Raw genomic sequence first — 72089 nt, 5'->3', positions numbered from 1 at the left:
TAAGTAATTTTTCCTTCTATGGTCATATAATTAACTGAAATTACAGATAACTGGCTTCATGATACAGACTGGAACTTTGCATTTTTACTACAAATAATGAAGTTAACTTTTTTCACTCTACCTTGAGATTGAACCCTTTGATTCTCTTTTGTGTAAACAAAAATTTTTTATGCAACAAAAATTGTATATATTGGTATCGCCTATGCTTTCCCTAATATGATGATAACTGATCATGGTGAGAAAAAACTCAAGCAACAATGACAGAACAATGCTGGAGGAGAGATCCTAAGAATGTCAACAATATTATTGACACTATCAGCTAGTTAAAATGTGCACGTAAGATTTAGAATTGAAATTTCTACCCTCAAAACTTGCAAAAGCCTGACAGTTGTTATAGATTGTGGTTTTGTGCTTACAACAACTTAATAGGAATTATGGTGCCAATAAGTTGTTATAAAGTGGAAAAAATATGTCTTCTTCAATTGTTTATTAAATGTGAATTTACTACTACACATTACTTGGAACGCCACAAACCTGTGATGTAGTTTGTTTGTGATGTAGTCTGCATTTTTCAAAATGAACTTTGCAGTGGTGAGGTATTGGAACCCAAGGAGGTGCTGGAGTCCCTGGAGGTTTTCAAGGAATGTGTAGATGTGGCACTGAGGAATATGTTCTAGTGAGCGTGAAGGTGATGGTTGATGGTTGGACTAGATGATCTTAGCAGTTCTTTCCAATCTAAATGATTCTATGTGGCTGATTTTACTGAAAAGTCTCTCATTTTTATTTCCACTTGTAATGTTTTGGAGTAAAGAGAGTAGAAACAATAATAATATTACTAACATGATCTAATTCTCCTGAAAGTAAGTAAATGTATTTGATTAAAGTTAAATTTGATGGAGAGGGGAGGAAAAGTTATTCTGGTGTATCAAACTGAAATATGACACCAAATTGAGTTGTGCAGTTGACACAGTGGAAGGAAGAGATGCCATTCAGAGAAACCTCAACAGGCTTGAAAGGTGGGCCGGGGTGAACCTAATGAGGTTCAACACAGCAAAGTGCAAGGTTTTGCACTTGGGCCAGAGGAATGCCAGGCATCCATACAGACTGGAAGGAGCAGTCTTTGAGAGCAGCTCTGCAGAGAAGAACATGGGGATCCTGATGGATGAAAATCTTAACGTGAGTCAGCAGTGTGCCCTTACACAGAGCAAATGGCATCCTGGGCTCCATCAGAAGAGGGGTAGCCAGCAGGGACAGGGAGGTGATTGTCCCCCTGTACTCTGCTCTTGTGAGGCCCCATCGGAATACTGTGTCCAGGTCTGGAGACCCCAGTACAAGAGAGAAAGCTGTTGGAGAAGGTCCAGAGGAGAGCCATGAAGATGATCGGGGACTGGAGCACCTCCCCCTATGAAGACAGGCTGAGGGAGCTGGGCTTGTTCAGCCTGGAGAAAAGAAGGCTGTGGGGTGACCTCATTGCAGCCTTTCAGTACCTAAAGGGAGCCTACAAACAGGAGGGGAATCAACTCTTTGAAAGGGTAGATAACTGCAGGACAAGGGGAAATAGTTTTAAATTGAAGGAGGGAAGATTTAGGTTGGATGTCAGGGGGAAATTCTTTACAGAGAGAATGATGAGGTGCTGGAACAGGCTGCCCAGAGAGGTTGTGGATGCCCCGTCCCTGGAGGTGTTCAAGGCCAGATTGGATGGGGCAGCCTGGTCTAGTATTAAATGTGGAGGTTGGTGGCCCTGCCTGTGGCAGAGGTGTTGGAGGTTCATGATCCTTGAGGTCCCTTCCAACCTGGGCCATTCTGTGATTCTGTGAAATAGAACTTGCTGAGATATATATATGTACTTGTATGGAGATAAACTTTTTAACTTCAGCTGCTGGCAGGAAGTACAGTAACATGAGACTTTATCACAAGTCTATTATCTAAGTTATTATTGCAGCCATTCAGAAATGGATTTTTCTATTGACTGCTATCATTTTGAGTCCTCATACCTCATCTTAATGTGAGTAGTTGCCTGATGGAAATCATTCTGAAATAGGCTGAAAATTAGTTCTTTCCATCACAACTTTTAAGTGGGATTGATTCTGTTTAGTGTCACATGTCTAGACAGGACAAATGCTTTGTAATAATACTAATATTAAAAATTCATTGTTTTGGGGGAATTACTATAATTCTTTATGATAAAAGATGTCAAGAATATCTGACAAACTGTGAAGAAAGGTTGTCTGAAGAAATGAAGTTGGAAGGAATTTATTCACACTGATAACTGAAGTCAACTTATTTAAGAGCACAAGCACCTGAAGAGTTAGATGTCCTAGAAAATCTTCTCTAGATGACACTGAAATGTCCTAATTTAGGAATCAGTTAGCTAGTAGTTTGTTTCTGTATTCTGCTCTGAAGGAATTAATTTATTTCCTGTAGGTTTAAGTACTTAAGATTTTAAGCTAAGGCCAAAGGCTTGGATCTGATACAGACTAGATCAGTGAGCTAATGAACTGGACTGGCTATGCAGTCAGAACTAACAAGCACGGGCTGCCATAAAGTCAGGGAGATAAATTCGTTTTGGAGTACAAAACATCTGACATAATAAGAACACAGAAAGTTCCTACTTTCTCTGTTGGTTATATAGGGAGTCCAGATGGTAGAATGATTTCACTAGGTCAGATATGAACTGAATCATTCAGATCAAACAGAGCTAAATTAATTCTATCTGGAAGAAAGACAGAACAGACTTAAGAAATGCAGGTACCAAATTTGGTCAATCCAGATATTGCTAGTTATCATGGTGGAAAGGGAAATTAAAAATAGCGTCTCTAAATTCCATAGTCCTGGCTGAAATGCCTTTTTTTGAGAAAGTGCATTACAGACTGATGATGAGGATGAGGTATTGATGAGTCCAAAATGCCTGCTATGTACTTGTTGACCAGATCAGTGCCTGCTTTCTAAATCACTAAGTCAGAATGCCCTGTGTGACACCAGTCTGTGGTACTGCTTGATTCTCCAGCCTAATTTGTGGTCTGTTTCTTATCTACTGTTTCATCCTTTAACTGATGTGCTCCTTTTTTACTTTTTTTTTTTTTTTTTTTTTTTTTTTTTTTTTTTTTTTTTTTTTTTTTTTTTTTTTTTTTGTGCATGTCTGGTATCAAAATAAAATGTTTGCAAAAAACCTGGCATAACCTGAAATGCTTTCTTCTTGCAGTAGATTGTCATTACACAAGCCCCACATGTGAGTGAATATTCAACTAATGAGAACTAATATTCAACTAATGAATCACTGGAATCTATGTCTCTGTCATAGAACAAAGATGAAACAGCTGAAATAGTATCCAGAAGATTATAAGTCAAGAGTGATGTTTATCTTTGGTAAAGTTGAGAGTTAGAGTATATTGTGGAACCTTTAAATCTTGTGAAACTGCTTACAATGGAGGTCTCTGGGGTCCAGTTCATAATTCCAAAGGTGGTGGGGTATAGGAACAGGTTGTCCAGAGAAGCTGTGGATGTCCCATCCCTGGAGGTGTTTTAAATCAGGTAGAATGTGGTGCTTGGGCAACCTATCTGGTGGGTGGCAGCCCTGCCCATGGCATGGGGTTAGGAGCAAGATGATGTTCCAGGTTTCTTTCACTCAAACTGTTCTATGATCCTATGTTTCTATATCCCAATTCCTGGTCCCAGGTAGTGCACAGTGCTTTCTTACAGTTTTGTGCCATTTTTAAAAAGAAATGGATACCTATTCTCCTTTAGGAATGATGGAAAGGCACTGCACAATTATTGCTGGTGGATTCATTTAATCTCAACTCTTACTGTAAAATTGAAATAAAAAACAAAACCGGTGTCTAGCCTACAGTTCCAGCCAGATGCATTGCTAAAGGTTTCTGGTGAGCTGACCTTGACTGGCTCTCAGATATCCATTCAGCTGTCCTCTCCCTCTTCTTCACGGGGTGCAGACTTTCAGTAATGGGCTGCTCCAGCATGAGTAATCTCTCAGGCCATGATCCTCTATAGGCTTTCCATGGGCTGCACCTTCCTTTAGGACACAACTACTTCCTCCAACACCTGATGCATGTCCTCTCTGTCCTTCACTGACCTTGTCTGCATGGTTGTTTCTCTCACTTTTTCTTTTTTTTTTTTTTCCCTTCATTTCACTCCCACAAGCTGCATGTTCATCATTTTGCCTTTTATCCAACACAGTCTCCCAGAAGTGTCACCATCTTGGCTGCTGGGCCCATGTGAGGCTGTTGGAGCTGGCTGGATCCCACTGTATCCAGCATAAGGCAGCTCTGACCTCTCAGCACCTGACGCTGTCTTGCATTCTCCTGCTACCAACATCTCAGCTTAGATGCCCAATACAAATTTTAAAATAATCTGGATAGCAGGCCTGCATGTGAATGTTAGGGAGATTTGGCCTAAAACTCAGCAAAGAGTTTGTGGTAATAATGGAGGAGTATCCTGAGAGGCAAATTTAGTCCTCATTAATTAGCATCTCTCTGTCTGATGGGCAGTACTTGCCCGTTCCCTCTCATTGCTTGCAAGGGCACCTCATTCAGCTTTAGCTTTGAGATTAAGTAGCTTACCCTGCTGCAACTCTTTCTGCACAGTGCAGTTATTCTTATTTTAGATTACAATAACTTCAGCAGGTGGAGCTACTCTATCTTTGGATCTAGTCTCCTCATAGGGAAGGACAGAATACAGCCAAGCACTGTATAGAAGATGAATGAGGCTTGGCATTTCAAAACGGCAGAACTGCCACCTCATTGGGAATCAGAAAGTCATGGATATGAGAAATGTATAAAGAGGGACTACAAAGGATCTTTCATCACAACCAAACAATTAAAAATCGGGGCACAAGTGAATGGCATATGACTATATGAGAGGTTTTCGTTCTTAGTGTCATCTCACCTAGAAGTAACACCAACATTTGATGTAAGTAATTGCCAGTGAACACAGTGTCAACTATGTAATTTTGAGGGATATCTGTAGTACAATAAAGAGAACAGCATAGAATGAGTAGGACCTACTCTCAGTAGTAATCTCAGAATGAACTCTGGTATGGTTTTGATTGTTAGATTACATCTTTTCATTCTCTAATTACAGAATAATGTCATTAAAGATCCTTACAGTGTTCATATATTGTGTGTTTGGGCTGTTATTACGTTTGTTTCAATATTATATATCCCATGTATTTTCTTAAGAGTCCAGAAGGCATTTGACAAATCAGTTAAACCACTGTAAGCTTTTCTTCTTGTAGGTTTGTTTATAGATCCTTTTGTCTATTCAATCTTTCTATCTTTCAGAAAAGAAAAAATTGTTAATTTTATTGCCATTTAAAACTTGAAAAGAATGACTGAATAATGAATATGGAAAAAGATGCATGTTCTTTTTGCTTATTTTCTTTATTTTGAGGCATTGCTACTTAAATGTTTACAGAGACTGTTTTAAAATTAAATGAAAAGCAAAAAAATGATTTCAACTAAACCATCAAAATATTTAGGGCTCTGGAAACAGTTAGGGTGAATATATTTATCTGAGAGACAGTAGGCCTGGATTTCATAGAGGACAACAGAAAATGTGAATGGATTAGAAAACAGAATTTATGAACTATGAAGCTAATTTTTGAAAAAATTGAATCAAAAATTTTTAAAGATGCATTTATTTTTAAAATGTATAACCTTACATTGGAGTTAGATTTTTGTAATTTAAAGCATAGATCAAAACTGCAGATTTAAATTTACTAGTTTTTTTCTAAACTGTGAAGGTTGGTAAAAACTTTTTTTTCCCCTGTGCCCTAGATTGCTTGAGCATATGCAGATGTAAATACTTTCACACAAGGAACTCACTTGGGAAATGATTGTTGCTTCCAACAAAATATTACCGGATGGGAAGAGTAGATTTATATTCACCTCTTTTCTTCTGAATTAGTGTATCATAACTTTTCGCAGATTTGTGTTTACTAGGGTTCTTGTAGACAATATATCACCTAGAATGAAAAAGCACTGTATATTTTGTAGTATTTTTAGGTAAGCAGTGTGTTTTAAATACATGTAAAATGTGTATTAAGCCTAGCTGGAATTTAGTATCATAACTTAATTCATTTCTTTACTTACCATATCTCAAAAATGAAAGGTAAATCACCCTTACCAATCAACATTTTTGTATGAATGGATGCCATTTGAAATGTACGAAGTAGTTCAGTGAGTTGCTCCTGAAATATTTTAGACGTTAGCTTCTGTTTCTGTACTGAGTCTGGAGCCAGTTCAGGAGTCTATTTGTCTTCATGTCTATGATCCCTGGAGCAGTAAACCAGATTATTTCCAGGAAGGTACTTGGACAACTGCAGTTAATATTTATCTGTTCATATTAAGAGACTGGTAATTATTTTCATACTGACATTCAGTGAAAGGAGGTTCTGGTTTACCTGAATGACAACTTTTCTTTGCCATAGAATAATAGAATGGCTTGGATTACAAAGGAACCTGAAAGATTACCTACGTCCAGCTCCAGGCTGTCCAGGACCACGTTTACCCTGGCATTGAACACCTCCAAGGATTGGGGCATCCACCAATTCTTTGAGCAGTCTGTGCCAGTGCACACCCTCTGAACAAATAATTTCTTCCTAATGTGTAAAATAAATATTCCCTCTTTTTTTGTTTGAAACCATTCTCCCTTGTCATATCACTATTGGGCCATGTAAGAAGTTGGTCTCCCTTCTATTTACAAGCTTCTCTCAAGAACTGGAAACCTGCAGTGACATCTCCCTGAAGCCTTCTCTTCTCTAAAGTAAATGAGTCTAATTCCCTCAACATATCTTTATAGGAGAGATGCTGCAGCCTCCTCATCTTTATGGCTTTGTCTCACTCCAATTTATAGGAGGGAGATGAGGTTCTTTTAATATCTGCATGCCCAGTGTGAGATTAAGAAACAACGGTTCAAATGTTGGTCCAAACAGTTTATTATAAATCCTAATCAGGGAGACGGGGAAGGGAAGGAGGGCGATAAAAAAGATAGGAAAGAAGCAAGAATCGCGTAAAGTAGGGATAGTCAGCACCAGGATCCAGCAGCGGTCCTGTTGCATGGTGTTTTGAAGGTCTGAAGCAGAAGCAGCAGGGGGAGAGAGCAGCAGCATGGCTGCCCTTGGGCAGCAAGCAGGTAGCAAGAAGAATTCAAGGAGCCAATACTGGAGGAAGCAGCAGCATTCAGGTAGCAGGCCCAGGAGAGTCCGTCAGCATGCAGGAATTCCATAGTGAGGAATTTGATGGCAGACACCTTTGTTCTTCAGCATCTTGGTAGAGCACAGAGCAAGTCCAGGAAGGAGAGAGGCAGGTCATGATTCTTCTCATGGCAGAAACCTCTTCTTCATGAGAAATCTGTTGCCAGAAAGCCTCCATTCTTCTTCATGAGGAATCTGTTGCCAGAAAATCTAAACCTCGTGGTTTTCGATCCCTCTTTTATCCTATTTTCTCCTGCCTATGTGACATCCCTGGGCACTTAGGCGATGTGAGTACCCCCTGAGATGGCCGTCATCCTTGATATAAGTCCACACAAAAGACTGCTTCACAGCCATTAAGCTGCTGCTTATCTCTCTCTCGTTGCCGCTGGCCTTGTCCATCTGTGTTCCTCAGACAAAGGATTTCACAACCCTTGCCCAGGACTTGTCCATCAAAGTTCTCCAGAGAAAGGATTTCTCAACCGTTGCCCAGGACTTGCTTGGATTTGTTCATCTGTGTCCCTAGCAAGCTTTGAGACAGTAATGTAAAAGAATAATCTCTTACAGGCCCTCCTCTTCACCTGCTTCAAGGCTCTACATCTTACAAGCTTACAAGGGCAGAGCAGAGGAGAACAATCATCTCCTCCTTGCTGGCCAACCCTCTTTTGAAGCAACCCAGGATACTTTTGGCCTTCCAGACTGCAAATACACATTTCTGGCTCCCAATCCAGTCAATTCCCAATTCCAAACAATTCCCAATCATTGTTCTCTCAGTTTGTGTACACATCTGGGATTGCCCTGACCAAAGTGCAACTCCTTGCATTTAGCTTTGTTGAATCCTACTAGGTTCATGTGGGTCCAATTATCAAGCTGGTCCAGGTCCCTCTGGATGGCACCCCTTCTTTTGGTTGTATCAACTGTACCAGTCAATTTAGTGTCATCAGCAAACTTGCTGAGGCTGCACTTGATCCCATTGTCTAGGTCATTGATAAAGATCTTGAAGAACACCAGTCCCAAGACTGATCCCTGAGCACCACTTATCACCCAGTTCCATTTGGGCTCAGAGCCACTGACCACAGACTTTTGGCAGTGGCCATCCAACAAATTCTTTATCCACTAATAGTCCAGACTTCAAATCCATCTTTTGAAATCAGATATAAGGATATATTGTGGGACCATGTCAAAGGCTTTGCACAAATCCAGGTAGATGGCATCTGGTGCCCTTCCCATGTTCACTGATGCCATCACTCCATCATAGAAGTACACCAGATTGGTCAGGCATGATGTGCACTTTCATGGATCACCTCCTTGTCTCGTATGTATCTTGAAATAGCTCCCACGAGGAATCACCTCCCAGGCAGAGAGGCAAGTCTTACCAGCCTGTAGTTCCTTGCATCTCCCTTTTTCCCTTTCTTAAAAATGGGAGTGCCAATTCCTTTTTTCCAGTCACCAGGAACTTCACCTGGCAGCCATGACTTTTGAAAATTATAAAGAGTGACTTAGCAACTGCATTTTCCAGTTCCTTCAGGACCCTGGGCTGCATGTTGTTTAGCGCCATCTTAATTAGCACATTTCACTTTCTAGCCTGCATGTTGGAAAATTCTGATAGTATAATGTTCATATGAAGATATAATAAAGTTTAATTGAAGAAATAATGAATGTGGTTTTCTTACCTATTTGTCACTAGTTTTCTCTTGAAAGTTAATAGCATTCTGTCATGGGTGTTTAAACTCTCCATCACTACAGTGCATCATGTTATTTTTGTGAATACTCTTTAATTTTACAAGCTGTAATGGTTACCTATTGGCTATCTTGGCAACAAAGGTTTACCTAATCATGAATAAAAAGTTCTGTATATTACATTTATAAAAGCAAGTGAAACAATTATTGCAGACCTATAAGGCTGAATACCTACCTTGCCTGAATACAGAGTAGGAAACATTTAATTTTGTTTCTCTTCACCCTATATTGAAAACAATACAGAAGAGAATAAAAGGGTGTGTAGTTACCCAGGTTCTCCTTGTTCATTGATCATACCACAAGCCTCTGCCTTAAGTTCATGTCTCATATTGAGTTTCTTGCTTTATGAATTGTCTGTATCATTTACCATTTGCCAGTCTCTTGACAGGATAACCTGTTAATAAGTGTCATAGGTTCATAGTTATGTAAATTATAACAATATGTGATCTCACAAACTGGGGTTAAACTCAGATATCACAACTGTTAGGAGAGGAAGAAGCAAGTTTTAAGGCTTTCAGTGACCCTGAGGACTCAGATAATGTAGCAGCTCTTATCTCATCCTAAATGTCCCTGAAGAGATGCCAAAATCCAGCATACAAGCCCAGACTTAGTACACAGTGTAAACATAGACTGTATAAATTATTTCTTTCAACTACTGGGGAGAAAGAATGCGCATGCTACAGGAAGTTGAAGGAAAGTTTTAGAATAGAGTGTAAATCTTCTGGGTTTCAGTTTGGTAATTTATCCAGGAAACAGTCCTGAGAAAGTCCCTGCAGAAAGGACCTGGGGGTTCTGGTAATTAAAAAACACGAGCCAGCAGTGTGCTCTTGCAGCTCGGAAGGCCAATGGTATTCTGGGCTCCATCAGAAGAGGGGTGCCAGCAGGGACAGAGAGGTGATTGTCCCTCTCTACTCTGTCCTTGTGAGATCCCACCCGGAGTACTATGTCCAGGTATGGGGTCCTCAGTACAGGTAACATGTGGAGCTGTTGGAGAGGGTCCAGATTAGGGCCACAAGGATAATCTTAGAGCTGGAGCACGCTTCCTATGAAGACAGGCTGAGGTAGCTTGGCTTGTTCAGCCTGGAGAAGAGAAGACTGTGAGATGACCTCACAGCAGCCTTCCAGTATTTAAAAGGGGATTATAAAAAGGAGGGGAATTAACTTTTTACTCAGGTGGATAGTGATAGGACAAAGGGGAATGGTTTCAAGCTCAAGGAGGGAAGGTTTAGATTGGATGTCAGGGGGAAGTTCTTCACAGAGAGAGTGGTGAGGTGCTGGAAAAGGCTGCCTAGAGAAGCTGTGGATGCTCAAGACCAGGTTGGATAGAGCCCTGGGCAGCCTGTTCTAGTGCTCCATCTGGAGGTTGATGACCCTACCTGTGGCAAGGAGTTTGGAACTTGAATATCCTTCAAGTCCCTTTCAACCCAAGGCATTCTATGATTCTTGGGCAGTAGCAATACAAGCTGTGGAGGTAGAAGTAATATATTTTATTAAAACAAACAATGTAGCTGAGGAGAGGGGAAAAAAAAACAGATATACAAATTTTAAAAATGAAACAGGACATATGCTCCCTAAAGCTTTATCAAATCGGTCTTGTGTGCCAGAAAGCATGACTGCATTTTCCTGTTGGACTTATAGTGGGTATTTACTTTCTGTGTAAATCTTGTTTCAGTTTTTATCATGGCATGATACACATCCTTTGGTAAATCAAGTTCCCATAAAAATCCTAGATTATTTGTTGCATTTGCAGATGACATGGAAAAGGAAACAGACTAAGGTATGGAATAAAAAATTAGGTATTCAGAAACAGTAGAGCCTGATAAACCAGAAATAGCTTTAAAAGTATTAGGAAAAAGAATTTCATTTGTCAAATGAAAAAGAATACAAGAAAAAAAAAGTACTTGCTCCAAAAAAAAAAAAATATCTATATAGAAACATAATTTACTAACATCAATTTTAGAGAATAGAGAATTTTTAAAATCGCTAAGAAAAAGAACATGAACATCACTTTGTATGTTCTGGCTGTCAGAATTGACTTATTCCCTCTGTTTCATAACACAAGGAAAGTGAACATTCAAAGAGATTTAAGACTTGTACAGTTAAATAAACTTTACACACATTATGTGGTTAGACTTTGAAACTCTTTTCCACAGTTCTTGAATTCAACAACTTTTATAATTACTGCATAAATGTTGTATATTGTGAGATTTTCCTACACCATTACTGTGGAAATAACATCTTGAGAATGTGTATTTGACTTCTATGCTTCAGGGCTTATAAAATAATTCCATTAATTCAGAAAAAAATTAAAATGAAAGAGAGATGAAATATCTTAAGATGAAAGATGGGAGACTATTCTACCTCTCATTACTGTGCATATACTTTTATCAGAAGAGTTATATCTGGGCAACTTTCAGAAAATGTACCCAGCCAAACAAACTACAGATTTGTTACATCATGGGATTTCTTACAAACTGGGAGATGCAATGGAGAGTTCAAAGCTCTTAAAGGCCTTTTCTGTCCTCACTTGTCTTGCACAATCCAAATGCTTCCAAATGCATGCCATCAGCTTTACCTTCCTCTTTCTGGCTCCAATTCCTTTGGACATAAATTGTCCACCTTTTCATTTTCCAGATCCTTAAGAAAATATCTCTCTCTTATCATATTTCTGTTATTATAACTAGATCTCTTCTTGCAAGCTTATTATATTTCCAGTTAATATAATGATCTTATCATGTCTGCGTTTTTACTGATTTCCATGATTGTTATAATTTCTTGACCTTCCATCATCTTTCCCATAAATTTTCTATTTACATTCTTGTACAAATTAAAGAAAAAAGTTATCACTGTAAAACTGAATGATCTCTTTACTTTCACACATTCAGAATGAAGAAAGTACATGATAGAAAACATAGCGTTCAAAAACTCTCAGAGCTTCTTTGTGTTTTTATTCTGCTTTATTTGCCCTTATTTAATGTTAGATGCTGGCCATTACATTTCTAACTGTGTAGCCTTCCTTATTTCTGTCAGTTTTTTTACAGAATATATAAGATGTACTTGGATGCAAAAGTAGCACTAGAAGCTGGGAGCTGAAAATCATTGTTTTAGTCTTCTATCGTGTGATAGACTGGCCTAACTGCACAGTAACAAGGTGGAACAACTATGAGAAATCCTCTTTATTTTACCCATATTTCAACTGAATTCTGAAGTCAGCCAGCTACACAGTGCATTGTAGTGCCTAATGATGCTGAATTACATCAATATATAAACAAAAAATTTCTCCAAACTGCAAATTTCTGTTTTCATGAAGACTTAGTTTCTCTTTTTAAGACCACAGTTTCTAATTCAAATTTCCAACTTCACTATTAACATGGTAGAAAAGTAGAAGAAGCTAAACAACAGCTATGTGTAGGAGTTAATCTGTTTTGATTACAGACAGTTCAAAGGCTTTACAGTCTCTCTTTACCTCACATATTAACATTATAGACACAGCATAGACACCGATCATTTCTAGTTATATAAATAATTGCACGGAACATAAAAAAAAAATTACAGCTGAGTACAGCAGCATAACTTAACTGTTTTACTCTGCTACTGAAGAATGTTCAGGTAAAATAGTATGTACTAATTCATTGTTTCTGTCCAGGAGAAAAAGTTGCACAAAAAAAAATACTAATACAGAAGATTTGAACATTCTAGAAAATTTCAGAAAAGTGCCAAAAAACAGATACTTGCAAATTTGCAAATTTGCAGCCATACATTCTCTCTCTCTTGCTCTTTTTAATTAATTAATTGATTGATTGATTGATTTTTTAAAGTAATTTTATAGTAGGAGTGTTGACTGAGGAAGAAAGGACTTTTGTAGGGCGTAATGATATTTGCTTGGATTGGGCCCTTGGAGATGCCTGGTATCTCAGTCCTCATCTATTAGGCAGACAGTTATATCACCATACTTCACATATTTCCCAAAGGTCGTTGTGTATTTTGGTCTCTGTTATTCCATAGAGAAGAAAAGAAGGCAAGTAAGAAAAAATGCATAATTCTGGTAGGAATTCCAACAAGCATCCTTCTGAACAATGTTGTAAAAGAGCATACAAAAGAAAACTGAAGAGAAAAAGAGCAATGCCAGATTCTGTTTATGTTAACAGTTGTATCTCTTAAAGATTCTCACCCCATCATTGGATGTGCCTAGCTAATTCCAACATTTATATCAAATTGGGATACGTGGTAGATATGTGAATGTTTGATCTTGCTCTAGTCTTTGACCTTCTCCTGTATGACACAAAGGTATGTGTTGCACTATAAGCTGCAAGATGCTGAAGCATGATGCCACTGGAATAGCTTCTGTGAATATTCTTTTGCAAAAGGAAAGATGATCAATGCATCACATCTTCACTAGCATTCCAGAATGAGATTCTGCTACTGCTGTACATTATATGTGCATCGTCCAAGCCAAATTCAACTCAAAGTCACTTTGAATATAAAATAATTCCAAAAAATTCAATGGAATTAAATTTATCCATCTGAATACCTGATATAAATAGAAGCAGAAATGAACTATATTTGATGAAGATATCCTGTATAGATTTGGCTGCCTTGTCATTCTATTTATCATTAACATCACAAATAGAAAATTTAATTAATAAGTTAATAGAAAAGACATTTTAAAGATTTTTTAATGTCGGATTTAGGATTTCTCCACAAAACCAATACCTCTATTGAGAAAGGTGCTTTACATTTCAAATATACTGCAGCCCTTCATTTCTCTGTGCTATAGAGAGTATCTAATAGCTTCCAGTGGAAACAATATTCATTCCACATTAAATAAAAAGCACCTCTGGTATTTAATGTATTTATGAAACTGAACAAAGAGCTGTGCTTACCATTTCACAGTAATCCACTAAAGGATTATGCTAAGGCATAAGTACAAATGCCTGAAGTAATCTAGGCACATGAAATAAAAGCAGCCAGAGGAAAATGAAAATACTAATAAGTAGATCCTGTTTTTTTCCCTTTCAATTTTGATCAACCGTATATATTGCCTAACAAATCATCTGTTGTATATTTTGATGAGAAATATTTTGATAATAAGAATAAACATTCTTAAGAATAAACATTCAACCTCATAATTTGTTGTATTTTTAAACACTGAAAATACTGAAACCACATTAGCTGGCTATGAGGAAAGCATCCATTAAGAATTTTCTATCGTTTGATTATATTTCCTCTTGGAAACCATACATATTATGGAGTTTATCACATTGATGTGAATAAGTTATTTGAATATAGGATTAACTTCTTACTTATATATGATTTGAATTTTGAATTTGAAATGACAGAATTGTTTGGAGAAGAGCCTCAAGCTCATCAATTCCAACCAGTCAATACGACCTACTGAGTCCCATCACTAAACCATGTCTCTCATTGTAATGTCCACACATCTATAAATATCCCTAGGGTTGAAGATTCTACTACTACCCTTGGCAGCCCAGTCAGTGCTTGACATCCCTCTCTGTGAAGAAATTCATCGTATCTCTTCTTGGCCACCTGTGCGTAGTTGTGGCTTATGTTCACCTGGCTAGTAATGAGCACACTCAGGTTTTTTTCTGATGGGTGGCTTTCCATCATGGATCCAGCTTATCAAGACCCCTCTGCTGAGCCTTCCTACCCTCCAGCTGATCAGTAGTCCTGCCTAACTTGTTATCACCTGCAAACTTACTGAGGGCACATTCTATTCCATCATCCCAATCAGTGATAAAATTCTAAAAAAAATTTGCCCTGATACTGAGCCTTGGGGAACAGCACTGGTGTCAGGCTCAAAGGAACTCTGTACACACTTTGATCCCAGCCATCCATCCAGTTCTTCACCCAGCAAACAGTGTTCTCATCCAAGCCACAAGCAGCCAGTTTCTCCAGAAGAATACTCTGGGAGATGTGTCAAATATTTTAGTAAAATCCAGATAGAAAATATCCATAACTTTTACTTCATTTTCTAAGCAGAATATAAGTAGACTGTAAGTATTGGTGCAGTTGATCACCTGTGTTTTACAATACTGTGTTTCCTGGATCATGGTAGTAATAATTGTTTAAAAGAGGGTTCTACAAGAAGACCGTGTTGTCAAGAACATGCATTTAGATTCAAATTGTGCTAAGGAAGAGATTTCACTGAGCTCATTGGAAATAGGAAAAGCATAATTGTAGCCTGCAATTCTCTGGGTGGAGCCTATACTAATTACCTGATTCTTCAGGTGACATGAACTCCAGATGATTTGTCATTGTTCTTAAGAACATTTTCCATTTCCCGTAAAATAGAAGTTGTTACCCTGAGCTAACTGATGCCTCCTACTGCACTTTCCCTACTCGAGAAAGTTGTGGAAAGCAATATGATCACTTCTCAGCCTTCTTTTATCCAGAAAACATAACATAAATGCCTTCCACCTCTTCTCCTTCCTGCACTTTTAATACCTTTGTTGCTTGTAAGTATCATAATATTCTTTTTATATTTTGAAACCCAGAACTGTAAACAGTATTCAAAGAAAGGCTGCACCAGCACTAAATATAGTGGGAGAATCACCTCTTTTGACCAGCTTGATACACTGCATTTAGTTCACCCCTGTGAGAAACCTTCTTTTTTTTTTTTTTTGGCTCAAAGCTTGCTTCTTGAGGTATTTCTTGTGATAATGACCATGGCAATGATGACCACTTTTCAATGGTCCAGCTAGCTCCAGCTTATTATGGGAAAATTGGGCAATGATACCATAGTGCCCTGTGAAAAACAGGATGCAGGTGGGAATCCCTGCTCCCTCTTATCTGCTGGCAAGGCCCGGAAGATGGGAACAAAGGAGTTTCTGCTGAGATCCCAGAGCCAGAAGCTGCCACCGCAAGGAGAGCTGACTCGACCACTTTGGATTTGAGCTGTCACTCCAAAGAGAGCTGACTCGACCACTTTAGAACGATTGAAAAGTGCCCATCATCGCCATGGTCACCATCATTGTCAGCAGAACAACACCCCATGACCCACCACTACTGAAGATCAGTGACTGAACTATGAACCACGCTGGAGCCATGGTGGTGACTATCTTCATCTTGCTTCCCATAAAGACTCCTTGCTTTTTCTTTTCTATCTTTTCTATCGCCCTCCTCCCCTTCCCCATTACTCTAATTCATAATAGTGTCCATCCTCCCTTTCCCCATCTCCCTAATTAAGATTTGTAATAAACTGGCCAGACCAACATTTGAACCGTTGTTTCTTAATCTCACGCCAGGTATACAGATATTAAAAGAACCTCATCTCTCTCCCATAAATTGAAGCAAGACAACCCCAGAAATGGAGCTTGCCCTGTTGGCTGCTAGATACCCTGCTGGATTGTGTTCAGCCTGCTGTTGACGAGCTCCCACAGGTCCCTTTCTGTTGAGCTATTCTCCAGCCACTTATCTCCCAGTCTGTACCTGCATCCAGCATAACTCCATCACAGGTGCAGAACCTGGCATTTTCTTTTGTTGAAATTCATGCCATTAATTAATCTCTGATACTCCAATCTTTCTAGATCCTTCTGCAAGGCCTCCCATCCCTCCAAAGAGCCAACAGTACTCCCAGTTTGGTGTCATCAGCAAATTTGCTAATTATGCGTTCCACTTCTGAATCCAGATATTTCATAAAAATGTTAAACAGAGAAGGCTCTAGAACAGAAGCCTGGGGAACATTGTTAGTGACCATCCACCATTCAGTTGTAGTTCCATCCACCTGAGTACTTGAGCTCTACTGTTGAGCCAATTAATCACCTAGCATAGGCTGAACATCTTTATTTCGTAGTTGACAGTTTGTCCAGAAAGAATCCATGAGAGGCTGCATCAAAGGCCATACAAAGATCTAGAAACAATTAAGGGAAGAAATGAATGTTATAGGGTAAGCTAGACATTCAAGACCATTCACAGGTATAACAGTTATGGCTGTCCATGTGGTTGCACTGAAAAGAGGAAGTAGAAGACAGGGAACCTCCTCTCCATATAATACGGAGAGTAACAAATACAACAATGGGCATACGGAAAAATATTTTCTCCAGAATAAGAGCAAAAAAATTAAACATATTTTACTGATAAAACCACACAACTTTTCTGCATGTTCTAATGTAACACGGAGAATATCTTGTAAAATATTCCCTTACTAGTCTGGTTTAACTGCTTCCTTTGATGATGGATAACCATGTAACAAATTGTATATGAATGCCACATTGTTTGTTCTACAAATTGTTTAGAGATGCTAGTTTAGTTGCTAGTTCTTTTTCTACCATAAAACAGACCAGAAAGCTGGGAAACACAGTGTAAATTGCAGTGATGAGTTAATTACTCTTCCAAATAGGAAAGAAAGAAAACAAAATGTATGGAATAATTATTATTATTATCCTAGAGATAGAAGCCTTGATTCAAGATGCATCATAAAAGATAGCAAAAACTAAATGCATGATCCCATACATGAGGAATAAACAGTCCAGATGAAAATCTGACTGAAGAAGAATGAGTGACATGGAAGCTTTCTCTGGAGTCCAGGAACATTTAAAAATTCACCTCATGCAAATAATTTCTACAAAGGAAAAGACAATATAGTAGATGTTACCTCTTTTATAAATTACCTCTTATTATTTTCTTTAGAAGTCATGACATTTTCCCTTACATTCTTTTTTTATAATACTGCCCACTCTGAAGATATGGTGGAACGCCTGCAGACCTAGATCGAAGGAACTATCATTTGAAGTAAAATTCTCATTTAATGATGTTTGCTCTCTGTCCTAGTGTCACATTCACAATAGAAGAAAAAATATAAGCAATCAAATAATATTCGCAATGCACACTTCTTGCAGTGCAGACAAAACTTATAGCAACATAAACCCACACATTACAAACATAAATTATCTACATTGTACCCAATATCAAAGCTTTCAAAGAATGTGATCTGCTATTGGCTAAGAATGCTTTGGATTTTGTTGTTGTTTTTTGTTTGTTTGATTTGGTTTTAACTGAACAGAAGTGTCGGTACAGATTCTGGGTAATCTTGGCATGGACTTCCACTTGCCTAATATTCTTGATCAAGTCCTGTGCAAGTATTCTTTGTACAATATTGTAGAATGTTGCAGACAACTAATTAGATATCTATCTGAACTGGAAAACAGTGACTTTGCTTCTTTACTCTGCAGCTGAAAAATGAAACATAAAAAATCCAAAGCCAAGGTAGATATCATCAAATAAAATATCTTAATGAAGACTTACCTTCTCCATTTTCAAAACATTCTCCTTCTTGCAACTTAGAAAAAGGCTGTATTGTAATTGTTTGCAAATGACCTAAAGTTAATTGATGTACCAAACTATGTATTTGTTTTTACACATAACTTTTCTTTGAAAAATATTAGCATGTGTATTACTTTGTGGTTATTTGCTACAGTGATTACTTGCTTTGAGTACTCCCTCTTCTCAGTTCTTCAATTGTATGCATTATTCCTGGAAAAAAATTATTTTGTGAACAATTATTAATTGTTTACTTTTCTTTCTTCCAAAGCAGATACACAATCTTCCAAGTGAATATCAGCATTGAGAACTATTTGTTTAAAATTTACATAACCATATTTATAGTATGACACAGATTAACAGATTAAGTCATTGTGTGATTATAATAAACTCTACAGCCGTGCTTCTTTCAGCTTCATCACAGCACAAGTTTCTCTTATGATTGCAGGTTCCCTCTGTGCTGTCAATAACATCTTTTCCTTTGTAACTATTGTATAAAATAAAATGAACAGCTACAGCCATAAGAACAATTGTATCACTGAGATCCATCCAAATTGTAAGGCATTTTTAATACTCGTTTTCTTTAACCAAAAAGCATTTAATAGTGTTCCAAACTACAGCTCAATCAATTCATAAATTATTTCTTGTTTTTGCCCAGGTAGCAACTGCCTTCATGAAATAATCAAATAAGGTCTTTTATATGATGGTGCAAGATTTTCAAGAGACTATTTCTACAGCCCAACTGCCTATATTTTAATAGCACTCAAGTTGACTTCCACATCCTTCCAAATCACAAACTTTGCATCCCTTCACTAAGTTCAAAGACAAATATTAACCTACAAGTATACTACCAAAATAAAATATTTGCAAAGTAGAAAAAAATTAGAAAATTTTAATTCAATTGAATTATTAAAAGGTGAAGTAAGTTTTCCTATTTGTCAACATACAGTGAATATTTCTACAGCTTTAAGTGTTTAGAAAATTTACCACATATTCCTATAAAATCTGAGAGCTAGATTTAGAGTAAGCATTACATTGAGTAAAGAAGCATTCAAGGGAAGCAGATAAGAGAGAAGATAAAATACTGCTACAAAAAAACAAATAAACAAAAAAAAACCCCACAACCAGATAGACTAGAAGAAAAAATACAAAATTTGAAAAAAGATCTGCTATGTAAATAAAAGCATAATTCAAGATATTTTAAGTGCTTCTGAAAGCTATTGACCAAAGTAATTGTAATAACCATCTTAAATTATGAAGAAATGTACAGAAATATTTGAGTGATTTATTAGTACTTTCACTGAATATAGCAAAGCTAGTATTAATTCAGCCCTGCTCTTTGTATTTAATAGGCAAAAGAATTAATTATTACATTCTTTCTTAATAAAAATGTGCAATTGAGATTGAAAGCTTTAGGAAAACTCGTGACTTTCTATTTAAATTAGAAGAAATGATAGAAAATATTTCCTAATCCTTTTTATCTGGAAAAAAGGAAACACAATAATTTACTGAGTGAACAAAGGAATTAATAAATCCATTCACAATATCACAATACTCATGGTAACTATGCAAATAACATAAACAAAGGAAGACAAAATAAGAAACAAACAAAATTAAAAAGAAACAGAACTTGTCATAAATTGACATTTAATGTTGTCCAGGATGTTGAAATCATTGGTTCAAGATGAAGCTCATTTACAACACTCCAACAGCAGTGTCTAAAAAGCAACAAGAACAAAAAGTGTATGTATAACTATACTACACCTTCCTAATTTCCCATTCTAAAAAGCATCCTCAATACTACACACTGTAATCCAAAGTGAACATAAGCAGATGATTTCCTCGTGACATTTAATAGCTATTTAGAAACTTTTCGAGTTTTTTTTTTTTTTTTTTTTTTTTTGTTTGTTTTTTTTTGTATTTTAGTATATGCAAGGAAGGAAAGAAGGAAGGAAGGAAGGAAGGAAGAAAGGAAGGGAGGAAGGAAGGGAGGGAGGAAGGGAGGAAGGGAGGAAGGGAGGAATGAATTAAATTAAACTAAATTTCAGTTACTCAGAAACACTGATTAATGCAATTCTACAGAAAATGCAGTTGCTGCTACCTCTCAAGATTTGCATGATTTTTTTTTCAGACACATTTACTATATCCGTAAAATGTGAATGTAAAATAAGTCTTTCTGTTTATCTTCTTCCCATTTAAACCAGTGGTGACTCCTAATTGCATTATTATCTTTTTTGCCTCAATCCAAAAATTATTGATCATTGAAGATCTCTGATATCCTTTTTTTCTTTGTTTTTTTTTCTTTGTTTTTTTTTTTGTTTTGTTTTTATTTTTATTTAAAAAAAAAAATCTTCTGCAGAACAAAAGAAGTGGATTGTTGACTCAAACTCAAATTTGAGGGCCTCCAGATCTTACTACTGAATAGAATAACATTTATGCTTCCAATAAACTTACTTTCTTACTTTAATTCTGAATGGTACAACAGTGATGCACATAGACTGAATGTAATTCATCCTGCAGGGTGCATGACTTCAGAAAAGATTGAATGAGGTGCTTTTTCCCACTGAGTCAGATAAACCAAATGCCAAAACCATAATTTTCCTCAGAGACTACAAGATTTTCTCATCACATTTTGTTTCCAAAGTATTCCACGTTACCTTGTCTTCTGAGGTTTGGCTGTTAGTGATACCTATACTTTTGATGATGACTCTTCTGCTAAACAGAAGTTTATATGCAATGGAAACGCATAAATCCTCAGCATCCTTCTTGAGTACCACAGTCTTCACCCTCTTTCTTAACTAGAATACAAAGTAGATTAAGAGCAAGAGCTTTCTGACTCTGGATATGCAGCAGAGTGCTGCCAACACATGAGAAGAGAATCGAACCAAGAAGTCAGTGCAGGACACCACAACAGGTTAGCCTGGGACAAACAGGTGTGAAGTAGCATTTGCATTCTGCTGATACAAGGCATATGAACACTTAACAATTGAACTGTGGCTCCATTTTCTGTATCTGAGAAGAATTTTTATTGATTCAATGTGTGAAGAGTATATAAATATTTACCTTATTTTGTTCTCAAATGCTGGCAAGTAGCTTAACAAAAACTAAAATTTCAAATTCTGGAAGTGTTCAAGTACTGAGTATTTTTGGAATTTTATGAAAACAGAGCAGTGTGAACAAATTTTTGTTTGTCCTGCACTACGAATACTAACAATGAAAAAGAAAATGTACTTCTGTATATATGTATGGACATATATCAGAGGATCTGAAGAAAATAGATGTGTTAAGAGATTTGGAGCAAAAATCAGAGTTTGGTTCTGTTATTATCTTATACCAGCAGACAGGAAATTAAATGAGCTGTTTAAAAACAGTGACAGAATAATCAAGCCTGATTAAAATGTTTTTAAATCAGAAAATGAAATTAATAGTTAATTATGGACTAGGAATATTCAGTTATTTTCATATCTACAGGTGAGATGCCAAACTGTTTTCTATTAGAGCACTTGGAAATAATAGAATAAACTGTTACACAGTTTATTACAGATGACTTTCAAGAAAATTTCATATCATATCTGCTTAAGGGAATAAAAAGAATCCTTCAGGAAACTAACTTCAGTGAAATAAAATTTTGATAACACAGTTAGTCAAGCTCAATTAATATCTGTCATAACCATTCACTGTTACTAAAATAGCTGCGAATTGACAGCAAAGTTCACTTGAAAACTGTTGTTTTTAGTTATTCCTTCAATAGTTTTAATAAAGCATTTCCAGTGACAGGTTGGCTGTGATTGATTACCTATGTTTTTTTATATAGCCACTGAAAGTCTGTGACAGTTGATCTGCGCTGTGATTGAAGCATTTCTGCTGAAGCATTTTATTTAGGAGAATTAGAAATATTGAGTGATATATTTCATCAATCCGAGCTTTTATAAAATACATATATATATATAAAATACATATGTATATACTTTGTATGTAATGTAGTACATCTTCACAATTCGTAAACTTTTTCACAGTATCTATTACTTCTCTGCACACTCTTTGATGAGGGTAGAGAAACCCTAATCAAAGTCAGAAGAACTCAGTATGCAGGTTAGCAGTGATTTTGTATACAATGGTGACTATCTCATTACCTCACGTGAGGAAAGAGATGATGAGAGTCCAATACTAGAAGTAAAGAAAAAGCATCATACAGGGACACACCTTGAGAAGCCAAGAAGACTCCAGAAATCTGATGATCAAAAAGATCATAAGTCTGTGAAGAGGATCCACTTTTCAGTATAGCCTATAAAATGTATGCTGTAATGCACTTTGTCCATTAAAAGGTAAAATTTATACCACTAGTATACCTTTTCCTTTGGGAATATATTGATAGTAATAAAATGGGGATGAAGACAAAAGCATTTGATCTCAATTTTGCTATTTAAGGATTTGAGATTCCAAGACAGTGCTAATAAATGGAGCTCTTTTATTTGAAGAACTTTTGAAATTGCCTTCACAAAGGAAAAAAGAATATCAGTCTAAATATCAGAATTTTTATGAGTGACTTTATAAAGTAATAGTTTTGCAAGTTTTTATGAGGAGGCAGAGAAAGTGCATTAACGTATTTCAAAGAAAAGCTTAGTAATGGCTGGCTTTCTTGTAGAAATAGAAATAGGGTTTTTTTTCACTTGAAAGCATGTAGAAGAAGAGCATTCCAGTGTTAACTGTGATACTTATCTTCTGAACCATTGTGTGTTAGAAAGCTTTGCAGTGTTTAATACAGGAAAATATACTAATGATCTCTGTCTAAGGATAGAGTTGCAATGTTCAAGAACATGCAATTTTAAATCAGTTAAAAATAAAAGAAAATCAACAAAGGAATTTCTGACCTGTCTGAATACAGAACTGCACTTTCAACATATTAACATATAAGAAACAAATCAAAAACAGTTGGTTTTTTTATCTGTTGTTCTCATGTTACTGAGATTTTTTACACAGATTAAGTCAAATAAAATGAAGTCCCTTTGGAGATCTTTCAATTTTCAATTATTTTTAATTGTGTAGTTCATGAATAATGTGTTATTAATTTACTTTTTAAATGTCTTGAAAGATTTCCATTAATTTACTCAAATTGACTTTTTTCATATAAAATAGGCTTAACAAAATAAATATGCAGAAATTAATCATGTTTTTTTTTCAGAAACATGATAGTCTAAAATAATTTTTACTTCCTCTTTATGAATATGGGAAAATATATTTAATATTAATTATTGTGTCTTACTATGTATGCATTTGTAATATTACAGACACGTGGTGAACACAGACTGAGTTTGACTGGTTCATTCTACTAAAATACTTCAGCTGAAGTTATATTTCAGCACTAGATTGCATACCTTCAGCCTCTCCATGATTTCTTAGAAGATGTTTTCTTGGGAGAAATACTGAAGTTCCTACCAGCAGAACCTTTCTGCATTTAAAAGAGTAAGAATGTGGTTCACATTGCTTGCAATCAATAACTGAGCATAGACCCTTTGATTAGCTACTTACAAAAATTTAACATCATATTACCTAAAAATATTAGTTAGAAACTAATTCAACGTGTTTCATTTTCCTAAGGATTCTATATTATTAGAACCTATTGCAAGGAGGTCTAAGATGCCGTACTGAAGAGTCTTCAGCATCAATAAACTTTTCAATTTGATCTCACTGCTATGAGATCAGAATTGCTCCTGATGATAGCACAAATTCTGGTAGGGTTGTCCAAAATTGATCTATGACAAAGACAGGATCTATCAAAGACAGGATCAACTATGGAAATGTTGTTGCTGATAAATAATTATCTGATTTGTGTTAGCAAGGACTTGGTGTTAAGATTTGGGAAATTTTAACCACTCTCCTTTTCCTCATCTTGTCTCATGCTTGCTGCATCCAGGATATAAACTGTCTTACGTGTTTTCATATCATGGTACAATTTCATCATAGAATCATAGAAGGTCCTGGGTTGAAAAGGACCACAATGATCATTGAGTTTCAACCCCCTGCTATGTACAGGGTCACCAACCACCAGACGAGGCTGCCCAGAGCCACATCCAGCCTGGCCTTGAATGCCTCCAGGGATTCCAGGGATTCATCCACAGCCTCCTAGGGCAACCTGTTCCACTGCGTCACCACCGTCTGTGTGAAAAACCTCCTCCTAATATCTAACCCAAACCTCCTCTGTCTCAGTTTAAGACCATTCCCCCTTATCCTATCACTATCCACCCAAGTAAAAAGTTCATTCTCCTTCCTGTTTATATGCTTCCTTCAAGTACTGAAAGGCCGCAATAAGGTGTCCCCTCTTCTCCAAGATAAACAAGTCCAATTCCCTCAACCTTTCCTCATAGCAGAGGTGCTCCAGCCCTCTGATCTTAGTGGCTCTCCTCTGGACTCACTCTAAGAGCTCCACGTCCTTGCTGTACTGGTGGCCCCAGGCCTGGATGCAGTACTGCAGATGGAGATTCACAAGAGCTGATTAGAGGTGGACAATTACCTCCCTCTCCCTGCTGGCCACCCCTTTTTTGATGCCGTCCAGAACACAGTTGGCCTTCTGGGCTGCAAGCACACACTGCTGTCTCATGTCCAGCTTCCACCAGGACCCCTTTTCCTCAGGGCTGCTCTCAAGGAGATCTTCCCCCAGTTTGTATAAATACCTGGGATTGCACCCTGCACTTGTCAAATTCTTTTTGGTTGTTGCTGGTTTTTGCGTTTCTATTGTTATTTCTTTTGTTTTGTTTTTCTGAGATAATAAGAATAACGTCATCATATGTACACTAGACCTTATCTCTCCCAGTTAGGAACTTCAGCAAGTAGTCCCATTCTGCTTCTCTCCAAGACATCCTGCTCTACTTGTGTTATCTATTTCGCTTCTCTCCATTACATGACCTGCATCTGCTTACTACCTTTCAAAGCACACTGCCTTCACAACAGTATGAGAGACTTCTCAAGCAATCTGTTCTTCATCTTTGTGGTTCTTTACCTCTTTCCAGAAGCCTTTTATTCCTTTGAAAGATGTAATCATGTTGTCTCTTGATTTTCATTTCTCTTTGATGCTTCATTGATGCTTACCAAATGTTTATGGAGCCCATGTAGTGGATCTGAGCACAGTGAGTGGTGATTTTCAGCATTGGTGACAGTGACAGTGGATCACTTCCTCTGGTGTAGATTTTAATAAGTAAAGCATGCTGGCCAAAATGTGTAGCTAATCATGCTGGCTATGCTGAAAAACAGTGCTTTATGGCTGAGAATTTGCTCTACTGGTCTTATTGTACTCTTTGTTCTAGTTTCCACAGAAATAAATAGGAGGCTTTCACAAAATCACAGAATCACTGAGGTTGGAAAAAACCTACAAGATCATCCAGTCCAACCATCCACCTATCACCAATCTATCACCAATAGTTCTCATTAAACCATATCCCTCAACACAACGTCCAAATATTCCTTGAACATCTACAGGGTCGGTGACTCCACCATCTCTCTGGGCAGCCCATTCCAGTGCCTGACCGCTCTTTCAGAGAAGTAGTATTTCCAAATGTCCAGCCTAAATCTCCCCTGGCACAGCTTGAAGCCATTCCCTATAGTTCTATCACTAGTTACATGAGAGAAGAGGCCAACCCCCAGCTCACTACAACCTCCTTCCAGGTAGTTATGGAGAGCAATAAGATCTCCCCTGAACCTCGTCTTCTCCAGGCTGAACATTCCCAGCTCCTTCAGCTGCTCCTCATAAGCCCTGTGCTCCAGATCCCTCACCAACTTTGTTGCCCTTCTTTGAACCCGCTCCAGGGCCTCAATGTCTTTCTTGCAGTGAAGGGCCAAAAACTGGGCACAGTACTCGAGGTGCAGCCTCATCAGAGCTGAGTAGAGGGGGACAATCACTGTCCTGTTCCTGCTGGCAACACCATTCCTGATTCAAGCCAGGATGTCATTGGCCTTCTTGGCCACCTGGGCACTGCTGGCTTGTGTTCATCCAAGCATCAATCAATACTCCCAGGTCTATTTCCTCTACGCAGTCTTCCAGCCACTCTGCCCCAAGCCTGTAGGATTGCCTGAGGTTGCTGTAGCCACTTTCAGAGTGACTTACATATTTACAGTTGCATTCGGTGTAATGGCAAGAAACTCTTTCTTTATTTTTAGTTTTCCTCTAGCAGACATCCAACATATCTGTTCAGTGTATTCTCCCAAGCGTCAATATTAGTTGGACTTAAATAGTTCTTTTACAGCAGAAACCTTGTAGTCAGACTCCCTTTTGCCCTAAGAAATTACAGTTTGACAAGTGACTCTGAATTTCTTCCAGTAAAAAACATAGTAAACAACAACAACAACAAAAGAAGTGGCTGGAGCCCAGCTGTCAAAATTTGATTTAGGAATGAAGACTTTCCAAGGCAAGAGTTATCTGTCAAAAAGGCAGTCCCCTACTTCAGGAAATTTATCTGATTTAAGCCTGATAGGGTGTGAAATCAAAGGTTTTGAATGGCTACTCAAGAGAAACAAAATACATTTCTATTGTGCTATATTACAAATTGTACTGGTAATGGGTTGTGGCAAACAAAGGGCAGCTGAATTAAATACCAAGATCCAGCATATGCTAACAATGTCTGATTAAATAAGTTTAAGATGGTACACTGATACGCAAATTACCCCTGGAACATTTCTGTATTAAGTCACTATTATCACTTTACTTTGTCTACATCTCATCAGTTTATGTGCTAGAAATTATTCATCCAGAAGTAACAGGATGATGCTCTCTAGGTAATTATTGTGGCTGAAGAGTCTTCTTTTATAACATGTTAATGCTGTGAAGGACTAATTCCTCAACAATAAATGGTGTAATCCAGAAGGCAGGTCAAGTACTGACAATTTCAAGTGGAATATCTGTTCACTTTATCTGTGGTTTTGACCAGCTGAAATTTCAAGTGGAATATCTTCAAAACCTGGAATGCAATGAGAGAAAATAATATGTAGCAGCTGTATGATTATTGATCAGTTTTTGTGGGAATTTTTTTTAAGTGTGTATTTGAATACACATGAATTTCTAGTAAAGTTGAAAAGTTGAGTAAAGTTCTTTTTCTTTGTTTTTATGCTTCTTAAGAGTACCCAGATCACGTAATTTTTGACAAGAAATAACAATTTCAAAAGCTGCTGCCCTGCTAAGAAGGACTCAGGGGTTGTGGGTGACAAAAATTTAACCAACAGTATGTACTTGCAGCCCAGATGGCCAGTGGTATCCTGGGTTCCATCAGAAGGAGGATGGCCAGCAGGGCAAAGGAGGTGACTGTCCCTCTCTACTCTGCCCTTGTGAGACCCCATCTGGAGTACTGTGTCCAGGTCTGGGGCTTCCAACACAGGAAAGATGTGGAGCTTTTGGAGATGGCCACAGAAATGATCCTAGGGCTGGAGCACCTCTCCTATGAAGACAGGCTGAAGGAACTTGTCTTGTTCAGTCTGAAAAAGAGAAGGCTGCAGGAGACCTCATTGTGGCCTTCAAATATTTAAAGTGAGTTTGTAAACATGAGGGAAATCAACTTTTTAAATCTGTAAATAGTGACAGGACAAAGGGAAGTAGTTTTAAACTAAAGGAATGGAGACTGGATGATAGAGGAAAAATGTTTAGTGAGAGAGTGATGAGGTGCTGGAACAGACTGCCCAGAAAGACTGTGTATACTCCATCCCTGGAGATGTTTAAGGCGAGGTTGGATAGGGCTCTGGGCAATCTGGTCTAGTACTTAATCTAGCATTTGGAGGCCCTGCCTGTGGCAGGGGAGTCTGGAACTTGATGATAATAGAATTCCCTTTCAACCCAAGCCATTCTATGCTTCTATGATTCTATTATTCTACTATTCTAGTCTAGTCTAGTCTAATCTAGTCTAGTCTAGTCTAGTCTGGTCTAGTCTATTCTATTCGTTTAGCTAAGAAAATTAATTGTTAAGCATGCACGAATGACATTAAAAGATCTATTAAATCTGAATCAGAGTGGAGAAAAGGATTTCTTATCATATTGTACTTGCTCTTATCATCTTTGTTAAACTGAAATATTGTTACACTTTTGTTAAAGAATAACTATATTGAAATATTTCTGTATGGGATAGATATTTCAGGTATAATAGTATCTTCTTATTTATATTAATATTCATTTAAGTGCTGAATTCTGAATAGTATCAATACTATTTTCACATATGGATCTTATTTCAGCTGTTCAGGAACAAAAGATATGTTTTATGAGAATCTTGAGGGCAACTGAGGACACATTTTAATACATGGGTAACCATATGGAAAGGAATTTTTGAAATATTTGAGTTCTTTTTTGAAATGATTATTTGATATGTTGTAACTTAATTATCAACGTTTTACGGGCTGGCTCGGCCAGGTTCTGTGACCAATGGGGCGGAGGGATTCACGGATCCACGCCTCCAGAAAAAAAGGGAACAGCGGACCCCAAAATAATTAAAAACAGCGGCAACGATCTGAGGAGAAACAAACTAATTTACTAAACATGGTATCGGAATGCAAGGTAACACACTATAATACAATGCAATCAGAATTGAAGCTAATAAATCAAATATAATGAGAAATAGAATGTCTGGAAGGTGGAGAGGCCTCACCATAAAGCTGAGATGAGATGCACAGTCCAGTTGAGCAGCCGAGAGATGGGAGGAGGAGCCCCCGAAGAAGAATGGATGAAAAAGAGCACATCAGGTGACCTTGCCAGGAGTTCTATCTCCTCTCCACGACAGCAGAGTCCCCTGCAGAATGTAGTTCTCTTCTGGGCAGGTACCCAGGCAGCATTGAGCATTAAAAACAAAACTCCCAGTGCCCCACATGATGTTATGATGTGGAATACTGAAAACCAAAAATCACAAAACCATGACACTTAATACATTATGAGTCAGTGATGCTGAAATGTCTATAAAAGTTTATATATTTTAATTTTTTTAGTATTATACTATAGTTTATTAATAAGTGTCTTAGGACAACTAGAATTTTGTTTGAATATAGTAATAAGGACAAACATATTTTACTGAGACAGTGAAAGTGAAGGTTTTCATCAAAATTCTTTCAAAATTAATATATTCACTGTGAAGAACCTTATAAGCTAGGAGAAATACATTGTGTTCCTGATATTTATCTTAGAGAAACATTATTAAATGAATGTGTGGCTGGAATTTTACAGTGTATATTTAATCCAGTCCACCACTTTTAATATGCAAAGTTACAGCCAGAAAATTACTTCTGTGATGGAGGAACAGAAACTCCTACAATGAAGACACATTATTGTTCTATTTTATTTATCTTTCACCTTACCATTTGAAATCAATGTAAGAAAATTAAAATAGCATTAAGAGACTCCTGTAAGATGATAATTTGAAATCTTTTGTCTAAGATTTTGTTGTGCTTCCATTAAATAAAATGGCAGCATTATAACGGCCCTTCCTGTAGACATCTTTAACATTTTCAGAAAGTACAGCAAAATCATCAGTTCATGGGCGTTTAGACCCTCATCTCTGCACAATTGTGTGGTATCATTAGCTTACATTATGGTACACTGTGACAAACAGAACATAAATTTAAAAGTCCATAGAGATAGATGTTAATCTTTATAATTTTCTTAAACTCAAAATACTGTGGAAAATGAATCAATTAATAACTATGTATCAAATTAATCAAATTCCTTTGTCCCTTGACTCAGCAAAATAATGTCATCAGCAAAGTCATATAATTTAAATATGTTCTAAATTAAAATCTTTGAATGTCTATCTCAGAAATAAATAAAAAATATACTGGATATACTATTCTTTTTTCATCTACTCCAGTCTTTATATAGTGAAATAAATTATTTTTTTCTGAGCAAAAAGAATATTTTAATCACTCTGGATATTTTTATTAAATCACGCTGTTCATTGTTCCTCTGCTTCCCTTCTTACCACTAAAATGAGAAGAAAAAAAAAAGGAAGACTCAAAATTATTTTCTTTGTTTAAAAACTAAAGAAAAACTTTGTTTCAGAGAATTTATGATATGTCTAAGGCTTAGTAGCAAGTCCACAGCTTGCTAAGCAGAACTTCAGAACTTTCTTCTAGCCTTGAGCAGAAGTTTTGCCTGAAATGTAGGAGATAAGTTATTCCTTTTCTCTGGCTTATGTGCTTTTCTTGACTGATATTTTAAAAATCCTCTGAGTTGCATTTTGAATGCATATTTTAGACATTCTGTGGAACAATTTGACCCTTGTATCAGTTTAGCTCTCTGACCGTCACTTTTTAACAAATAGTACTAATACTATCAATGTTTGATAGCTACTATCAATAATAGCTGTTGTGAGTATGAGGTATTACTGCTGCAAACTTCTGTCTTGCTCTAGTTTTTGTCTTTACAATAGTTTTGAAATTGATGATTTCTGATAAATATATATATATCTTTGTAAGTGTGACATGGAGATAAATCTTCTGGACAGAACAATTTCCTTATATTACTGCATGAAGAGTAGTTTATTTTCTGAATGCTCAACATTTGTTTCATTGGTCTTATTTTCTTTCAACTACACCCAAAGGCTAAAAGGAAAGGATTATTTCTTTGTATAAAACAGTCAGAACTGTTTTCTATAACATGTCTGAATTGTTTACCTGCTTTTTGGGAGTCAAGTTTTCCTCAAGGCCTTGCAGAATTGTTCGTACTATTGGCATCCACTGGTATGATACTAAATGATAATCATACTTTGCATGCACTTTAAATTGTTTATGCCTATTTGTTGGTGGATAATTCTTACTCCAGCATTCTTTAGATCATCTGAGATAAAAACAGGCAGAAGATAATTCTTCTCCGGCACTACAGACAAACCATTTAAAAATATTTGCTGGTCCTCATGTCTAGGTATTCCTGTTGCATGAAAGTATTTGTTTTCTGAGCCTATTCCTTACTAAATAAACCTGGTGAGACTTCTAGACATGGAAGAATACTGGATCTAAAATATCACTATGCAGTATTTCTGATAAGAGCATTTGTATTTTGAAGATAAACCTGAAACAAAATGAGAAGTGGAGAAAATTCAATCTCTAGAAATGTCAGACACTGTGTAACACTGAAAATATCCCTAGGGGAATAGATAAAGAGAGTTTCAGAGTTTCTTGGAAGCATGATTTTATTTGTATAAAGAATTTATTTTGTATAATAAAAACCCACAGTCATGTCATTATAATTCTTCCTGGTATAAAGATGCTGAGCTTCTTTCCAACACAAAAAAAAATTATATGAATGAATACAGGAGATCAAAATATTTTCTAAAATGGAGAACGTGATAAAACTGAACAAGGATATAATTATAGTGTTATAAAATTTGTTTGAGGTTGTTAAATGCTTTTCAAAATTCTAATTACTCTAAAATTGCTTTCCAATAGATAACACCTTAGTTTAAAAACAGTCTTGTGCAAGTTTACTCGCAGATCAATTTGAAAAGAAAATGCAATTTTTCCTCAGTAGTATTTTAATGACCCTGACTTTTATTGTACTAGGATGGGATGGTTGAAGTATCCATTTTCATTCCAGGAGTAATTTGAGGTAAAAAGGGACTTCTAGTTTAGAAGAAAAATGACTGTAGAAATTAATTTGTAGATGTTGGATATAGATAAGTTTCCTGATTAACCGCATATAATTTCTACAGTGTCAGAAAATACACTGCATGACTATTATCCTGTTAATATAAAATAATTTTTTTTTTTGGAGGATACACAATGGCAATTATGATTGAAAAATGTGATTTTTTTAATGTAATTTCAGAAAAATGATTAATGTTCTGGTACATTCAGATCATGTCTACCTAACCTTTAATATAGAAGCGCATGAGCTGAAAAAAAAAATCATTTTCGAATAATTTAATTGTAATGAATGGGATATCAGGTATCCAAAATATAAAGGCTAGATTAAGAAAGCTGTAAAAATGGAAGGTAGATTTCATATTTAATTTTGATGTTTATGCCACCGTTTGCTTTCTGTACTAAATTATTATTATTGTTGTATTGTATTATACCTGTACATAAAGCTCTGATTCTATACTACACTCAAATACTTAAAATTAGATTTCAGCCATCATGTCATCAGATTGCCTTGCTTTGAAATATGTTTCTGGGAATTACCATTGTCCAGACACAGTACTTCTGGGAATTAAATTGCAGATCTGTAAGTACAGCTGAGTTGGGGTATAGTGCATATCCAGATCCATGTTTCTTTCTTATTCTATACAGAATATTACTCCTGAAGTTCCTAGTACAATCATGATGTAGAAGCTCAACTTGCAAATAAGCATGTGGCAAAAAGTCAAGCTTCATTTAAAGTATAAATAAGCCAATCTAGAAATTAATTTAATGATGATTGTGCATCAGCAACAAAAAAATGCATCATTTAGGACAAGCATATTTTAAATGAGGATGCCAGAGTCCATGACCATGCAGATGCAGGAAGTATGTGCACATTTTCTGTATCTCTAATCACTAACATGTCTGACTGCTTGCATAGGGATATTTTTCTTTGATTATTACAGAGTGAATCATATGTGCTATCCAGACACACAGACTGAGAATTGCCTTTGGCTCTTACTGGAAAGATTGAGGACACATCCACTTAGTCATCTGGATGAGGAAAAAAGGATATTAAGAGAAATTTTCCAGTGACAAAGGTTAATTCTGCTCTTTTCTGTATTCATTTTATGTCATCTGGGTTTATTATTTTTTCCTTCCACAATTTTGAATATACATCTTATTCTGTTGTCATGTGTAATTTCTAACATTAGCAATTTCTGTAATATGCTTAATGCATATTTTCTTTATATTATGTAAAACTTTATAAAAACAAAATTCTGGCTTGGTTGTTATGTGATCATGGTACGTTACACCTATATTCTGTCTTCTGAATTATTTTCATAGCCTTCTAATAATACACTACCACACTGCTTCTAAATCACATTATTCTGAAATCATACTTAAAAAAGAGAGATGAAGAAAAAAACAAAGTAACAAAAAACTTTCATTCTCCCAGAAGATTCTGTCTAGCTATGTCTTATCATGTGCATCACTTTCGTATCATAGCACATAGATTTTATAGCTTAGCTATTGCTTATAAATAAAATGTAAAACAGATGAAAATTCCAGCAAGAACTGAATAGTCTGAATATGATTGTAGAGGAAGGCATTTTAAGAATAATAACAATTAATGAAAGCTTCTCATAAGAAAAGTACAAGTATCTTCACTCCCTTGTTTTCAGTGTCTTCACATGAAGGCAACACATAGCTCTTCAGAACCTTGAGGAAGACTTATGAATGATCAAATGAAGGTAGAATGACACAACATTAACATCACTTTTCACTGTTTTGTCCAACCCTTTAATTTGTCTGCAAAGGGCTTACAGATAACAAAGGGAACAACAGGTTAGTGAGATGGAGCCTTATGCAGCCCTAGCTCTATTTTATACAGACGTTAATTATGTGTGAAGAAAACCGTATCCACATTTATCCTTTTCTTTCTGATGTGTTGTGTTTCAACTCTGGTAGATAGTTAAGTACCACACAGTCACTTGCTCACTTCGCATGCAGTAGTGTGTGGATTGCAATCAGAAGAAAAAAATGTGAAAACTCATGGGTTGACATAAGAGCTGTTTAACAGATAAAGGAAAAGCTGTTCATGCAAAGCATATTAATTTGGTACTTCCTGTTGGCAGGCAGATATTCAGCCATTTCCAGGAAATATCAGACATAATGGTTTACTGGGAAGACAAACCTCATCACCTCGAATGTCTCCTCTCATCCTTCCTTCCCTCCAGCTTTTACTGCTGAGCATGGTACCATACAACATGGAATATCATTTTGATCTGTTTTTGTCAGCTGACCTGGCTTCATTCTCTCCCATCTTCTTGAGCATTCTCACCCTCCTTGATGGCAAGGTACCAGAAGAGACAGAAAAATCCTTGACTGTACTAGAAGTGCTCCAGAACGACTAAAACATTGATGTGTTGTCACCATAATTTTAACTAAAATCCAAAACACAACATGACAAGAGACAAAGGAAATGAATTATCCCAGATGAAAATAAGACATAAAGTTATTTTGCTTTATTCTTCCTTATTCTCCCACAGCTAAGAAAAAGTTGTTAAGCATTTCTGAATTTGTGGGAAGCAAAAAATTTGGAAAATATAAAATCTTAAGCAGAATGTTAAAGTTATCATACAGCAGGATTAGAGTTTATACAGTAATTTATGAGTAGAACAGAACAGAACCTCATTGCTCAAAAGAGGTCAAGCACTAAAAGTTAAAGTGTAATTTCTTGTATAAAATTGAAATGGTTGGGGGCCAACAACTGAGTAAAAATTTCTTTTATATTTTATTGAATAGTTCTCTATTTGAAGTGCAGTGATGATGTCCCTGATGTTTGTGTGTATTAGAGAGCAAGAATAAGTGATTTCTTCAAATATGGATTTAGTTTTGTACGTATAGTAAATGCTTAATTACTGCAAGACAAACATTTGTTCACTGCTGTTAAAATGCAGTCTTTAATTATAATGAGTAAACTCTTTCTTCTCTTGAATCCTATAGAGACAGTATTAGTTAAATACAGTGGCTGGATTTAATTCACTGAGGTGAAGCTAGTAAGGATAGAAGTTACTCTTGAGGCTGAAAACCTCAGCTGCCAATGATTTTAATCCCCTGTATTTTGAGATTCTGAACCTGAGACCCTTGTTGATTCGTTTAGTTAGTGACAGTGTCTACTGTGAACTCCACAGTCACATAAGCTGTACCTCTTGGATCAAAATTTGCCTTGCAGTTACTAAGCACTTCTTGTCCAAATGAGCCAAAGTGTTCTTTATATAGAAGCATTCATTTATGTAATCAACAAGATCATTTTTGTATGTCAAATGCTATTTCATCAAATATTTTCTTCATACACAAAAAAACACACACTAGGGGTGCTCTGAATATAAGGCTTCCTATGTTATTATGTTGGCTCGTGTCAGAGGTAGATGTTGGTGGTATGGCAGTAGAGGTTGAACCTTCCCACCTGTATTCTATTACATGTTCCTGCCATGTGATAGATGGCAACAGAGGAGCAGACTGACAGAATGGCATCTGACACGGATGTGTGTACAAAGCAAAAGTGTGTTATTGATTTACTTCTTGAGGAAAAATTTGTACCCACTGACATTCATCTATATTTGCTGAATGTCTGTAGAGACAAACCAGTAAATTTGAGCACAGTGAGGTGGTGAGTGGGGCATTTCAGCAGTAGCGACAGAGACAGTAGGTTACCTGCATTGGTGCAAATAGTTATAAGTGTGGCATGCAGGCTTTTGTTCATTGTTGGTAAAATGCATATCTAATGGTGGTGACCGTGTCAAAAAATAGTGTTTTGTGGCTGAGAATTTGCTCTATCAATTAGTGTTATTGTGTTCTTTATACCTATTGTAGTTTCCATGGAAATAAATAGGAAGCATTACTTTTCTGGCAACTTACTTATATGATCATTATTTTTTCTCTTTCCTGCTCCCTCAACTTTATTTCTTACTTTGGTTCAGCTTTGTTGCATTTGAGATCTCTGACTTCTGTAATAGAGAGCCTACAAGAAAATCTGAGGAAATGTATGAGAAACATAATTACAAATGCCAAGCCAGATTGGAAGGAATTTCAGTGATGCAAAAGCCCAATGGCTTGGATTCAGATAATGACTTTTTTACCCTCTCAGATTCTGAGAGCCTTATATAAAACATATACTCCTCTCTTAAACATTTCATGTAAGGACGAGTCTGGCACTCTCCTTTATTATCTCTCTCAGTTGAAATTATCTATTTATATCTTATTATGATGGTAAATTTGTGTCCATTCAATTTCATGTTATTCATGTTTTTATACCTTTGTTAGCAATACTGAAAAAGCCCATGAAATCTTGCTTTCATGTGTAAACACTAAAATATATAATATATAAGCAAAACTACAAAATGATAGACTTCTCTGTTCTTGGAGAATTCAGGAGGACGGTCAGCAAAACTGCTACCTTGGAGTTCCGTACAGCAGACATTGAAATGTTCAAGACGTTGGTCCCTTGAGAGTCAGTATTGAGTGACAAAGGGGTCCAGGAAGTCTGGACATTCCTCAAGAAGGAAATTTTAATGGCACAGAAGTTTGTGCTGTAAGACATTGTGGAAGATCTGCCTGGTTGAATGCTCCCTCAGTAAGTTTGCAGATGATACCAAGCTGGCAGAAAGTGTGGATCTTCTTGAAAATAGGAATACTATACAGAGGGATCTAGATAGGCTCCATTGACAGGCTGATGTCAATTGTTTGAGGTTAAACAAAATCAAGTGTCAGGTCCTGCATTTCTGTCACAAAAACAAAAATCAGCCAGCAGTATGCCCAGGTGGCCAAGAAAGCCAATAGCATCTTGCATTGCAGAAATAGAGTAGCCACCCAGATCAGGAAAGTGATCTCTGTACTCTGTACTCAGCTCTGATGAGGCCATACCTCAAGTATTTTGCTCAGATTTGGGCTTCTCACTACAAGAAAGACACTGAGGTGCTGAAGCGTGTCCAGAGAAGGACAACAAATCTGGTGAAGGGTCTGGAGCACAGGTTTTATGAGGAATGGATGAGAGAACAGAGATTATTCAGTCTGGAGAAAAGAAGACTCAGGGGAGAGTTTATTGCTCTCTACAACTATCTGAAAGAAAGTTGTGGCAAGGTGAGGATCAGTCTCCTCACTCAGCGATAGGACAAGAGTTAATGATCTCAAGTTGTTCCAGTGAAGGTTCAAGTTAGATATTAGGAAAAATTTCTTCTCTGAAAGAATCATCAAGTATTGGAACATGCTGCCCTGGGAGATAGTGAAGGTGTCCAAGAAAGGTGTCCAAGAAACCTGCAGATGTGATACCTAGGGAAATGTTTTTGTTGGCATGGTGGTAATGGGCTGACAGTTGGATTGAATAATCTTAGAGGTCTTTTCCAACTGTAATGTTTTTATGATTCTATGATAATTTTTGATTCATCTCTTTGACTTATGAGTTGGAAGAAACCTGAACCATTCTTAGAAGTAGGTAATTTTAATTTCTGAAATGAGGGCATAACGTTCATGACTTCTTCACAAGTAGCAAGACCATATTCTGGATTCAACTGGAGGTTCCTGTTATAAAGAGCACTTAGAATTTCCATGTAATTAAGATTTACACTAATTCCATTTTTTGAATTTTCTTGCACATTTTCCAACATTTAACACCTCAAAATCCATCTCAGAATACTGAAACGTTATGAGCTGCCAACCTAAACATTTCTTCTCCACAAGTAGGACAATCTTACCTTAGAGTGCCGTGGATAAACGTATTTCTGTTTTGGAACAGAAGTATTAAGAGAGATCTGCTGCTCAGTGTTTGATTTCTAATTTTAATTCTGATTTTTGAGCCCCATGTATTTCATGAAGGTTTTTTTTTATCATCAAGCAAATAAACAAACAAAAACAACATAAAATCTCTTCAAGAAAACAGGAAAAATCTTTACATTTCTTCCCCAGAATAGATGCAAGAGCACTGACCCCAGGAACAGGGGGAAGGAAAATATCAGAACAGGAGGGTTTACCTCTTTGCCATCTTCTCTCATCTGCATTAATATCCTAAGACTTGAAGCTGTAAAACTGTGGTCTTCTGCACACATAATTCATATATTCTTCTGTTTAAAATCTTAAAATAGTGAGATACTGACTTACATAATGTTTTTTTGTTCATTTATTTACTTATTTTGCTCTATGGAGGTCTGGCACCAAAAGATTTCTATATAATCTTGAGAGCTGAATCTGCCTTCATTTTTAAAAAGTAAAATCTGAGGTATATTTTTTTATATGACTTCAGAGGCAAAGATTTAGAGTGGGGAAAAAAAAAAAAAAAGAAAAAAAAAAGTAAAAATTGGAAGATTAAGACACTTTGTGCTTTCTACATTCTTAGAGGGCTCTGACCTTTCTGACTAAGAAGGTTATGGAAAAACTGAATAAGCTTCAGATCCACAGTCTATTACTACTTAATATGATAATGAGTTTTAAAGTGCAAAGCTGCATAACTTTTTTGTTTGTTTTGCCTTATTTTGTTTTTGAATTTTGTTTTTGCTCTTCCTTAAGTAATCCAGCAGGATTACTGTTTTGCTGTTATGGTTTTATAAGCAGATTAAACAGAAGAGCAATACTGGATGACTGTAGCTCATGGGAACAAAACTCACTTGTAGAATTTCTGGTTCAAGGTAAAAATATTAGTCTGTTATTTGGGTACAGAGCAGTACGCGCTTTGGAGCTGCAAAGGAAGTTACCTTGCTTTCCATGTTCCTGAGTTCAGAAGAGTTCATCTCTTTTCTATTCCTAATGAGTTTATTTCCTTAAAAGCAAGCAGATTCAGATGTGTTAAATGGTTAAAAACAAAACAAAACATGGGAACAGCTGTACTTTTTTAAACACTGAAGAAGAATGAACAAGAAACAGTAAAGAATAAGGCTTACCCTGGAACTTGCTCTATTTGTTTTCTGAAGTCTCTGTATCAACTTTTTCCCCATCAAAACTTACAGACTATGCCTTTCTCAGTCTTCCTTCTGAAGTGGTTAAGAAGAAAGAGTAAAAGAGAAAACCATGAACTCTTAGGGTACATTTTCTGATCAGTCTAATGATAATAAGCCTATATATAGTTAGCTTGGAGATAAAAAGCACCTACGCATCTTCTCAAAAAAGGTTACTGTTATTTTTACAGTGAATTTTATACATATATATCATTGTTTATTTTAATTTTGGTGTTTTTAGAAGTTTCAACACAGATTATTGCTGAACTTCGGACAAAGTGCTCAGGGTAAAATTGCTTAAGAAATCTTATTACGTAAACTAAAACTAGAAAGTTTCCTTCAGAGGTCTGTATCAGCCCTACAATTATTTCTTTTCTAGTACTGCTATTGATAACTTGTATGTGTGATTCTCTGAAAGCATTCACCCAAGACAACAAAGCAGGCATCTTAACAAAAACAGACTCCCTTATTCCGTGCTTTTCCTCAGCAAAAATATTCCATAGGATCTTCTGTTTGAGGATTCATTGCTTAGCCTTCCCATTGTGCCTTCAGTCGCTGTGCTGATGTCTCTGCTCTGTGGCTGTATCAAAAGGAAACGTTAAAGACATTACATTCATATATATCACTATCAGAACACAGACATCTAACTCTAGTTTTTTTTGTGTCTGAAGACTCCAGCAGTAAAACACTACCCAGAAAAACAAAATCTTAAGGATAAGAAACAGAAGAAAATGGAAAACATCGTAATGACAGTGATACTCATCAGTTATCCATCAAAGCTCCATGGTGTACAGACACTCTATTTCCTATGTCACCCTTCCCAAAAGGGACATAAGTAGAATAGAAAGTTTACATAGTATCCTGACAGATGATAAAAGGTAGAGAATCACAGAGAAAAAGAAATCATTGTGACTAGCAACCTGGAATACTGTCAGCCTTAGAGAACAGAAGTAGAATGTATTGTGACACTGTGTGTGACTACCCCCCTGTTCAGTTTTAGAGTGTATTTTTGAAGTCAGTCTCCCGAATATTATCAAGTTTACCATTACCATTACCACATTTACTGCAGCTTCTGCTGTTCCAGATTGCACATCCAGGCAACAGTAGGAGGGAACATTTACTTCAGTAGGGCAGATAAGTACATGCTGTTGTGTATGCATGTGTGCACTCATACACACACAGACGCAGAAATGAAGATCTCTAGGAAAGCATTCACACAAATTGGTCTCTACTTTCTGGCATTTGGACTTTCAAATACACACACAGAGGACAGAGATTCAGATTACAAAGCAAAAAGTAGTGAAGAGCAGTTTGGCAAGTATACTGACAAGCTGTTTTCTTGTCAGCAAGTAGTAGCTCCCTCCCTTTTTCATTTTCATGTGCTTACACTTTTCCCAAATACACTTTGATTCTTCATTTATCTTCCCAACTTAACTGTTAATTATTTTTTTTTCTTGTAGACAGTTTTGCTACACTCTTATGGAAATTTAGTATTTCTAATGCTGCTACCCGATTCCTCTTGGTATTACCTCACATTACCAATGTGGCTAGTTAGGTGCCATTCCTCCAGTGACTCCCAGTACCCCCTGATGTTATCTGTGCATCTTGGCCATTTCTCAGATTACTGCCCCTTAGCCATCTGTGCAATGCAGCCATACCTCACACCACTATTTCTAGTTTTTGCCAGCATCTTACTGTGTTATTTGTTATATTCAGCAATTTCTCTGTCATGTTCTATAGTTTCTCAGAGTCTGTTCAGTTAGCTAAACCTCATACTGGGAGTGCATAACTTAACACTCAGCACCATCCATTTCTCTTTACAGTTTTGCTCCTCCTGAACTATATTTCTTAATAGCATGCTACAGTCACCAGTGTTATAGTGACAATAAAAAAAGAATGCGTACATATTTGGGTACCTGCATAGATTGAAGGTGATAATCACAGAATGATAAAATCATAGAATGTCCTGGGTTGAAAAGGATCATAATAATCATCAAGTTTCAAACCCCTTGCTGTGTGCAGGGTCACCAACCACTAGATCAGGCTGCCCAGAGCCACGTCCAGCCTGGCCTTGGATGCCTCCCGAGATGTGGCATCCACAACCTCCTTGGGCAACCTGTTCCAGTGTGTCTGTAGTTAACAAAATACTCAAGTTAGAGATGTAGTCAACGAAATACGTACAGTGGGGGCTGTCAAGGTCACCAGGCGTAATAGGATCTGTGGGGGCCCCTTGTGTGGTTAACGGAATACGTAAAAAGGGGGCCGTGTTGATGAGTAGTAGACAGCTGGGTGCATATATGTATCTAGGAGTGAATATCCAAAACTTAAATTTTAAACTTTCAAGCATAGACCTACTACTTGCTAGCTACAAATAGTATTGGTTGTCTGTGTATTTTGATTAACGCTTCAACTAAATGAAAGTGACATGTTCTGAATCTCCCAATGAATAAAGATGCATGAGACAAAACCATCAGTTAGGAGGATTATCACAAGTTACATTTCCACACATACACTATTTAGATTTGGAAAATCATGAATTTAACATCCAGATAAAAAGAACTGGTACTGCAGAGAAGATTTCCATAAAATAAGTGGTCTCAGAAAGAACTAGCTTTGAAAAGAAGAAAGTGAAGGTCTTAAGGGGAGGACTGACCCTGAATATATGAGAAGATCCTGGAAAAGAATGAGTCATGTGGACTTAAATGCTAGACATCACTCAAAGACCTTGGCCATTAATGCCCAGGACTGGTAAGTTTGAGCAGATGTGTACTACAGGCAGACACAACTTTCTGCTCAAACTTCCTTCAGCCAGGTGCAATTTTCCTGAAGCTTGAGAGGGTGTGAACCAATGCATGTGTGAGATAATCAAGTAGGTTAAAAACTCTAATCTTACTAATTCTTAAATAAGATCCGATGTCCAGATCCAGTATAGGCTGTCATTTACAGTGTGTCATCTGTGACTGTATGGTGAGGAAGATGGAGAGACAAGAGTAGGTTTGTCAGGATCATTTACTAGAAGAGACACTTTTTGATACTGACTTCCAGAGGCTTTTTGAAAGAGACCGCTATTCTGAAGCATCTTAACTGACTCATCTGTGAGACTGGATACTTGACAATTATAAGTTTATGCCTTTCACTGCTGAATGACTTAATAGATCTTGATTTACCTGAGAATGCCGAGTGCAATAAATATATGTCAATTCAGAGAGAGGTGGCAGTGATGTAAGTATTAAAATATTTATGTCAGTGCAGGATCTAGTGATACCATATTTATCTATCAGACATAACCTTCCAACAGATCAATGTATATTTTCAGGTAACACAGTTAAAGGAGTGTATTCCTACATGGTATTTTTGGTGGCAAAAGGTTTACGCACAGCTCTATAAAGTAAAAACTAATTTATGGAAAGAAAATCTGTCTAAAGCTATTAAAAAATAAGTCAGTTCAGTGCTTCTAGCTTTCAGAATCCTAGGTCCTTACTTCTGCAACTTCAAAGAGAATGTGAAAGAAATACAGTGTATTTATTCTGTCTCTTATACAAGGTATGTGACAGTAGACAGTATAAATAAAGTTAGTTTTGGTATGGCCAAAACTGCTGAACTCCTAAAAATTTATTAATCTGTGTCATATTTAGCTAGGAAGAAATTTATCCTAAATAATTTTCTATACATACATGTTTCATTATCATTAATAAGACTGAAACAAATAGACAAGCTCTTTAAGAGTTTCTGTACATGACTGGAGGTTTAGACACACCTTATTCTTTATTAGCATTCTCTAGTACACCTTCTAAGTTACTGGGTGTGATTCACTACTGTCACAGAATTAACTAGATCAGTGTACGCCTGTGACAGGAGGGCAGTAGGCCTTTGCCATCCTCCCCCTCCCTCCCACAAAATGGGAAGGAAAAGGGAAAAGGGATAGGGAGATGGGAGCTGGGCTCAAGGAAGGAAAAAAAAGAAAAAAGAAAAAAGAAAAAAAAAGAAAAAAAGAAAAAACAAACAAACAAACAAACAAAAAAAACCAACAGTAGCAACAATCTATGGAGGAAAAGTCTGTGATAACCACAAATCCTCTGTGTCATTTATTTGTAACAATTAGTACATATTTTTTTTTTGGGAAAATCTCCACCACTGTCTATGTAATATAAAGAAGGAACGCAAATGTAAATAAGTGTATTGATTCCAATTTTCATACAGCAGAGAGCATTTTTATTACCAATTGATGTCATGATCCCTAAGCTAAACATTTTCTGAGAAGTTCCCCCTTTGTGTTACTATAGTCAATGGAGTTACAATGGGAAATCATTTGATTTGTTAATCTATACGACTGCCATATTACTAGAAGATACATTTAGTCATTATGAAAAAAGAAAAGAGAGCAAGAGAAATTGCCAGAGGACATGTGTCTTGAAACTAACACCTAGAATTTTTCTTGAAGTACATTTCTCATCAAGTTCCTAGTAATTATCTTTAAAGCCAACAATCATTAGGGGACAAGACTAACCATTACTCTGGGATGCTATAGCAGAGTTTCTCTATAAACCATGTAGGCTTGCAGGAGCCTGGTACTCTGTCTTCTCTTTATAAACTGCAAATTTTTTTCAAGGAAGAACTTATACCCCGAGTACACATACAAGACTTTTATCAGACTGAAATTAAAATTATTTGGCTGTCAGGCTCAGTGGTCGTTTGCAATGTGTTAGTGATCCTCTTTGTGAAGAAACAGTCATAGTCACATGGTAGAGTCCCGATTTTTTAAAAACTTTTCTACTTACAAGCAATAATAATATACTAAAATATACCTCTTCTACATCAGCAAAGATGCTAAAATCACAGTACTTCTATATTCACAGAAAATTAAATCATGCAAAGGGCTATTTTTTCCCCACAGAATCTTTTGTAGTGGGAAGCCTAATTAATAGTAATCTAGACAGCAAGCCTTAGGTATTCCAAATAATTCTTCACAAATAATCTTGGCTAATAAATCTGGAGAATTGTGCTAATAGTATTGTCTATGAGCAATAAAATCATAGTGTTTAGTTTAGTATTTATCTCTGAGAAAGCAGGGAATTCCTACATGGGGTGAATATAGTTTATGTCCTGATACTCAAAAAAACCCTATACGCTCTAATGTAAAGTGGATTTTAACAACACATGCTCTGACTACTCAACTCGAGTGCTTTTAGAACTCAAGTACTGTGTTAGAAATCAGAAAAAAGCCCCATGAAAATACAAATGTTCTTGTCCTGAGAGGACCATTAGAACTGGAGGGATTCTGAGTAAATAGGAGCTGCCAATCATTTTTATGATGATGACTTTTGTTTATCTCATTATCTCATGAGAGGTCTTAAAAAATCCTTGAGGAATTTGAAGCAACTGCCCTAGCTGGAAAACTATTCATCAAATGTATTGGACCTAGCTGGAATGAAGTAAACATTCTTCATTGCAGCCTGTAAGCTTCTGTACTTTGTGAAAGTGGCTAAAAGTGTTGATGACACAACTATGTTTTGGCTGTTGCTAAACAGTGTTCGCATACTGTTAAGTCTTTCTATGTTTCCCCAGGACACCACTCATCACTAATCTCCATTCAGCCATTAAGCCATTGACCAGCATTTTCTGGGTATGAGCCACCAGCTCCCTATCCATCAAACAGTTCACTCATTAAAACCACCTATTCACGAAAGATGTTGTGTCAAAGGCTTTGCTGAAATCCAGATTGATGGCATCAGGAGCCCTTCTCTTGTTTGCTGGCATGCCATCACAGAAGGCCACTATGCTGACAGGACTTGCTTCTGGAGAACATCCTGGGGGGATCTCATCATGGCCTATGGCTTCCTCATGAGGGAGAGTGAAGGGGCAGGTGCTGATCTCTGCTCTTTGGTGATCTGCAGAAGAAGCCACTGTAATGGCATAAAGCTGTGACAAAAGAAGTTCAGGTTATATATCATGAAAAGATTCTTCACTGAGAGGGTGGTTAGGCTCTAGAATAGACTCCCCTGGGAAGTGGTCAGACACAGAACTTGCTAGAGTTCAAGAATATCTCGAAAACATTCTCAACCATATGGTCATATTTTTGGGTCATCCTCTGTGGAGTAAGAAGTTGGACTTGATGATCTTTATGGGTCTCTTCCAATTCAGGATATTCTATGATTCTATGAAGATCATATCTCTAGAAGCAGAACTCCATTCCTGAGTAGCACATCTATAGTAAAATGACTTACCATTGCTGGAAAAAAAAATTAAAGTTTATGTTCTAGTTTAGTCTAAAACTGAAGACTCGTGAAATATGTAATTATGAGAAGCAGGGAGAAAAAAATGATATGGTGGGGATAATTTCCTGTGCCTCTTCTTATAGCCTAATACTGTATCTTAAAGTTGGTAATAAGGAAAATTTATTAGTGATTAAAAATAATTCCTTCCTTTTCCAATTTAATAATAGAAATGCTGCAAGCCAGTGTTAGCTCTAAGCCCAATATGCCTGACTGAAGCATTATGGAAAAAAAGATGTCTAAGTGGACATAGACACTTGTTAAAATAGGAAATAAGGGAATAAAACATAAAAGAATAAAGTAAAATATTTTGTGTTAAGAAAAAAAAAAAGATTTGCTTTTGTCTGTTAGCTGCTGTTTGGCTTTGTGCTGTACCTTTGCTGTGTAATCAAGGTTAAGCTGCATCTAGTTATTAAAAAAATGTGAACAAATTTGAGTGAACTACAGTATATGATACTACCCTTCTTTTTCCCATAAATAGTCTGAGATTCTGGGACTTTAGACTAGCAAAATGCAGCAAAGGATAGTTTAAAGCGTAGATGTTTCACTAGTACATGTGGATTGCTATGACACTATATTTAGATCTCCCAGAGGAGTCTATCAGATCAGATTGTCAATCATTCACTGTCTAGCAGTGTTGGTTTAGTAAGCTGTTTCGCCTGGGAACCATCATGTATATAGTACATTCTTTTGGAGACAAAAACCTGCTCTTTTAATTTATTTATTCTTTGAAATTAAAGTTTTCTTTGAAGAGTATATAACCTAGTGACATTTTATATGATTTTTTCCTTCTTTTTCCCTATTTCACCCATGTAAATATTTCATGGTCATTTGTGTATGTTCTGTTTCTAATTGATTTGTGCATGTCACTGCTTGGTAGCACTCTTGTCAACAGAGAATGAAGATTAAGCACAAAAAAGGTTGCTTTAAAAAACACAGAGTTCTCTTTCTGTGAGGGCAAAAAGCACAAGTTGCAGTTCTTGTGAATGTCAATGGGTGCAATTTTTTTTCCAAATGGAGGAATTCAGTGACAAACTTTTTCCCCATACACATTTCCATGTCAGACGCCACTTTGTCAGACTGCTCTTCTGCTGCCATCTTTCACATGGCAACAACATGTAATGGAATATTGGTGGAAAGGTTCATCCCCTACTGCCAGACCACCAACATCCACCTTTGACCTTATGGGCCTGCCTAATAAGGTAGAAGACATTACTTTCACAGCAGACCTTGCATATGAAATTTAACTTAGAATTCAGTGATATAAAAACGTGATCACTCACTCCCTATCAGAAAGGGGAAAAACAAACAAACAAAAAACAACAACAACAACAAAAAAAAAAACCATGTGTATATGTGTGCTTCTATGTTCTTTGAATAATATTATTCCCACAGTTTATGGAGACTGGCCACCATTCTGGTATAACAGTAAGAATTAAAGTAGAAGAAATTGTCTAGGGAGTTTCACAAGAGCTCTAGAACTTTTTAAGTTTCAATCTTCGTGATTTATAAGTGCATATGAAGCAAAGGTGTGTCATTGAATTCCTGTCAGGTGACTGGTTGATGAATAGAAAAGGCAACTTGTTGTCACCCCCTTCTTTTACAGACTTAAGCATTACCTTAAGATTTTTCAGTAAGAGTTTTGGGAATACTAAATAAATTTCCTTAATTTACCACTCTGATGGACCTTCATGAAGGGAGTTCTGGCTAACTTGAATGTGGAAGTGAGTAAAGGATTAGTTAGAACATTGAGATGTTTGTAACTAAAACTATCCACTTAAAGCTTAGTGCTAAATTGCATATGGATACTGCATACCAAAATGTCTCCTAGAGTTTCTGTGCTGATGTGTGTGAATCAAGCATTGAATTTGGGTTGCCTGTAGGAAGATGAAGGACTGACATGTTGTAAGATACTACTCTGTAAGTTATTATTCTGTTAACTTCTGTGTCTCAAAGCTTGCTGGGGACACAGATGGACTTGTTCAAGTCCAGACAAGTCCCGAGCAAGGCTTGTGAAATCCTTTGTCTGGGGGAATGCAGATGGACAAGGCCAGGGGCAACGAGAGCGAGATGAGCTGCAGCTAAATAGCTGTGAAGTGCTCCTTTGTGTGGACCTATCTCAGGATGATGGGCCATCTTAGAGGGTACTCAATGACTCTTGCTCGAAGCCCATCCTTGTCACATAGGCAGGAGAACAAGGAGGATAAAAGAGGAACTGAAAACCACGAGGATAGGTTTCTGACAACAGATTCCTCATGAAGAACGGCAGGTTTCTGACAACAGATTCCTCATGAAGAAGAGCGGAGAGAGAGAGGAATTCTTGAAGATAGAGGGATTCCTGCATACTGTTGAACTCGCCTGAGCCTGCTGCCTGACCGCTGTTGCTGCTTCAAGAATTGGCTCCTCGACTTCCTCGTCTACCTGCCTGCTGCCCAGTGCCGGCCACGCTGCTGCTCCCCGTCTTCTGCTGCGTTCTGCCCGGGACCTTCAAACACCGTGCAACGGGACCGCTGCTGGATCCTGCTGGTGACTCTCCCCGCTTTACGCAACTCCTGCTTCTTTTCCATCTTTTCTATCGCACTCCTTCCCTTCCCCGTCTCCCTTCCCGTCTTAGTAATAAATTGGATGGAACAACATATGAACCGTTGTTTCTTAATCTCACACCGGGTATACAGATATTAAAGAACCTCATCTCCCTCCTATAAATTGGAGCGAGACACATGTTATAAATGCTTATCAACTTCAGATGGCACAAATAAGACAATAACTAATACGAAGTTCCCAATGTGGTGTGAAGTACACTGAATGAGGATCTTTCTTGGACAGCAACCTGGGGAAAAATCTTGACATTGTTTATAGGACAGGAAACTCTACATTGGTTTGGAAAATGTGGAGATCTTGGCTTTCAAGAAATATGCGTACCTACATTGCCAGATATTTAAAATGAATTGTTTGTGAATCAGCAGCAGCACAAGTACAATTCAATCGTTCCACGACCTTATAATTTCACATAATAAAAACTCAATTGAGAAAACAGTGATGTGTTCAAGAACCATGCCAAAACAAGACAAAAGGTGGAATCCATCAAATGAGTTATTTGTTCCAAGCAGTCGGAGTACTATAATTATTTTCCCAACTGTTTATTTTGTTATATTTTTGTACTTCTTATAGCAGAAATCTCTCTGCTAGCATATTTCCCATTTCTCAAAAAAAAAAAAAAAGCAAAAAAAAAAAAAAAGCAGCATAACCCAAAATTCAGGTGACGCAGAAAGAATCAAAGACAATTCATAGCAAAATAAGTTAGAGAGTCAAAATATTTTTCAGATATTACTGTTTTACTTGTTTAGCATGTAAATTGTTTGGGTTTTTTTTTTCAGTTTCTCAACTGTTGAGCACTTTAATCATCACTGTTGTTCTCTGGACATAAGGAATACAAGAAATTGTTCTTTTGTATGAGCTGCATCTCTCTGTAAAATCAAAAACTTTAGAGAATTGCTGAAGTACTTATGCATCTAAGCACATCACCTAAATAAGTAGGAAATAACTTTGCTTCACTAACTCGGAGCAACTCTGACAGGATTTTATCAATGCAGACATTGTGCATAATGAAATAAAGAGATTACAGAAGATATATTCTATCATTCTCAGTCATGGAGAAAAAAATCACATTGAATATTATTTGAATTGTAATAGTGATTATGTTGTTCTTCTAGCAAAATGTCTACATAGTTCAATTTATATTGAGGATGCTTTTGTTAAAAATATGAATATTGAAACATAAAACTGCTATGAGAAATAATGACATAAAATTCCAAATATCACATCACTTAAATAATTTGAAATATTTGATGTCCCTAATTTAGCTCCAGTTGCAGTAGATCACACACTGTAATTAAACAGAAGAGGGAATATATAAAGAAAAGATGAAGAAAAATAGAATTTTTGGATTTATAATTTTGAAATCAGTTTCTGTGTTTGAAATGAATAAAGAAATGGAATTACTCAAGCATTTAGAGTACAGCATCCACAGACTCCTTGGGCAACCTGTTCCAGTACATAACCACCCTCTGTGTGAAAAACTTCCTCCTAATATTTAACCTAAACCTCCCATCTCAGTTTAAAATCATTCCCTCTTGTCCTATCACTATCCATTCTCATATACAGATGTACCCCCTTCAAGTATTGGAAGGCCACAATGAAGTCAAAGAGAGCCTTCCTTTCTCCAAACTGATCAAGCCCAGTTCCCTCAACCTTTCCTCACAGGAGAGATGCTCCAGCCCTCTGATCATCTCAGTGGCCCTCCTCTGGACCCGCTCCAAGAGCTCCATGTCCTTCCTGTATTGGAGGCCCCAGGCCTGGACGCAGTACTGCAGATGGGGCCTCATAAGGGCTGAGTAGAGGGGACAATCACCTCCCTCTCCCTGCTGGCCACCTCTTTTTTAATGCAGCCCAGAACACAGTTTCCTTCTGGGCTGCAAGCACACACTGCTGGCTCATGTCCAGCTTCTACCAGGACCCCCAAGTCCTTCCCTGCAAGGCTGCTCTCAATGTGATCTTTCCCCAATTTCTATAAATTCATTTTGTTTTGTTTTTGTATGCATGTGAATTTAGTAAAGATCTGTATTACTGTATTTTATGCAAATTTTATAATAATGGATTATATTATATAAATATTATATGCAAATATTATGTGCAAGGTTACCTGCTCTGACAAAAGAAAACAAAAATATTTCCAATTAATATTACAGAAATAAAACAGAACCATATTTTTAAATTTAGTTGCCCTCTCTATGGTTATGGTCCATATTTCTCACATACTTGTCATTTCTATCAGGTTTTCTCAAATCCTCCTGGCTTTTTGTAACATCAGATAAAAAGCTTCCTCTAAGCTTGTTTGAGATAATTTAAGTACATTCTGAAAATAAATGCTAATTTTGTTTTCTTCTGTGAATGAACTTTTACAGTTGAGTATAATTCCTGTTTTGCATGGTGTTACTGTGCTGTGATGAAGTTCTACATTCTGAAAATGGGCTGTGCTGAAAATGCATCAGGTGTTAATGTAAGGTTATTTAATATCAAGGTAAATTATTGACACATTAGTCAATAGTAGTGCCGTTAAGAGAAGCAGGAAGCCAAAATGGCCAAATGCATGTCCATTCTGCTCTTGTACATCTCTAAATTTTTATTTGCATTTTATGATACCACCTTAAAGAGCCATGGGAGTATTGTCAAAACTTGTCATCAGAGCAGTCCAAATAATTTAATAACTCTGTATGTAAGTTTCGTAAGTTCTGCACTTACAAAGCTTCTCAGATGAGATATTTGTAGAGGAACGAAATCTGTATATTTGTATTATACATTAATCAACTCACGACTATTCACATTATCTATTAAAAGTTATTTTTATATCAGATTCTTTATTTTTAGAATGAAGCCAAAAGAGCTCATTTTTCCCTCATTTGTCAAACAGGATTTTCATCTAATATAAAAGAATGAGAGTGAAGTTAAAGTTGAAAAAAGATCCTAATATGAGAGTTCTTGTTCAAGAGTTACTAAGCAGGTGACCCAGAGGGAGCAGGGTGAGGAGCAGCAGCAAGAGATTTAAGTGTAGCACAACTGCCCTTAAGTGTCATTTTTTGAGGCAATCAGCACCTCTACAGCTACATTCTGTAGAGAGAGGAAATCACTGAGTGAAAGTGTTTCCCAACAACAACAACAAACAACAACAAAAACAAAGAGGAGAGTCCTGAGTGAGGCCCTGTCTTAAATCTCAGCAAGGGGAAGAAGAATAGCAGACTTCCAGCCCTGAGGAGACAAATGACAAAAACATGCAGTATGAAGGAGCCTAGACCCTTGTCTCTACTCAGAGCAGAAGGAGGAGCAAGTCTCTTTCCCCTGATGTCCCCCAAACCAACAGATATGAAGCTCCGTATGTGGATAGAAAAAGACGAATGTGTGGGTAGGGATTCAGAAGCAGAAGGGAACAACCATGTTAAGATTGTTGAACTAAAAACTCAAGTTACAATCACTGCTGTCAAAAAATGTGAAGGATCTTAGTAACTGGGAAATTCATGCTAAGGGGCACTGAGGCACCCATTTGCCACCCACATAACCTCTCTAGAGAGATATGTTGCCTGCTGGGGGCCTACAGGGATATCAGAAAGAGGCTACTGGGTATGACAAAGCCAGAGGACTACTATCTGTTCCTGCTGGAGGCTGCAACTAGGAAATTAAACAATATAAAAAAAAGTTTGTCTCTTTGGAAGATGTTGAAAGGATCAGCAGCACAGGTAGTGTTCTGCAAAACAATGTTTTATCCATACTGTACAGAGGCTTTTGGTATTACTTGATTGTTAGTTTTGGTCTAAGTCTTCTTTCAATCACTACAACTGTTTTTCATATCATATTTCAGAAAGCAGTAGAAATTTTCAGTGTTGACCTTCTACAGGAAACAAGTAGATGAAAATACTAATTTCTCGTTCAATAATAATTCCAAAGAAGATTGGTTGTGAAACAAAGTTGGATAAAGTATAAGTGATGTGCGTTACATATGAATATGAATGTTTGGTTTTGATCTTGGCAGCCAATGTAATGTATTCCAGATAATTCCAAAGTAATAACTCTTTGTGAAATAATGACATATTCTCAGCAGTTCAGAACAAGTAAAATATGAATAAACAACAATTCTTCTCTTGCTTTCAAACAGAAAAAAGATTTGTACTTTGAAATGAATGTTTGTCTTCATACCAAAGAAAGTTATTAAAAATAGCAAATATATTAAAAATAATTTTTTCTTATCTACTTGGGTCCATATAAAGAAGCTGGTGTATATTTATAAGAAGAAAATAGAGAAAAGTATTGAGGAGTTTGTATATGGATTCAAAAGGTGATACTTAGCTAATTTAACTCCTTTTTTGTACTAATCATATGAACTACTTTTTTTTTTAGAACATTTATCTATTTCCATCTCATAGACAAATATGCAATAGAGGAGTAGGGACAATGTACCACTTTTCCTCTTTGTTTTCTTAGTACTATGAAAACTCTGTCTTTACATGAGATTCAACTGGTAAAACGTCTAAGCATACCCGAACACTTTGATGCCTAGCTAAGGGATAAGAAACACTATAGAGAGCTGGGGATTCAGCTTGAGAAGGGAATCTGATCAGTCATTGGAGTAAGGTGTTTTATCGATGTATATAAATACATGAAAGAAGGTGCAAATGGGATGGAGACAGACTTTTTTCAGTGGTGCCAAGTAGCAGGATAAGAGATAATTTGCATAAACTGAAACAGAAGTTGACTGAGCACTGACCAGATTACCCAGAGATGTTATGGAGTCAAAAGGCATCTTTACACAATCCCAGGTAGGTTGCTGCTCTTGAGTAGATGAGTTGGTCCAGTCAGCCTTCAGAGGTGCCTTCCAGCTTCAAACCATCTGTGATTCTGTGAAGATTGCTTTCTTATGAAAAGTAACTTTCCCCTTGTTGCCTTTGCTTCGGCAACCTCTGAATAATGTCCCGTCGTGAAGTGCTCAGACAGCCCCGGCCAAATCACACGCTTTTATGACACCAATGTGGTGAGCGGCAAATGGCACTTATTGCAAGCAACACACTCTTCTTATAGTTGTCCCTTATATCACAGTGCTACCAATCACCCTTGCTACGGTTATCTGTGTCCAATAGACATGTGGCATGTCTTGTCTTGCCATGTCTCATCATGGTTTCTCATGAGTCAAGGAGCCCCCGCAGAGGCTGATGACTGTTACAGCCCCCTTTCACGTATTAGCTGACCACGCAAGGGGCCCACACAGATTACGCCTGGTTACGCCTGGTGACCTTGACAGCCCCCACTTTACGTATTTGTTGACTACATCTCTAACTTGCGTATTTTGTTAACTACATCTCCCCCTCCCTAAGCTCAAGCAAATCTACTACAACTCGAGAGGACCCTAACCGCGTACACCCCGAAATCCTCGCATTGCGCCTATACATGCCATTGTCCTCTCGGTTAAGCCTTTTGCCCCGTTACATCGCGATTCGCCAAATAATCCTACCCTAATGTCTTAAACCATACTTATAAATGTAATATACCTATATGCCTATATTTAATATGACTATAAGCATAAAGCGTATTAATATTAGACTTAATGCAACTATAACTGAATACAAAATAGAGTTAAACAGAGTTAAACATTCCCGTTGCATTGGTGGACCATCCCAGAATCACTTCCCATCAGCGGTGTTCTCCATCCTTCTTTACTCTCTCTAAGACACGATGGATCTCTTCCGTGTCATGGTGAATGGTGATCAAAGTTTTCTGTCCATTATCTCTTACGTGTTTCAGCAACTGGTGCAGGTCATCATGTTGCAAAAGCTTCCTTACCAAGTTCCTTCCTTGTTAAGCCAAAACGAGATTCATCCCACTTGGAACAGGTGATAGGTCTTTAATCACCGTGTAATTATCCTGCAAGAACTGATGTGATGTCACGACACTTAATAATTAAAGCCACATCCTACAATACTAGTAAAGCTATAGACAGAGAGATTAGAGATTAGAGATTAGAGTAATTGCTGATAGCTTCAGTGGCACTATCTATGCCCAGTATATACCAACATTGTCTCAGGTACCTGTTGGAATGTACCTTGAAAATGAAAAATATTTGTTCAATAACAAGGCAGATGTCTCAGGCTTTGAGAGCATTGCTCTCACAAACCTGCTGTATGGAATTGCTTGTTCTCCAGGCCTCAATCTGGCCACCTCTCCCTGAAGGGAAACCATTCTAATGCCCACAATGTATACTGCACTGGCTTAAGCACCATGCACATCAGATTCGTTACATGAGGAAAGAGAAGGCCTGATGCTGTCAGGACTTCTAATGTATTTAAACTGAGGGATGATTTCAATCCCCATTTCTCTGCACAATCTATCAGGTGTGTGATGTCTTTCGGATTGAGAGGTACCCATTCCGGGTCTCTGTTATCATTCCCTATTATCAGGAAGATCTCTAGTACTCTTCCTCCCTCTATCAGGCTAGATCTAAACTTCCCACAATCTGTTAGTGCATCTCTCTTAACTCCTAAATGCAAATTCACCTCTCTCCTTTCACTATCCTTTTCAGTCACAGCTGGAAGCTGCGGGCTCTGCACCCCTCTCACTGTGCCCATCTCTCTTTGATCATGCACTGACTGTTGTAGAGGCTTCTGATTGGTTGCATGCGCACTCAATCTTGTAAAAGGATGTGTGGGTCGAGTCAATGGGTCTGAACGCTGTGGCAGAGAGTGGGTCCGGAGACCATCGTAATTTCTTTCTCCGTCGGGTGCAACCTGAGCAGAGGGCACTGGCTGGACGCCACCTACTCCTTCAGGCGCAATCAGGGTGGACAGTGCTGGCCGGACACTATCATCCCAGCGCCTGTAACTTACATCGCTTCCCTTTCTCTCTGCTGTTTTTTCTTCTACTACCTCCCTAACTTTTGACCAATCCGTACCCGATCCTTGCCCGCAGTCCCCACCCCCCTGGGTGTTACTGCATTCCACCTCCTGAGAGGAGACAGCAAGCGTCCCATCCCAGCTCACTTTTTTCCCTGCCCCCACAGGTGGTGTTAGGTTACACAGAGAAGGATACAGCGGTTGTCCTGGATACGGCTGGGGAGTTTCAGCGACCTTGGATTCCTGCACTTGAGCCGTTTTGCAAGATAAAAGTGCAGACAGTTCAGCGCAGTCTTCTTCTACTTGTTTATGCGAAGCTGGAGCCGAGGGGGGAGCAGAAGGGGGTGCTGGTGGTGCGGACGAGATGTTAGTCGCCATAGCTGAGGGCATATTTGCGGTGTTCCCTTCCTCAGGGGACCTGCAAGAAAGTACGCTTCCCGCGCCGTTTCTCACGGTGTTATTAAATTCGAAGCCCATCATAACGCGTGCAGCCTCAGGAATTCTATCTTCTTCTCTCGCGGCTCGGAGAGCGCCGAGGACCAACCCCCAAATTTTAAGCTCCGCAACTTTCTGCTCCTCTATCGCACGCTGCGCAAGTGCGGATGTAAATGCATCCCATCTAGTGGGGTCTAAAATGCCTTGAGGGGAAGGAAGATTCCACTCCTCTTCCAGGCGAGTAAGTACAGCGGCAATGTCCTTCTCAGAAGGAGCATCCTCACCGAAATAGTCCTTACAAGCTTGATGCATTACCTTAATGACGGATTCCATGGTTGTCCAGGGTGATCAGCCCTCCACCTTCCACAAGCTTACCGCTGTGGGATAACTTCGCAGCTGCGCTCACAGCCCCAGGGGGATCAGTCCCTCCGGCTCCTCCGCCGCCTCACCGCCGCGGGCTCCTGCGTCCGTCGCGCAACCGGCTGTCACACATTCACGACTGGGACATGGCATTATCACGTCTGGGTCACCACTTGTTGCCTTTGCTTCGGCAACCTCTGAATAATGTCCCGTCGTGAAGTGCTCAGACAGCCCCGGCCAAATCACACGCTTTATGACACCAATGTGGTGAGCGGCAAATGGCACTTATTGCAAGCAACACACTCTTCTTATAGTTGTCCCTTATATCACAGTGCTACCAATCACCCTTGCTACGGTTATCTGTGTCCAATAGACATGTGGCATGTCTTGTCTTGCCATGTCTCATCATGGTTTCTCATGAGTCAAGGAGCCCCCGCAGAGGCTGATGACTGTTACAGCCCCCTTTCACGTATTAGCTGACCACGCAAGGGGCCCACACAGATTACGCCTGGTTACGCCTGGTGACCTTGACAGCCCCCACTTTACGTATTTGTTGACTACATTTCTAACTTGCGTATTTTGTTAACTACATCCCCTAAAAGATAAGGTGGTATTTTTTAGTCTTTATCCAATGTATTTTCAGCATCAGATGGACATCCGTGTTGCTTTTCCATATATTTACTAATAAACTAAAACAAATTCAAGAGGTCTTTTGATATTAACACTGCAATACTGGTAATCTCACTGAAGAACAAGTATCATATATAATAGCAAGAGGAACTAGGGATTCTAAAACACAAACCGTTTAAGTTTTTAGAGCTTTTATGCTCTGCATAATGCTAGTATCTTATTTTTGTTCATTGATGAACTATTCAGCATCACTGGTGGCATGAAGGAGATACAGAGTAACCAGCAAGATGCTGGTTACACTCATGTTTTGGAAGAAAAAACAAAACAACACAAAACAGAAGATATAGTCCTTTTTCACTACTGAATTTGCTCATCATCACCAGGCATAGAGAAGTTATATTTCTCTTTTTTTCTTGAGCAGTGAGCTAAACCTGTTATTTTACTTTGTCATTGTCATTACTAAAGAGTGATCAGAGCTATGCCTGCTAGCACAGTTCTATCAAAACCCTTGTTTTTCAAGACTGCATGACTCAGTGAATTTAATTCCCTATGGAATGGAACTCAGCTTACAAGATGTCAACCTAGCTGTAATTTGTTCCCGAAAATTTTGTTTAAATTGATTAAACCGTATTATTTGACATTGTATACAAAATTAGAAAATAATTTTCACAGATTTTGTGTGCTTGACCTGCTCCACAGCTGTATGACAGAATGACTTGTTCAACATCACAGTTGACTCTGCTACATTTGACACTGAATGTTGCTGGATATCAAAAGCCTTTTAGGATTTCCTTGAGCTGGAAAAAAAAATAAGATTAACCCAAAAAATAAGAAGACGGATAAAAAATAAATTTAATTTTAATAATTTTTATTATAATTTTAATAAATATTAAATTTTAATATTTATTAAAATTGTCCCAAATCCTCACAGCTGTAAATGGGCTGAGCTTGGGCCAGTGTCCATGCTGCATTTGCCTCCTGATCCCTGATCTGTACTTATTGAGGAGTCTTTGTGCTTTACTGAGTTGTAGAATTCCCTCACCTTTTGCCCTCCCCAAATATTTTGTGAATGTTAAAATTTACAGTGAAAATGAAAGCAATGTGACTAATGAAGAAATGTTGAGTATCTGGGTAGGGAAATGAGAAACAGAGAAGAGATTTGTATGTAAAGCAGGCAATAGTTTTAAAGCATTGTCTCAGTTCAGGACAGCACATTAATTAGAGAGAGTAATGAAGAGGGGTGAAATGGCAGTTTCCATTCCTTAGAGATATCTCCCCTCAAACTTCCAAGTAGGACTTTCTCATTAGTTTAGTTTAGTACAGTGAAGTTAAAATGAGGCATACCATATAATTTAAACAGCATCTCATCTACCTGGGGAGTTGTTAAGACTGTTGTATAGAATGAGATGAAGAAGTCCAGATAGTACAGTTACAACCAAGCCACAAAATTTCATTAAATCTACGTGAACTCTGAAGTACCATAGTCTTAAAATCATCATATTAAAATAAATTATTGCTTATACTGGGCTAGTTACACTGTGGTCTTTTTGAATGAACATTTTGAAGGGATTTTAACAGTCACTGTCAGAGTTAGGTACGTCGTAAGAACTTTGTGACCTTACAGCTGGATACTCTAATTCTATTGTATTGTGGTGTCTTAAAAGGAATGAAGTTAATACCTGATGACCACCCATACTGCAGAATTTAAAATACTTAGGCACTAACATTTAACACATTCAGTTAAGAAACAGAAAGCAGGTGTCAAAATAAAGAAATTGGAAAAAAGGCCCAAAAGCTTTCTAGAGCAGCTTCCTGAAGTCAATGTCCAAACAGAAAATATGGTCTTCATAAGCTGAAATCTTTTAGACTATTTAAAGAAGATCAGATTACATTATCATCAACTTTTAGATTATAAACATAATGCAGCATTCGTATGTGAGAATCCTTCTTTGTTTTTTGGCTCAAAGCTTGCTTCCTGAGGTATTTCTTGTGATAAGATTCTGAATGATTTGTTGAGGAGGCAAGTGATGGGTGTCGTGTGGCAATCAACATCACTATGTGGACAATTTTACATCTTTGGAGCTGTTTGCCTTCGGAAGATAGTGCTCAGGACTGTTTACTGGCAAAAGATCTAGCCTGTGACCAAATAACTCCTGTTTGCTATGGAAGACTGGGGGACAATGCCATTGTATCCTGCGAAGGCAAGATACAAGTTGGCACCTCCCTGCTCCCTCTTATCTGCTGGCAAGTCCAGGAAGATAAGAACAAAGGAGTTTTCTGCTGAGATCCCAGAGCCAGAAGCTGCCACCGCAAGGAGAACTGACTCAACCAGTTTGGATTTGAGCTGTCACTCCAAAGACAGCTGACTCGACCACTTTGAAAGCATTGAAAAAGGGCCATCATTGCCATGGTCATCGTCGTCGTCATCGTCAACAGAACAACAGCACCTCACGACCCACCACTACTGAAGATCAATGACTGAACTATGAACCTCGCTGGATCCATGGTGCTATGTCCCTCTTGCTTCCTATAAAGACTCCTTGCTTCTTCTTTCCTATCTTTCCTATCGCCCTCCTTCCCTTCCCCATCACCCTAATTCGTAATAGTGTCCATCCTCCCCTTCCCCATCTCCCTAATTAAGATTTGTAATAAACTGGTCGGACCAACATTTGAACCGTTGTTTCTTAATCTCACGCCGGGTATATAGATAATAAAAGAACCTCCTCTCCCTCCTATAAATTGGAGCGAGACATCGTATCATAGACTTTCTACTTTTTCTTAAGCATCTTAGTAGGGCTTCAACAGTGAAAGCTGTGAAATGACAAAACAGCCATGAAGAAAATGTCTACTCTAAACTTTCTTTGAGGTTCTTATTTCCTCTCAGGGTCCCAAAGTTATTTATATGTTAATGGTGCACTTTGAGACTATCTGGCTAGGTTTAAGTTATAATGCCTATAAGTTTAAAACACTGCTACTACTAAGAGCAACTTGATATAGTAGATACCATTTTGAATAAACAAACAGGTATGGACATTTAAAAGAAAAAAAAAAAAACTTCATATTCACTTATTCTTGTTATTTAAGAAAAAAAAAAATTATCAAAGCAAAAATATGTATTCTGAAAAAAAAATCAAGACTTATACTGAGAAACAGTTAAATGAGCCTTAAAAAAGAATTCAGCAGAATCAAAATGCATCCTTTGCATTATGGAAATTATATGCAATCAAAATGTTAGCAATAACTTACTACTATTACTTTAAAAACAATTTTATATGTATATTCTTGGCCATAATTAGTGGTGAAATTCAAAAAAGAAGTGAAATTCAAATATTGAACTCATGCAATAATTTTACACTTTTAGTTTCAGATTTATGTTGTTTTTTAAGGACTCTTGAGAATGATCGAATTTTCCAATAAAAGGAAGTTGTCAAATATGTTATGAATTCTTTTTTTCATGAAGATTTGATATGTTTTAAGTGATTACAGTGCAAGTGTAAAAATGCATACTTAGACCACTTGTTTTCAGAGCACAATAAAATTTTTAATATATTTATGCTCTTTGATAATTTTAATCTCTTTACAATTACAGCATGAAGTTAATTACTGTATTTTTGTCATCAACTGCCAATTTTGTAATAGTTTTTTATGTAATACTTTTTAAGTATACAACGTTTTTGTAATATAAACCTATTAAGCCTGACAATAAATGCAAGCAATACTTATTGACTTATTGCTTTTTTCTTTTTTTTTTTTTAATAATCTGAGCATGTGCCTCTTTGACAAATCAGACTGCAAGTGCACTGGATCACTGGCTCAGGATTAGTGTGAAGGGAGGTTTGCTTAAAGTGAGATATTGACAATTTTGCAACTCTAAAGACATATTTAAATTAGATAGATTTTATTTTATTTTTCCTTTGTATTATAAACACATACTGTTTCTCAATTGTGGACTTTAAAACTTTCAGATGATTTCCAATTTTCAGCTGGTGTTTGTTAGTCATGCATAATTTATTTTAGAGAATACACAACTTGAAAATCTTAAAATGGTAAAATGTTGGAGGTTATTTTTCTTAATTGTTTCTATAAATTATTATCCCTTTTTAATTATTAATTTTGTTGTAATGAATATGCTATCATATTAATATGTTATTAAAAACATACCCCAGTTCACTGCTCAGGTGTAGTGATCCAAATTGCTATTTTTATTCAGGCTGTTTTTGAGATATTTTTATTGTACCAGCTATATTTCTGAATGAAGAACTTTGTATCTCTTTGACTTCTAGCTTTTATACTACACAAAATAGAATGTTCTGTGCCTGTCAGTGAGGTAACTTTCTCAATTTTGCTCTTCTGGGATTACAGTAGCATTGCTCAATATGTTGAATAAAAATAATTGCGGATTAATTCCTGTTCCAATATTTTACCTTCATTTAACAATGTAAAGAGATTCAGGAATTTTAAGTTGTTTTTTAAAATTCTAAAAGTGTAATGTGATCTAACCAACTTCAATTATATCCTCCAGGTTTTAATTATTTTGTTCAAATACTTAACAACAGAGGAAATGAAGGAATTAGCAGACAAAACGTATTATGCGATCTTTTAAATCACTAGGTAGATGAATAACTGCTCATGAGTTATTTGAAATTCTCTAGTCTATGCTCCATATTTCATAGAAAAAGAGTAAATATTGTAAATGAATCAAATATTTTAATCTCTCCACTAATTATATAACATCTATGAAAAGATTGGGCAACTACCACTGCTCTGAATACCTTGTATTATGCAAGTTAATGGTAGCATATTGATTTCTGAATTGCCACTTCGTAAATATGACCAGATACTATATTAGTCTGAAACCCATATCAGATGACTGAGAGAAAGAAATACATTTCAGTCTTTTATCAGTTGCATCACCTGTGTGACTAGGGATTAAAACTATAATGATGACACCTCTCCTGGAATTGTTTTGTTGATAAACTCTGACAAAACCAAACAGAACTAACAATTTTCACCACCATTAGTAATATTAAACCATTCATATGCTCTGTTTTTTAGATTTTCAGTAAATGCTTGGTATACAATCCAAAATGCTTGAATCCAAATTTAGATTGAAATTTAGTTCCATCTGGGAATCATAGCACTGCATCACATTTAGTATGTGTCCCCTAGGGATTGTGAAAGATGATGCTGTCATAAAGCATTTTTAAGTTCATTAAATAAAATTGAGTTTGACTATGACCTAATCATTAAAATAAATGTCTAAATTTCTTCTTGTTAAGACTTTGGATTTTGAGTCTTCTTTTTAATCTTTTATTTATTATTATTACTGTTCACCATCTCTTTCTGTTAGAATAATTGCTTTTCAAAAACTGTATAAGTAGCAAAATATAAATGAAAAACTGTTATTGTAGGTAACAATACCTAAAGAGATGAAATCAAAAAAGGGAGTCAGATGTTGTAGAAATTAGAAAGAAAAAATATAAAATCTTCATAACCATATGCCAAAACCAAATCTTCATAACCAAATCTTCATAACTTCAGTCAATTTCCCCAGGAAATTCTGAATCACTTGTAAAATATTTGGCATGACTTTGTGGCAATAGATATTATTTGTGTAATCTCTAGGATCTGAGGAATAACTTGGTTTTGCTGCAATTCATCAACAGCAACAACAATTGCAAAAATTGAGAAACTACATTAGAATTAATGAAAAAAAAATTGCTGTGTTTTGTCCTTTGTTAATGTAAATAATTTGAAAACAACAGTACTCACTTCAACACAAAACACATAATTTGAAGTGAAAAAAAAAATCATACTGGGTGTTTTAAAATAATAACAACATGTAGAAAAACAAAAGAACAAAACGCGAACATCATTAATGTCACCAAAGAGCCATATGAATATTTTTCCCTTTATTCAGAAGCACAGACATTGACAATTTACTGATTATAACTTTACTGCAGTTCTTGCCTCTACCTGAAGAGTTTCTGAGCTCATCTCTTCCACAAATGTCTGAACCATCTGACTGAACAGATTTTAAGATTCAAATGTGAAGATAGTTGATTACTATAATTCTCTAGTTTTTTAAATATGAAATATTGTTGATATAAGTCATTGTTCTCTGCTGTTCCATATCATTGAAAAATGTAAACACGACCATGCTAAAGTGTTGTGGATCTTTTTAACCATTCTAAAGTATCAGAACTTAGAAAATAAACTGATTCTGTTTCTTTTCTAAAGAAAAATATTTAAGTTACAACTTTGTTTTATTTAAACGTCATTCCACTTGTATCATAGGAAATGAAAAATTCACTGGAACTTTTAAAATATTTCAGAAAAAGTTTTTTAGATTGTAGAGTTTGCAATTCTTAAGATTACAGGAAGATAATTGTGTTGTTCATAGACAATCGAATGCACATTTTGCCCTATGTATTATGGATTTACTTGCTTATATTCACCAAACAAAATTTCAAAAATCTCTTTTAGGCTCTTGTACTTCTTATTCTGCAATCCTCTCAGGAATGTTGATGTTATCTAATGTACTCTAATGAACTCTAGCAAGATGCTTACTAAACAAATAAAGAGTTCCAGAAACACTTAATGGGGTATGAAACAAGCATCAACACTGTAGGAAGGAAGACCCAGCAGTAAGAAATGCAGAAGAGGCATTGTTATGACTTCAGGTGGGAAAAAAAAAAAAAAAGTTGAAAACACAAAATCATTTTCTATACGGTGGTTTATTACTGAGTTTCTTGAGAATTACCAATGAAAACTTTTAAAAAGCAAATTCTTTATGATGTAACAATTTCTATTCTTGTGTAGCATGAGTTGCCTCTTGGTGATAACATTTTTATTTAATTATTTCTGTGAGCATCATAACATATTGATGAGCATGGATTTGCATAGTTGTTTAATAATGAAATAAATGTTACATAAAATACAATTTTCCTCTTCATTTACTTTAATTTATTCTAGTTGTAAATGCCATTGAATTCCATGATTACAGAATAAATCTCACTGTAGGATCAATTGCTACAATTTGAGAATTAGACTTAAGAGCTGTGTATGTACAATTTTTGTACCATTAGATCTTAACAGTACTATATTTAAAGTATTTTGAGACTTAATGATACAAACCATTAAAGTTAACTTCCCAGGACACTTAGATATGGAACTTTTGTCAGCATTTGACTACTCACTTGAAGAGAACATTTTGTTAATTTTACTACTTAAAGTCTTTTAAATAAAAATCCTGATCAGTAAAGTCAATTTTACATATTTGTGCTAAAAAATTTAAAACATTAGTGAGCTAAGGTCATGAAGAGAGATGGCTCAATAATTTGTATTTCGTAGAAGGGAAGCTAAAGCTAGATCTTTCCAAGATATTTTGCTATCTCAGAAGTTTCTGAATTGCTCCCATTGAAATGAATATACGTAACACTTGAGTGTGAAGAATTACTTTATTAAATATTATTGTATACTAGCTGGATTCAGAAATTTGTTGACAAATGAGGGCTTTTAATTCAAATTAAAGAATTCATTTACATACTGTATTTATCCTAATTCATAGTGCAATCAGAGAAGCTCCATTACTGTAGAATCCCTTACTTTTCAGAAGACAACAGTTTAGGAATTCATGTTTTCTATCTGCTTCTAACTCATGGATATATATTCCTCTCTAAAAGAAAGACTGATTCAGAAACACTGTGACAAATTACTGTGTTGATTAACATGCTAATGCATTCTTCTATCCCTTTATGGCTATTCTGAGATTAAAATCTACATTGCTTTCCTAGGAACTAATCCTTAATTTTATTCCATGGAGGAAAAAAAAAAAAAAAAAAAATCTGGCCATGATTCTCTTGGCATCAATTGGTATAAACAAGCAAAATTTCCAGTATAAAATGAAAACTAACGCATTAATAGTCATAGACAGAGATAAATGAGACCAAGCAATTCAAAGCAACACTACTGAAAATGCAAATTGGCACACTCACTTTAGTTTTTTCCATGCCACTTACTGTACAGGTTACAATTATTTAGACTCTCTCCAATTTGATATAATCCTTTCTTTCGCATTTTGATTTCTTTAAATTCACCCATAAAGGCCAAATTTAGAGGTGATAAGCAAGATGAGTTCCAATATTTTTGTATACACCAAATTAGCCATGTCTGCAAGAGTTACATTTTATGTTACTTGCTGTAAACAAGGAGAAAAATGAATGCTTTAGTAATTTCCAAAGTGCTTTTACATTTGTATTTGAATCTTCTAGTTAGCAGATGTAAGTTATGAAAGATTGTTTCATGAAAGATTAGATTCTCTAGATACAAGCACTGTGTTGTCATGGGTGTACAAGTTACCCCAAGTGACTGGAAATTATATATGGGCCCAATTAAGAAGTGAACAACTCATAAAACGTGATCAAAATAAAGGAAAATTAAGAAAGAAGTTAAGAAAGTGCATCTGAGGAAAAATCATTTTTTCTTTCCTTACAGCTGATTATCATACACATTTGGGAAGATGATCAATGTTTTTGATGAACTCAATTGAATATTCTGGAAGGACATTGATTCTAGGAAGACAGTTTTTAAACTTTTGCATTGTCTTTTTGAAGATTCACCTCAATATGTTGGATTAAACTTCTACAAGCAGAATGCTTTTTGTAAAAGGAGGGGAAAACGAAAAACAAAATGAAATGAAAACAAAAATGAAAACAAAAAAAAAAAAACAACAAAAACTAATCAGAAGGAAGAGGCAGGTGATTCTGTCTTCTCAATTTTAAATTCCAACACGTTCTTTCTTGGCGAAAGAGTAGCTTCATTCTGTTCTAATCAGATTTTCTTAGCAGAGGACTGATAATGTGTCATTGGCTGCTCTGGGACAGGTTGTTATATAGATGGATAATGATAAAATGCGTAACTCTAGTGTACTTAAAATGGCAGGGATCTTCTCAATAAACAAAATCCTATACTTGACATTTACAAACTAAACATAAGACCACAGAGCAATTAAAATACAAAAATCTCTCTGGATTTCATGTCCAAAGGAGATACTTGGATTTTCTTCTACATCCCTGGTGCAAAATGTATTTTCATGTATTTTCATGACAGTAGTTCATTTTGTGATATATCTTTAACATATTTCACCAAGCATCCATAAAAGTCCTTCTTGTGATTTTATGAAAAAGTTAGATGAATGGTAAAGCAAAATCAGGAAGTCTAAGCTAACATGTTCTAATGCACCAATGACATCTCTAGATATTATGGTAATAATGAAATCACCTACCTGAATTTCCATTTGGGGCTGAAAGATATATGGTTGTCTGATATGTTGACTATTTGATGGATTTATGGAAGCAGGGGAAGTCAATCTGTTTTTCTGTTTTACCTCTATAAAGTCCAATCTCTGACCATTCTGTAACAGAAAACAAAAACTGCCTCCAAATTTTCAGACAACGGTGAAATTTTTCATTTTGAGCAGAGGACAGCTAAATCTGATAATGATGAAAACATTCTCTTCAGTCAAATAAAAAGCAGCTTTCAAGGTACTTTCTATAAGAAGTTGAAGATCACTTGTTTGAAGATCACAGTTTGCTTTCTCTGTGTTGGATTTTGCAAAGATTTACATGAAATGTGATAAATCTGAGTCTTAAAATATCATTTCTGCAGGAAAGCAAAGAATATCCCAGAGGTAGAATAGTTTGTCACATCTACGTATTACTGCCTCACTCCTCCTTATTGTACTGTAGTATGAAACAGTACATGTATCACTATTGCTACACTGCCGAGTAATTAGTTATTAACAAAAAATACAGGATATTTCCTAGAAATGCTAATTCAGTTTCAATATTTGAAGGCAATAATAGGAACTACAAATATATTCCAACTAATGATAGATTATGAAAGAGCATATTGCATTGTTTTGTCATTTTTCCCCTGAGAAAGACAAATCTTCACTTTTTATTTCCTAACTTTTCTCGCCCATTTTAACATTAATTATACAATCCACAGGCACAGTAATTTTTGAACTTATTCTATTTTCTAAGTTAGTAGTACTGTTGATTCTCTATTCCAGCTGCAGGTCAAGCATTTAGAATTTTAGGGTGTTACTTTAAACCTTTTCTGTATGTCCCTGTATAAATCATTTCACACCTAATGTATGTGAAGATTATATTTGAGAAAATTCTCCCAGAGAAGAGATGCTGATTTTAAGGAAACACTGAATGAGAAATGTCTTTGATATGTACATAGAAACCACAGTTAGGCACATAAGGAAAATTTAAGAACAGCTAGCTTTCACAATTACCTTTCTGGTAGAATTCTATAATGCAGAAAACCTATTTTTCACATGTGGTGATAGGCTTTATTTGTCACTTGTGCATATCAGTGTAATAGTTTACTCATGTAATAGTACTGCTTTCAAGGATAACATGGGGCTATTATTGTCAATATCTACACATTCAAAGAATTAGTTGTTTCATCAACCTTAACATGTTTATTCCTATATTTCAAGGTTCCTGAAGGTCTGACGTATTAGACTTAAGGACTATCATGACAGTGGAAAACAATATTTTGTAGCTTGGGAAAACCTTCTGGAGCCTGCCAAGATTCAGTAATGGGGTCAGATTAGATTTTAACGGAATGTTTTCCTGTGGGGCATGGCATGTTTCTTTCTGATCTGCCTGATATTTCTTTGTTTTTTCTTTACTGAATACATTCCCTTGATCCCTTATCTGACAACAGACACAAACTGAGAGTGTTTGTCTTAAATGAAGTTAGTGACTTCCCTTTACTGGAACATACCTGCACAACTTGTATCATTGCTCCCATCATATTATTCCTTTCAACTGTTTTAAATTATTCATTTGCCAGTTGTTTTTGTAAAGAGACAACATGAGTGACTATGATGCCAAATTAAAATTACTTTTGAATGGCCTAACTAGTGCATAAACCTGAGATATAAACATGTCAACTACATTGTTGTTTTGATACCCACATACTGATGAGAATGTCTAATGCTTGAAGATATTCCCCTTTGTTTAGTAAATCACCTTACGCAGCCATATGGCATAAAATAATCTGTTTTTAAAAGCCTTTATTTGAGCTTGCTTTTCTTCCTCATTTGCTCATGATAATCAGTCCACATGGAATAAAACTTCTATCAGTGACAAGAATGTGACATCAGTCTACATGCTGATTCATTAAATTCTATAGTACACATTTACACATGCACAAACAATAAAAACCTATTTATTATTCCTACTATCTGCCACCACCTTCAGTTATCAGGTCTGATGAGCTGATGAGGCTTACAGGGCAAACAGGTCAGATTTAAATATTTCTAACTAAGCAAAAAATAGAAGTAATATATACATAACAAGAAAGTTTACAGACCTTCCTATTTGTTAGCAAAATACAACAAACAGACACATTCCATTCATATATGAACATGAATTTCATATGTATGTGAATATGCATGCATTTTCCTAATAGGTATTGTGATTATTCTTCACTTCCAAATGGATATAAGACAAGAAGGATGACTCTGTTATTACCGTTTAGTCAGCTTAAAAGGAAGGTCTAACTTGTAAAGTATATTTGAAAAAATGCCTTCTTTTATCTGATAGTAACTATCAGTAAAACATTTTTGCATTTACAGTGAAATAGATTATTCTCTCACCATCAGTAGCAAAGATTTCCTGATTTAGTTTGCAGCACAACTGTCCAGTCTTCACCAAGAGAAATAGTAAGATACGCAGTTATGTTAGAATAACATAACTGTAACATAAACATTATTTAGGAAGATAGAAATCTGAGTGCTTCTATTGAGGCTGTAGGTGACACAACACTGAAATTCTATTGATTGCACGTGCATGTGGGTGTGTATGCACACAGACACACAGAGACACGCATTTTTGCGTTGGAGTTAGTTCAGAGGAGGATGACAAGGATGATCAGATGAGTGGAGCAGCCCTCCTATGAAGAAAGATTGAGGGAGTTGGCTTCTTCAGGCTGGAGAAGAGAATGCTCTGGAGAGACCTTACTGTGTCCTTCCAATACTTGAAAGTTGCCTATAAACTGAACGGAGACTTTCTACATGGCCTGATAGTGACAGAACAACAGGGAATGGCTTTACAGGGAATAGCTTTACATTAGGTGGAAATTCTTTATTTAGAGGGTGGTGAGGAAGTTATTTTACATGGGCTGACCAGAGAAGTTGTGGATGCTCCATCCCTGGAGGTGCTGGCCAAGGCCAAGTTGGGTGGGATGCTGAACAACCTGATCTGGTGGATGGCAACCCTACCCTTTGCAGCTTTGCAGGGGGCTGGAACTGGATGATTTTTAAAGACCCTTCTCACCAAAGCTATTCTATGATCTGTCTATTTTAGTGTAATTGATTTGTGCCATATTTTTTCTTCATTACCTTAAAGTTCTTCAGTTCATGAATTTGTTACCTCATTACATTTTTAATTACTCATTAAGTATCTCCTTGCAGAACCTGCGAAAATGGATCAGCTATCCAGTGCAGATATTTTCTTTCAAAAATGTGCATAGATGATAAAAATAATGCTTTATGAATGAATTTTCTCAGCTTAATTTGAAACAGTACTAGCCTTCATTTTATTCAGCTAAGCTGATGTCTTGTTTCCAAGAGGAATATGCATAAATTAGCTTAACAAATGTTCAAAACTTGGGAGAATTTATTTGAATGTCCACCAGAAAGCTTACAATTCCAACATTTTTATAACCCAACCAGTTACTGTAATGTTTTCCAAAACAGGCTTGGCCAGAACAAGAAGCTTCCCGTTTGCCTGAGAAAGTATTGTTTCTAAAAACAGCAAAGGGAAAGACAGAAATTTCATAATGGAAATGTGTTAGTGATGGCAACTCACACAGTGAATATAAGAGTTTCATAAAATTCGGTGAATTCAAAGGCTCGTATCAGATATTAGAGGAAGGATACTATTGTTTAATTACAGGCATTGACTGCAGTTGGAGGAGCTTTATAGTTTCCCACATGGCCATCAGTGTTTATTCCAGAAAAGCAAGTTTGCTAGAGGTCTTCTGCAAAGCCCTGTACAAACATGCTTGAGGCATCTGAAGTGGTTCTAAAAAGCCATGTTTTGGAAACCGAATTCCACCCTGAATATTTATCAGGGAACATTCTTCTGTATGATTTTCATGTGAAGAACAGGATTACTTCAGACAGCAAGAGCATTGTATCCTGCCCCAAACGTTAAGGAACTTCCGAACAGGAAAACTGAAGGAATGAGGGCACTTGTATATGTTTCCTATGAAAGACATGCTATAATAATTGCTTTAATACTATGTTTTAGGGATATTATGGATGGCCAGAGGAGGGAAAGTCAGCAAGAGGCTATGCTCATTTATTTATTGCAGAGTTCATAAAGTCCAGGCTGTAATTAAGGCTTGGCAGTCTACCAGTGCCATTGCCACAGACATACATTGCTGTTGACAAGAGAAGTAAGGGGTATTAGTAAGTAAAAAGTATTGGCAGGTTCTCAACAGCAGTTCAAGTTTTAGTTGCCACTGTGGTATTTGAGATGGTGATACTGTTAGGAAGTGTGTTAGTTTGATATGCCTACCACTCTTCTGCCACATAGTAAAACTACAATAAGACAAGTTTAGTCAGGCCTGGCACAACTTGTCCTATTACATTAACAGGTTAGTTAGTGTAGTGATGCAGGCAAAGCTTTTACGTTCAGCAGTTCTGCTAAATCTTTGCCTATAGTTCCTCATGGATTTCTCAGCTTCAATCAAAACAAAATGTGTGAAATGTAAAAAAAAGATTCTTCTATTCCACATGAAGTGAGGAGAGCTGATGGTTTGTGCAGATAAATGGTGATTCAGGATATGGAAAACCTGCAGGTTTCCTTTTAATTATCATTCCCCTGAAAAAGTCAGTAGGGTAACATTCACACTTTTCCTAGCAATAGGAATAAATGATATTCTAGTAGGAGGGGTTGATTGTAAAATGAAGACATTAAGTTTTATCCATTCCTTTGCTATTTTGAGACTGCTCATTGGTGATATTAAATTCCTGAGGATGAAATTGAACTTCTTTCCTTCCCAGTTCTGTGTTATTCTACGCATTTAGCAGACAAAATGGACAAGACTGCTGCCATTTCAATCTGCATGATTACAAGTGGCAGACTTGGAATAGAAGAGTGCCTGTAGGTTTTAGTAAATGAGCATTCAGTCTAAGTACTGTAGTCTATTTAGAATTTTAGAATACTGCTGAATTAGGTAGTATAATTACTTCAGAGATAAATGACTGAAAATCCTTAGGATATTGAATTTATTATCATACTCATTTCAGCTGGGAAAAAGTCAATCTTCTTTACAGTGTCTGGCATGATGCTATGTTGTGATTTAAGGAGAACACCAGTGTGATCATTGTGGCTGAGCAGCAATGCAAGGAGCCAGGGACATTTCAGCTTGTCTAACTGCGCTGCCAATGAGGGTGCACAAGGAACTGGGAGGGGACAGAACCAGGACAGCTGACCTAAAAGGGATATTCCATACCATATGACATTGTGAAGAAACTACAAAACTGCATATATATATATTATAATTACTATCTATTATAATTACTGCTACTTATCTCCCCATTTTCTTTATTTGTAAATAGCTTTCACCTCAGCCTACAAGTTGTTGTTTTTTCTTCTAATACTCTCCTCCATCCCACTCCCAGGGGCAGTGAGTGAAAGGCTGTGTGATGTTTACTGCTTGCTGAGCTAACCCACAACAATTATATTACTGTATGGCTGACGAGATAAATATTTTGATCCTCGACTTATCCATAGATGAAACACAAGTAGGAAGGGACACACAAAACACTTTCTTTGACATGTATAACATGGGTGTCATTTTCTGCAAACTTTGGAAACATTGCATTTGTACTTCCCAGTAAAAAAATCTACAGTTTACTAACTCTGATTACTTTTATCCCTCCAAGAAGTTTGGTCAAAGAATTTCTCTTTAAGGCAGTATAAAAACATAGTTGAATGGGTAAGTATAATACACTACCTAGCCTCTCTCATTGTGTTGGTGGAAAAATAAGTCTCAGAGGTATTTATGGCATTTAGAACAAGAGTTCACATCACTTTTTGAGATGAGATTAATTCTCTGGGCCTCCTTTTCAGAGCATTAGTTTGTATTATATAACAATGGTTATGATAATACAATTATACACACAATGGTGGGTGTATGTGCCTCTACACACGCCTGAAGGAGTTTAAGTGTGGGCTTGTTAACATCATACTATAAATCCACACCAACTCTTCTATGGCTTCTCAAGTTTCTTTTCTTCTAGAAGTCAAGAATCCCTGCATTACATCATTTTATGGAGAAAAAAGAAAAAAAAAAAAAAAGATAAATTCTTGATGACACGTTATTTGAATGGGGAGAGAATGATACTAAATGCCAATTAGAAGCATGAATTATAACAGCCTTATGAATGTTGAGACAACTCAGTAAGCACTCTCAGAACTGCAAAGAAACGCTGTATGCTCTGACCACATATCTGAGACCAATAGAGTTCCCAAATGAATGGTAAATTGTAAAACAGGTCTCCCAGTCTGTTGAATGTGTGAGTCTATAGAATCATCATAATAATAATGAATCAGTGAAATCAGATATGGTACAGAATCAACTACGAGGCAATAGGAGATAGAAGACAACCCTTGGCCATACTCCGTAAGAGAGAAAGAACAACTCTGTACCTTGAAGGTCTAGTGCTCCCAAGAGCCACACATAGGAAGATATTCCCACTGTAATTAATCCCAGTTACTAAAAGTCTGATGGCAGAGATGAGCACTTGGAAACTGGACTCTTTTAGATTCTGTTTGATCTGATGCTGTCAGTAGTGAAGAACCATGAATCTAGAACACTTATTTGTGAGAAGAAGTCATTTACACCTTCTGTAGCCAGCTTCTTAACACGTATAAAATGGTGTCAAATTGATTTAGATTGGCTTGCATGGCTGCATATAAGCAGAAAACAAGACTTTTAATACCAAATGACAAAAAATACAATTAATGATGCTTTAAGAAGGTTGTTATTAAATGAACACAACTTGTTGAATTTGCAAAGCTGCCTGCTAGATTAACAACCTAATAATAAATTAATGCTCAGTACCTATGACCTCTGA

Source organism: Tympanuchus pallidicinctus, unplaced genomic scaffold, assembly GCF_026119805.1.
Source record: "Tympanuchus pallidicinctus isolate F22 unplaced genomic scaffold, pur_lepc_1.0 scaffold8, whole genome shotgun sequence".
NCBI classification, from domain to species: domain Eukaryota; kingdom Metazoa; phylum Chordata; class Aves; order Galliformes; family Phasianidae; genus Tympanuchus; species Tympanuchus pallidicinctus.
The sequence above is the reverse complement of the archived record's forward strand: the minus strand, read 5'-3'. Positions refer to the sequence as shown.